General features: G+C 34.6%; 6 protein-coding genes and 3 pseudogenes across 8 annotated transcripts; 7 read left to right on the forward strand and 2 right to left on the reverse strand.

The window, feature by feature from the left end:
- The first annotated feature begins 4,751 nt into the window (after positions 1–4,751).
- Positions 4,752–5,174, forward strand: LOC143533699 (uncharacterized). Its single transcript, XM_077028392.1, has one exon. The coding sequence runs from the start codon at positions 4,752–4,754 to the stop codon at positions 5,172–5,174; it is 423 nt and encodes a 140-aa protein (XP_076884507.1).
- A 199-nt stretch (positions 5,175–5,373) lies between these two features.
- Positions 5,374–6,405, forward strand: LOC143533700 (uncharacterized). Its single transcript, XM_077028393.1, has one exon. The coding sequence runs from the start codon at positions 5,374–5,376 to the stop codon at positions 6,403–6,405; it is 1,032 nt and encodes a 343-aa protein (XP_076884508.1).
- A 4,872-nt stretch (positions 6,406–11,277) lies between these two features.
- Positions 11,278–11,892, forward strand: LOC143533701 (uncharacterized). The gene has a single exon (XM_077028394.1). The coding sequence runs from the start codon at positions 11,278–11,280 to the stop codon at positions 11,890–11,892; it is 615 nt and encodes a 204-aa protein (XP_076884509.1).
- On the forward strand, positions 11,892–12,329 carry LOC143533702 (uncharacterized). Its single transcript, XM_077028395.1, has one exon. It carries the CDS (start codon positions 11,892–11,894, stop codon positions 12,327–12,329), a length of 438 nt encoding a protein of 145 aa, XP_076884510.1.
- Positions 12,330–21,026: 8,697 nt separating this feature from the next.
- On the forward strand, positions 21,027–23,980 carry LOC143533667 (adenine phosphoribosyltransferase 5-like). 2 transcript variants are annotated; one of them, XM_077028370.1, is made up of 7 exons: positions 21,027–21,156; positions 21,238–21,348; positions 22,515–22,607; positions 23,444–23,593; positions 23,660–23,718; positions 23,790–23,852; positions 23,945–23,980. In XM_077028370.1, exons 1-7 carry the CDS (start codon positions 21,066–21,068, stop codon positions 23,954–23,956), a joined length of 579 nt encoding a protein of 192 aa, XP_076884485.1. In that variant the 5' UTR covers positions 21,027–21,065; the 3' UTR covers positions 23,957–23,980. The 2 variants fall into 2 exon arrangements, with proteins under 2 accessions (XP_076884485.1, XP_076884484.1); XM_077028369.1 differs by lacking the exon at positions 23,945–23,980 and having other exon boundaries at positions 23,790–23,920.
- A 2,631-nt stretch (positions 23,981–26,611) lies between these two features.
- Positions 26,612–29,681, forward strand: LOC143533668 (uncharacterized). Its single transcript, XM_077028371.1, has 5 exons — positions 26,612–26,825; positions 28,687–28,783; positions 28,879–29,090; positions 29,168–29,341; positions 29,492–29,681. The coding sequence occupies exons 1-5, from the start codon at positions 26,673–26,675 to the stop codon at positions 29,576–29,578; spliced, it is 723 nt and encodes a 240-aa protein (XP_076884486.1). The 5' UTR covers positions 26,612–26,672; the 3' UTR covers positions 29,579–29,681.
- Positions 29,682–29,919: 238 nt separating this feature from the next.
- On the reverse strand, positions 29,920–32,957 carry LOC143533669 (PX domain-containing protein EREL1-like; annotated as a pseudogene). Its single transcript, XR_013135399.1, has 8 exons — positions 32,742–32,957; positions 31,543–31,635; positions 31,358–31,456; positions 31,187–31,267; positions 30,914–31,022; positions 30,355–30,614; positions 30,100–30,267; positions 29,920–30,026 (listed from the first exon to the last, which is right to left on the reverse strand). The product of XR_013135399.1 is annotated as a PX domain-containing protein EREL1-like (transcript).
- Positions 32,958–34,756: 1,799 nt separating this feature from the next.
- On the reverse strand, positions 34,757–44,158 carry LOC143533703 (zinc finger BED domain-containing protein DAYSLEEPER-like; annotated as a pseudogene).
- Positions 44,159–61,644: 17,486 nt separating this feature from the next.
- LOC143533705 (zinc finger BED domain-containing protein DAYSLEEPER-like) lies at positions 61,645–63,634 on the forward strand (annotated as a pseudogene).
- Positions 63,635–72,089: the final 8,455 nt, after the last annotated feature.

Raw genomic sequence — 72,089 nt, forward strand, 5'->3', positions numbered from 1 at the left:
GAAATCATGTATACAATGAATATGAATATGTATTTGTGATAAAATTATAGTACTTTCATAATATATGAGGAGATCTTTCAAGTATCACATGCTTCATCATTATGGTTATTCATTTATTAAATAAGTGATATAGTTAAGTAAATTATAAATATCATTAAAACAAAACAAACTTTCTTCTTTATGTACCGAATTCTAACAAATTAATAAAATAAATTTACTCGATAATAATAAAGTTTTTCATGTGTTTCAATAAAGTTAGTTATTTTTTTTTTCAAAGTAATTTAACTTTTATTAGCTGTTTTAATGCTATTAATTTTTTTTTCTAAAAAAATCATTTTTTTATTATTAAATGAAACAAATATGAACTCAAGTTGCTATTTAGTGGTTATTTTTAAAATTTAACTTGAAATATGAAATATATGAATCCTACCTGCTAAAATATTAATATTTTCTTTTAAACTAAGAAATTTAAATGAAACACATATGAATCTTAGTTATCTTTAACAGTTATTTTTTAAATAAATTTGAAATAAGATGTAATATATGAAGCCTAATTACTATTTATTAGTTACTAGCTTTTTGGACCAGTGTATTATGCGAGATTGGTCAAATAATAAAAATAAAAGGGCTTGTTATTTGAAATAAATGAACAAAATTAAAGGTAAGAAGAAAATAAAATATATGGTACAAATAATAGGAAGTCTAGAATCTCAAATTTACAAATTCAAAACAATCTTTTTATATACAATATTTGTCAAAATTGTTTTGACCATTTACCCATGATAGCTATAATGAATGAGATGAGAGATTAGAAAATTAGAAGGGAAATTATAACCTATTTTTCAAAATTGTTTTGATCCATAACCCATGGATATATAGGATAAATAAGTTGAAAAATTAAAGAGTTAAAAAGGAAATTATAACTCATTTGTCAAAATTATTTTGACCCATAACCCATAGATAGATAGGATGAATGAAATGAAAGATTAGAGAATTAAAAAGAAAATTATAACCCATTTACCAAAATGGTTTTGCCTCATAACCCATGGATAGGTAGGATGAATGAGAAGAGAGATTAGACCAACAATAAATATGAGATTGACACATTATCCTCATAATTTTCTTTTATTAGTATAGTTATAGTTAGATTAGATTAGATTAGATTAGATTAGATTTTAAAAATTAATTTAAAATAAGATGTAATAATGAAAGACAAAAAATACTAAAATTCTAAGATTGATATCATGAAATCCTCCTCCATACTAAGTCAACTCTAAACTAAGCCGACCATGTATCTTGGAATAAAATCCTCTAGCAAACTAAGTAATGCAACGTTAAAGGTGAAATTAGGTGTACATGAATATAAAGTCATTTAATTTTTATTTAATTTTTCATGCGTTTCATTAAAGATTTAAAGTTTGTTAATTTTTTTCCTAAAGCCATTTAATTTTTATTTAGTTGTTTCCATGCTATTAATATTTTTTTTTCTAAAAATTTTCTTTGTTTAATTATTAAATAAAACATATATGAACTCAAGTTGCTACTTAATGGCAATTTTTTAAAAATTAACTTGAAATATGAAATATATGAATCCCATTTACTAAAATATTAAAGTTGATATCACACTGATTCGACCCTACACTAAGCGAACCATTTATCATGGAATAAAATCTACATTTTCAAGCAAACTAGGTATACTGCAAGTTAAAAGTGAAATTACATATACAACGAATATAAACAAGTAGTGTCTATGTGTGATGGAATTGTAAGTGAAGATCGCCATGGTATCAATTCTTTATCACCATAGCCATTCATTTTTATAATAAAGCATACTTTCTTCTTTTTCCTATATACTAAACTAGATTTTATCCCCCTGTATTACGAGAGTTATTTTACATTATTCGTTTTTAATATTTATATATGTATATTTGGATTTTAATTTTATTTATTGTAAGAAATAATTAATATACTTGAGGTTTGATGATAAAATGGTTTCACAAATAAATGATATGTTATAATCCGGTTTAAAAGCTATCTGGGTTTGGTGATACCCATTACCCGTTTATTTTCTTTACTATAAAATTATTTATTAATTATAAATAATATTTTTTAAATAAAATAGGATATTAATTTTTAGTATATCCCTATTTTATAGGATTTTCATATCAAATATTTTATGAGATTAATTTTTAATATAATGAGATGTTATAACCCGTTTAATAGCTATCTGGGTTTGATGAGACCTTTACCCGTGAATTCGGGTCAAATGCGTGAGAAACTTTCATTTACAAATAAAGCAATCTGATGACTTGAGAAAATGATTGTTTTACATTTTTCGTTTTTCGTTTTTTAATATTTATTTTTTGGATTTTAATTTTCTTTATTGTAAGAAAGTTAATGATATACTTAGGGTTTGATGATGAAAGGGTTTTATAAATAAATGATATGTTATAACCCGTTTAAAAGCTATCTGGATTTGGTGACCCATGACTCGCTTATGTTTTTTACTATAAAATTGTTTATTAATTATAAATAATATATTTTTCTTTTTAAATTGGATATTAAATTTTAGTATATCCAATTTTATAGGATTATCATATCAAATAATTGGTAAGATTAATTTTTAATTTAATGAGATGTTATAACCCATTTAAGAGCTATCTGGTTTTGGTAAGACCCATACCCATGAATTTGGGTTAAATCAATGAGATGCCTCAATTTGAAAATCAAGCAATCTGGTGGCTTCCATAAAAAGGAGAAGCGACCACATCGTGACACGTAGGATTTTAGGGGCTTCGTTTATATATATTATATAGGTTTCTTTCGACCTAATTTTAGTATATTAAAAGGAAATTTTACACAATAATAATAATTTTTTCGAATGTTTCGTTAAAGTTATCCAATTTTTTTTATTAGGTGTTGAAATGATGTGATTTTTTAAAATGTTAACTTGAAAATTTAAGAAACATAACGAAGCGTATATAAATCGTAGTTATTATTATTAAGTGATTATCTTATTTTATTATTATTAAATTAACTTGGAGTAGAATGTAAAATGAATAAAAATATTACTAAAACATAACGAAGTCTCACATTTTAAATCAAATTGAAAAAAAATTAATTAATAAATAAATGGTAACACGGTTTATACATGTTTCATTTAGATAAGTTAATTTTAATATATTTAAAAAAATACAACACTAGACGTTTAATAATAGTTAAGTAACTTTATTTTAATGAAATACTTGATTACCGTCGTATGAAAATTCTCTATAGTTGAATCCTTTAACTTAGTCAAATTTACATGAAAAATTTTATCAACAAAAATGTGATACATTATTTTCATCTAGCTTTTAGATAAGCATGTTCTTAAAGTTGTGCGCATATTCGATGTCAATTCTTTCCACAAGTTCAACCCATGCCACAACACAAGAAGTGGGTTTAAGTAACGGTTTTTAGAGGTGGGAGACTCGGGTTTTTTCATGAATCAAAACCGGGTAGAAACTGGTTCCGGGGTATGGTTAACAAAAGTCAAGAACATGGCAGTGTAGGAACTGATTCTTGGTATGGTTGGATTCTGGGGATAAACTAAAACCTGATTTGTACCCAATTGTTGTTTTCTGAAGAGCCTACCCATAAGACGGACTCATGGGCAGGCCCTAGCCTAATAACCCAAGCTAGGCCCAACAAAGGCGAGCCCAATAGCACAAGAAGTTCTAGAATATGGCTTGGAGGGAAAACGGTTTGCGAGGGAAACTCATGCAACACGTCCGATCCGGTGGGTGGCCCAAGGCACGCATGACCCGGGATAGGGGGCAGTAACAAGGAGATAAAGATCTGCGAAGGTAGCAAGGCCCACAAGAAAGAGGATCGGACTGGAGGACCTTGTCGGAAGTAATAAACCGTAGGGCCATGTGTGTATACATCCTCTTCTATAAATGAAGAAGAGATAACACTTGTAATAATTCATTGACTCAATACAATAATCACTCCAGACACTTTCACTTTGCATTGATCCCATTCTTGTGATAGTTAGGAACCTTCCCCGGCAAGCCGAAATAGGATCCACCATTGGCGCCATCCGTAGGACCTCTTGATCACGGGTCTTACCATAACATTAAATAATGGCCGATCAAACCCTAAAAAACATGTCACCACCTTTCCCTTCAGGTTCAGGGAAAGGTCACGCCGTTAACGAAGAAGCAAGCGAAGTTCAGCAAGAACCAAATGCCCGACCAAAAGACGGGCGACCCGTCCTTGTGGAGGACATCACAGGGCGAGAGGGGGAGGAAGAAGAGCCTCAAGATTAAGAAGGTGAGAAGGAAGGGTGGAAGGTCACGCCGGAGTTCATACGAGCTCACAGAGACACTTTGAGAGCCTTTCTGGACGAGGAGGAGAAGAAGGAAAAACTAGAAACACTCCGGACTCGGCTCTCCTTCGAGACTCCCAGGTCACAGTTAAACACAGATGGTCCAGGAGTCCCCACAGGGGGTTCCGAAGCGTTGATAGAGTCCCTGGTGACCCTCCTATCCACTGCTAAGGAGAAGGAGAAAATATCGGGAAACCCATTGGAAGGCCCCTACCGAACCAGGAACACGTCCGACGTCTCCAAGTTCACTAAACGTATAGCTGAGGCACCGCTACCCCCGAAGTTGAAATACCCCACCACGGTTGACAAGTAAGACGGCACGCAAGATCCAGAAGACCATCTGCATGCCTATCGGGGGGCAGGGCTGGTAAGTGGTTGGTCCATGCCGGTATGGGGTCTAATGTTCCCCCAAACGCTGACGGGGGGAGGCCGGGTGTGGTTCGATAGCATAGAGCCTGGAAGTATTGACAGTTATGAAGAGTTAAGGGAGAAGTTTCTCCGAAATTTCAGTCAGCAGAGGAAGGCCATGAAGAATCCCAACGAAATCCTTCATATACGAAGGAGAGACGAAGAAAAAGCAGAACAATTCATGGAAAGGTACATATCTGAAAGCATGAACATAAAAGGGGTGCCGAAGGTAATGAAGATTAGTGGGTTCATTAATGGGGTAAGATTCTCCCAGCTCACAGAAAATTTGGGAGAAGATTTCCTAGCCACCTTCGATCAACTAATGGACAGAGTCCGAGCCTTTGTCAGGGAAAAAGACATGGGGTCCAAGCTGAGGGAGTGGGAGGGAAAAAAATGAGGAACCGGGGGGGATATATGGGTAACCAAGCAGGGCAGGGAAGGACTCTGGGGAAGGGGCCAGATTCTCCCCTTACAAGTCCCCACATCTTGTCAATGCATCCTACTATCCCCCTCGATTGTCAACCCTCGGCAGATCAGAAGCTTTTCGCCCTAGACCTATTTTGGGAGAGCGGTTTAGCACGGGGCATCGAGATGTGATGATAGCTGACCAAGCCAAGTATACTCCCAGACCCCCTCCTCAGCTAAAGCAGCCCTACAGACCCAACCCTCAGGGGTATTGTAACTATCACAAAAGTTCGGGGCATTCCACCGAGAGTTGCGTGCAGTTAAAGAAATTATGGGAGGCTGCCCTAAAGGCAGGACACTTACCACCTCCTCCCAAGGAAGGAACTTCAAAGGTCAAGGAAGAGGACGAAGATAAGCATTTTGTCGATATGATTCGATGTAGAGGGGAGGAAGAGGGAAACGAAGACAGGCATGCCAAGAGGGAGAAGGGTGATGCGTTTCCCCGGAATCCTGTGTGGATGAACGTCCCCCTATCGTTCTCAGGGCTAACTAATGAGGAAGCTAGGGAGATGCCCTTGAACATATCGGCCAGCGTGGCGGGGCACCGGGTCACCCGAGTCCATGTAGATGGGGGAAGTGGGGTTGAGGTCATGTACGAACACTGCTTTGCAAGGCTCCAAAAGGAAGTACAGGACCGTCTAGAAGAAGATGTGTGCCCTTTGGTAGGTTTCTCGGGGGAAGTAGTCAAGCCTTTGGGCTCCGTAACCTTTCCTTTTAGCTTAAAGGAGGGCAGGAAGGCTCGGACCGTTCAGTTTCAGTTCTCAGTAGTTAGGGCTCCTTCAAAGTACAACATCATATTGGGAAGCCCTGGCATGAGGGCCCTCCGAGCCATCGCATCCACAATGCATGGGTGCATCAAATTCCCAACCCCTGAAGGAGTCGCAACAATACGGTCCTCACCCGAGATTATAGCCAGTGTGGACCTGGAAAAAAAAAACAAAAAAGAAGCATGTCGGGACAGAGGAGTGGGTCCTGAATGGGGAGTTCCCCGACCAAACAGTCAACATAGGGACCTCCCTAAAAGATATGGGGAAGGTAGGGTTAAAGGAACTGCTGTTAAGAAAAGTAGATGTGTTCTCATGGAGACACGAAGACATGACGGGAATCCCCCGAAACCAAGTTCAACACAGTCTCAAGGAGTTCCATTGGATGGAACCTGTTAAATAAAAGAAAAGAAGTCTGGGACCATAAAAAAGTCAAGCTGTGCTAAAAGAGACCAGGAAGTTATTGCAGGCCGGAATGGTCAGGAAGGTAAAGTACCCCCAGTGGATATCCAACCCAGTGATGATAGCCAAAGCTGACAACAGTTGGCGGATGTGTGTTGACTTCAAAGATTTGAACAAGGCTTGCCCAAAGGATGCATACCCATTCCTTGAAGTGGAAAAGAAAATAGAATCTTTGGCGGAATATCCTATAAGGTGCTTCTTGGACGCCTATAAGGGATACCATCAAGTACAGATGGACCCTAAAGACGAAGAGAAGAAAACTTTCTATACTGACGAAGGTACCTTCTGTTACACTAAGATGCCATTTGGTCTGAAAAACGCAGGAGCCACTGTGACATTTGAGCCAAAACCAGGTACACCCTAATATACAGTTACCGATTTAACGATTAAACACTTATTACGTAACGAACGAATGATTAACCGAGCGGGTCTGGTTATGACCCAGATATCTCGGGGGGGGGGGGGGGGGGGGCATCTATAAGTGATATACAATTAATATAAGCTAACATATTAATATTATGACTTTAGTTCGATAGCGAACCAGTTGAACGAAAACAATCTCGTTTAACTAACCGCTATAGATTTAAACGCGAAAGATAGTTACAAACCAAGCATTGTATCATCCGTTCAGCCGAAAAAGACTTACCAAACACTTATTTGAAATGTTTTAAGCGTTCCGTGAAAATATTTTCGATTTTTACAAACGAATAGTATGTTTTTATAAATAAACACAAAAATGGCCGAAAAACACTCGTTTTCGCACTGTTCGTCGTACCCGATATATTTTTCTCGCCAAAAACCGAATCTGAAATAAATTTGGACTTGGCATTTAACGTTCGGGCACGCAAAAAGAGATTAATGGGCCAAAAATTGGGCCCAAATGGGGCCCAAAACTCACGGCCGCCAAATGTGACTAAAAGCTCCTTAAGTGTTTCTTAATATATAAGTTACTTACTAGATATTTTTTTAGATCAATATCAGCCTAAATTCTGGAAACAAGTTCTGGACATTTTCACAAACACAAAAACTCAAGGTAATCTCATAATTTTGGATCATTAGAACTTGATCTAAACATGTTTAAATTCATATAAACATAGTATGATTACCAAAAATCATTCCTAAACATGCAAAAATTCTAAAAATTGTCCAAAAAAATGTTTTGATCATACACATGGTTAGGAATCAGAATCATACTCCTTTTTGTCCATAAACACGGATTAGAGGGTTTAAACGGTGTTTTTACGGTTCAAAAGTTCGTTTCTATATTCTAGTCGAAAACCTAAGTTAAGGGGCTGTTGTGTTGATGAAACTTGCTTGGTTTGTGATATAGGACATGTATCTAGCTTGCATAGAAGCACAAGAACCCAAAAACTTGATTAAAAGGGCTAAAACGAACCAAAACCGCTAAGGTAATACCGAAACATTCGATTACGGGCTGTTTAGGTTAAGGTTGTGATGTGCATATTGTTAAGTCTTGAAATTTTTCAGGGACATCAGGGAACTTATAATTGATCCCCTGTTCATATTTGGTAATTTTTCGACCATCCTAGAATATTTGGCGAATTTATTACCGAATTGGGATGTTTATTTGGGAAAAATAGTTAAAATTATTGAAAAATTATGAAATTTTTTGAAGAACTCAGATTTGGTATATTTTGATCACATATGAAATTTGGGATCATTTGGAAAATTCTAAGTATGTTTTATGTATTTGTATTTATTTGAATTTTCATAGTCATTTTTGGCTCGGAAATGATATTTGGCAAGATTTTCAGAGTTTGAGATTTTTCCAGGTTGTTATGGAACATATTCTGGTCATTTAGGAATTTTTTTGGAATTTTTGGAAATCGTTTGGTAGAAACGGACAATTTTCAAGCTAAATATTGCATATAAAATGATTTTTTATAAATTAATAAATCAGTAAATAATTCCCAAAATATTTTTATAAATATTTACATATTTTAATTGATTTGTGGCTAAATTTTCATAATTTAATGATTAATGGTTAATTAATCATGCTAATTTGAAGATTAAACAAATTCAATTTTTAATAAAAACCGGCAAGTTCGCGATTAACGAACATGCAGGAATATCAAAACACCAAGAGTGACCAAAAATCATATTTTTGGATTAATTAAGTAAAAAATGAACCTTTTGATGAGAAACCTGGACAATCTGAATAGGTTGTGCACGTTTCTTCTCAAATCAAACTGAATAAACGGAAACGGGCCCCGTAGCTAATTCGGAACCCCAATATATGATCTTTCTTTATAACTTAATCATTTTATTAACCAACACATTTACCCAAGCTTATTTCCCCATAACTGTTTTCTGAACGCGTAAACGAACAACTTGGCCCAGCTGGGAAAACGGGAAACCGAGCCAAGTTCGGTTTTAAGTATTAGACATTGAACAACATCACAACCTAAGCCTATTGCCATTTTCTGGGCGTTCAAGCTATACCTAGATTAGTTATACAGCCCAGTTTAGTGTTAAGATTATAATAATATTAAAATATTAATATTATTATAATATTGATTATAGGAACTAGTGATAGTGAACCGAACAAACCGCAAGCTGACACAGTGCTGAGTATCTACTAAACAGTGAGTTTCATGACCCCACTCTTTAAACAGTTTTACGAACTTTTGGAGTGAAAAACATGTTTGATTATGTATACATATCTGAAATTTGTAATGATGTGAATTATCTAAGTGCTAACACACGAAAGTTCCCACGATCACAGTGATTAACTTCGAGCCGTTGGCTTGTGAATAGTACTATTGGTTTGACAAACCCAAACGGAATCGGCCTGGTTGCCGTGTCACATTGTGCCGTTTGCACATGACCATATTTATATATATACATGCTATTTAGTGTTAGACATAGCTACCGGGGCATGTTGTGGAAGGAAGGGGAGCCACAGTGGTTGATTGAGCGTAGGAAATAGATGCATGCAGCACATACAGTCAAGGCTTCACTGTAGCTTAGCATAATTACATCATTTACATACATACATACTTATATCATGATTACAAGTGTTAACTTGTGAATATTCATAACTGTTTTCTTGAAACTCGTGAAACTCACCAACTCCAGTAGTTGACCCGTTTTAAACTGCTTTTCAGGATTACCAAAGTCGGAATAAAGTGATGTCGTGCTATCTATTGTGGAACATGCTCGATGCTATGTGAATAGATGCAAGGTTATTAGTACGAATAGAATAATTTAACGAACGTATTTTGTTGTAACACCTAGTTTGAACACAAAGATATATCAATGTAATATAATATAAATTAGTTTGTAATGTTTCTTTATAAACAATGTTGTTGATACCAAAGGTGTCTGTTACATTCCCATTTTTTACGCTTCCGCATTGTGCTAGTCGGGGTGTGACAGCCACATACCAGCGTTTTATGGACCAGCTTTTTGAAGAACAAAGAGACAGAAACGTGGAGATTTATATGGATGATCTGGTCATAAAAAGCAAACATGAAAAGGGAATGCTGAGAGATATAAGAGAAACGTTCCAAACCCTAAGAAGAGCCAATATGAAGTTAAATCCAGGAAAGTGTTCTTTCGGAGTGGAAGAAGGGAAGTTTTTGGGGGTGTTGGTAACCAAGGGGAAATTCGAGCCAATCCAGAGAAGGTGGAAGCACTGATCCAAATGAAGTCTCCCAAGAGCCTCAAAAAACTACAAAGGCTCAATGGAAGACTTGTGGCTCTAAATAGATTTCTTTCCAAAATAGCAGAAAGGACCCTGCCCTTTATGGCTGTCTTGAGAAGAAGTACAAAGAAGAGCAAGTTCTGCTGGGATAGGGAAGCAAAGGAAGCCTTTCGAGAGATGAAGAAACACCTATGCTGCCTCCCTACGATTGCAACCCCTCAACCGGGGGAGACGTTGATACTATACCTCTCCCAAACGTCAAAAACAATAAGCTCTGTGCTGATGGTTGAAAGGGGAGAAACGCATGTACCTATTTATTTCATTAGTCGTACATTGAAGGGACCGGAAGAAAGATACCTGCCAGTAGAAAAACTGGTATTAGTCTTGATTTACAAGCAAGGAAGCTCCGGAGGTACTTCCAGGCACACGTTGTGCAAGTACTTACCAACCATCCTCTACAACAAGTATTGTCGAAGCCTGAGATCTCGGGCCGATTGACGAAGTGGGCAGTAGAATTGGGGGATCATACACTCGAGTATCGACCAAGGACGGCCATCAAAGGACAAGTCCTGGCTGACTTTTTAGATGAAACAGAAGGGGCAGAGGATAATGAAATGAGGCAGGGGGTAGGGAGAAGACAAGGGAGAGAGACGAGGAACCTTGGTGGAAACTATACATTGACGGGGTCTCCAATGAAAAGGGAAGGGGGCAGGGCTAATTTTAGTGAGCCCCGAAGGGATAAAGCTGACTTATGCAATAGGTTGAATTTCCCAAGCACGAACAATGAAGCAGAGTATGAGGCACTTTTGGCTGGTCTTAGAATCGCCAAAGGGATAAGGGTGAGGAAAGTGCAAGCTCATGCCGACTCCCTTCTGGTAGCTAACCAGGTGGGAGGAACCTACGACACCAGGGACCCGAAAATGAAGGAGTACTTGAGGGTGACTCAAGAATTGATGAAGGAATTCGAAGAAGCGGAAGTGATACACATTCCCAGGGGTTCGAATAAAAAGGCAGATGCTTTAAGCAAGCTGGCCGCAGTAGCTTTTGATCATTTGGCAAAAGAGGTGAAAGTGGAAACCCTTTAGCAACCGTTGGTAACAGAAATTATGGTAACCAATGTTGAAACCTAAGGGGACATTTGGATGACCCCTCTCGTTGGATACCTTCAGGAGGGGAAGGTTCCAAGAGATAAAGAAGAAGAAAGGAAGTTGAGGTTCAAAGCGTTACAGTATGAGATGATTGAGGGGGGTTTATACAGAAACTCCTATCTGGGACCCTCCCTAAAGTGCATTGATGAGGAAGAGGCAGAATATGTGATAAGGGAAATACATGAAGGGATTTGCGGGATGCATATGGGAGCTAAGATGGTTGTGGCACGAGCAATGAGGGCTGGGTACTACTGGCCAGTGATGTTTCTCAGCGCTGTCAAAGAAATACAAAAGTGTGACAACTATCAGATACATGCCCCGGTGGGTAGGAAACCAAAATCAACACTGATACCGGTAAGCTCCTCGTGGCCTTTCCAAAAGTGGGGGATAGACATAGTGGGACCCTTCCCGGAGGGAACGGGGAAGGCAAAATTTTTAGTAGTGGCAATTGACTACTTCACAAAGTGGGTAGAAGCCAAGCCGCTTCGAACCATCACGGATGAGCAGGTCAAGAGATTCGTGTGGGAAAACATTGTTTGCAGGTTTGGGCTACCATATGCCATAATCAGTGATAATGGGAAGCAGTTTGCCAACAACCCATTCCGATAATGGTGCCTACAATTGAAAATCAAGCGAACGTTCACGTCAGTGGCCCACCCCAAGATAATGGCCAAGTGGAAAGGGCAAACCGAAGCGTGGTAGAAGGAATTAAAGCAAGATTGGGAAGAGAAAAGGGATCATGGGTAGAAGAGTTGCCTCACGTCCTATGGGCACATAGAACAATGCCCAAAACGAGCAATGGGGAAACACTTTTCAGCCTAACGTACGGAACCGAGGCTATGATACCTGCAGAGATTGGGGCACCAACCCAACGAACTTTGCAAGGGGAAAGGGGAGATGAGGAAAACTTGAGGTTGAATCTGAATCTGGCAGAAGAAAGAAGGGAGGAAGCAGCAAGAAGAGAGGTGGAATACAAGAAAAAATTGAAAGATACTATAATTCAAGGGTCAGAGAAATCAAATTCAAAAAAGGGGATTTGGTGTTAAAAGAGAACGAGGCAAGTAGGAAGGAAGACCAAGGAAAGTTGGGGCCTAAATGGGAAGGGCCCTATCAAGTTATTTGGGCAGGAGAGAAAGGGGCCTACTGACTGGCAGATTGGGCAGGAAAGGAGATTCCTAGGACTTGGAACTCCATGCAACTCCGAAAATATTACGCCTAGAGGCACAAGTAAAAGATCCAAGGATAAAAAAAAACCTCTCCGGGAGGAAAGACAAGGAATCCTAAACTGTATATTTGTAACCAAATGTAAATATGATCCTAATGCAAGAAAGTATTTTGTCAAAACTATAATGTGTAAGGCAATGAGTCCGTCTCATTAAAGAGCAATAAGTATAGCACACGAGTCCTTCTTGTAAATACTTATACAACGCTCCCCAAAAGGGGAAGGCCTCGCCAGTAGGCTAAATGGTTAACCAACAATCAAGCATAGATATTTAAAAACGCTAAGGCATACACCAAGCATTATCATACACATTCAAGTACAAAAGCATACAAAGTTCAAATTTACCCACACAGGGGCAGATAGCAGTGCCATTGTCTAAAAACATACAAACCAACACAAAGTTTACTTGTCCAAAACAAACCATAAACTACGGCAACGGAGACGAAGGATCAACGACTGAGGAAAGGGCTTGGATGTCCGCAATAGAGATCTCGGGGTCCGACGAAACTTGTACAATAATGGGGGGGGGGGCATGAGAGGTAAGGGCCACAAAGGCCTCCTGGTCTTCCGCCTCCTCAGTGGGGGAAAACGAGGGAGCCTCCTGCAAAGAAATCCCATGGGAAGAATGTTCGTAACCCGCCCGAAGCCCATGTTGGAAACCAGAAGCAAACACCGCCTAATTAAGATTGTCCCGAACCTCCAAGGACTCCCTACAACTCGAACCCCTGTCATATACCTGTTTAAAAACTTTAAAAACAAGCCATTTCCGATCATCATCATGCCTCGAAACAACCTCCTGCAGGCGGGAGCACTCTCCCCTCGGCCACTCAATCTCCTTCGACAAGTTTTCAACCTTTTTCTCCCCTTAACTCTTGGCAACCTCCAGCTGTTCCAATGCGGATTTATGCTCAGAACGTTCACGATCAAGCAGGTTTTCCAACTCATATATCCTCACAAGAGGGGGACTCTCTTCAAACTACATTAACAATACAAGGCAAAAAATGAGAGAAAAAGAAAAGGAAAGAAGAAAGAGAGAAGAAGGAGAAACAAACCTTTGAGATTTTGGCTTGAGCATCGAGAAGAGAAGATTGAACAACATCAAACTCAAAAAAAATTTCCTGCGCAAGCTGAAGGGAGGCAGTCAAGTCAGAGACCTGCTTGTTAGAGGACTCTAGGGCAGCTTTCAACCCAGGAACCTCCAAACTTTGCTCATCAGCCACATTAACTCTCTTTCACATTTCCCCAACCCATCGAATATAACCCTCAACAAACTTTTTCAAGCTCGCAACTTCCTCCTGGCTATCATGGTACGCAACATTGACATCAACAAACCCTTGACGAAGGGCGGAGCCCAGCACTAAGGTATGATACAAATAAGTACCAAACTCACCAACCAAGACATCCGGTAGCATGGTTTGTACATGAGCATGATCAACACGGGGAATAACACACGTAAGGAATTCGTGAGCAAGGTGGGGGGTATTAACGGAGGAATTCACTGTCAAAGACCATTTTGGGACGAAAAGTTTAGAAGGAAGAGGCACACCTGAGGAAGGATTCGAAGAATCTTCAGGAGTAATGGGGGTTTTGCCTTTAGGATCAGCCTCAGTAACATTAGGATTGTTGCTCTTCAGAACGGGAGCAGCAACAGGGTCAGGAACCACATTAGTAACGTTGAAGGAAAAATCATCATCAACATCAACAACTTCTGGAGCAGAAGAGGAACCCTGACCAGCAGAGCCCAGGTAAGTACGTTTGGAGCTACGAAGACGACTTTTTAGGGAAGAGTCAAACAATTCAAAAGCAACATTCTTGCATTTTAAGGAATGTGGGATAACCACAGATGAAAAGCCAGGAGCTTCGGAGTCAGAGGAAGCATCACCAGTACGGGCAACTGGGGTGGAAGCATTAGTAGACACTGGAAGAGCAACGAATTCGACACCTTTTACATGTCGTTTTTGAAGAATCTCTATCAAATCCATTTCTGCAAAACAACAACAAATGAAAGTTAAAGAAAAAGGCAGGGGAAAATATTTAAGTACATATGACAGAAGCAAGGGGTCACCAACCTCGGTCCCCGTCAAACATAGCAGGACGTGTCAATAGGTTCGATCAAATGTTACTGAGTCCAGCCATGTACAGCAAGGGTTCAGGGTAAGTGGCAGCTTCAGTTGGGTTCTTAATCAACAATTTATAAAGGGAATCGAACGGTAGGAAAACCAGGGGCAGGGTCATCAATATGAGAGCCAACATGACGGCGGCGAGTAAGTCCGTGAGCAAAGGAAGAAGATACAAAAAAAAATCATTTTTCCACTCCCGGGAGTAAAATCCAAAGGGGATATAAGAGGTGCAGGGAGGATGTTTACCACTCGCCCACCATTCAAAAGTGTACAAGTTGTCGTCAACTTTCAAACGGTAAAACCGACGAAACAAGATAACAGAGGCATCTCCACCAAAAGCACGACAAGCAACCTCAAAACGAGTCACTCGAAAAAACCCTAAGGGGTGAACTTGAGAAAAGCACAATCGATGGTATTTAAACAGGGCCAATTGAAATTCAGTTAACGGGTAACGAATGTTTGCAAACTCAAGGTTTTTCGCATACAAAGAAATGAACTCGGGACGACTACAAGCCGTCTCGTTTGGCCCAGGAAGGGTAGGAGACAACGACAAAGGAATGTGGTTAGTTGCACGCAGGGAAGTCATTCTGACGGAGGACAAAGTCGAGGTAATGGTTGAGCGACCATCGCGACTCATAATGAAGAAAAGAAAAAAGAAGACAAACCTGTGCAGAGAAGGAGAAATCACCGAAATTGTTGGAAGAGAGAGTTGGAAGAAAGAGGATCAATAATGCTGAAGTGACAAGAGGGGGGGCGGTTAATTATGGGCATTGGGAAAGTAAAACCATCAAAATTCAAAATGAGCGATCGACCAAAAAGGGGCGGTTAATTATTGGGCCAGACCTTTCAAGCGGGCCAAAGAAGGATATAGGATAGGCGCATAGAAGGTAAACCGATAGAAGAAGAGACCCAAGGATAAAGCGACAAATCAAGGATCGAGAAAGACAAGATGAGTCTATGGTCCTCGTCATAAATAACGAGAATAATAGACTGGGGGCACTTGAAGAGCCAACCCATAAGACGGGCTCATGGGCAGGCCCTAGCTCAATAACCCAAGCTAGGCCCAACAAAGGCGAGCCCAATAGCACATGAAGTTCTAGAAGATGGCTTGGAGAGAAAACGGTTTGCGAGGGAAACTCATGCAACAAGTCCGATCCGGTGGGTGGCCCGAGGCACGCATGACCCGGGATAGGGGGCGGTAACAAGGAGATAAAGATCTGCGAAGGTAGCAAGGTCCACGGGAAAGAGGATTGGACTGGAGGACCTAGTTGGAAGTAATAAACCGTAGGGCCATGTGTGTATACATCCTCTTCTATAAATGAAGAAGAAATAACACTTGTAATAATTCATTGACTCAATACAATAATCACTCCACACACTTTCACTTTGCATTGATCCCATTCTTGTGAAAGTTAGGAATCTTTCCCGGCAAGCCGGAATAGGATCCAACATTTTCGTAAAAAGAAATTGATGATATGTTTAAGTGTTATGACTTATTACCATGAATGTGATTTAATATGGTAGGCACAAGATAAAATAGAATTGCATTGGTAGCAAGACGTGGGGGGGAGATAGTAAAATGGAGGGGTGGGTCGGATCATGTATGACAGTACCATCACGGCATCACGCATGCGATTGAATAGTGACTTATTTGTGGACCATATAAATTTTCTACACCCTCATCTTTCCATTGATATCTAATTAAAATCAGCATTGTAATTTTGTGGCTCTTTTAGTATTCAATATTATTTTCTAACATATGGTCAACAATCAAATATTTTCAACAACAAAATATTTTTCATTAATTGTAATATCATAATTGAATTTTCAAATATTTTTTAGGCATTTTGTTGGAATTGGATGTACATAACAGTTATCAGTTTAGAACTTTACGAGAACATTCTGGTGGTTAAGTAATATACTTCCTAAGATAGTAAGTGTAGTGATTTTAGAAGTATAGTAGAGTAGAGAAGACATTGAATACAGCGTGTGTTTGTCGGTCAAGTAAAAATATCATTTGTCAAGTTTGATTATAATAATTTCATTTAGACCATGCGGTATACCTCATGGAGCAGTCACCACTAGTGGTGCTGATGTGGCACCGTGGCACACATGGTGTCATTAAAACACTCCCCCCCCCCCCCCCTCCCCCAATTTAAACAAATATGTAAAGTTTTGTATGTATTTTTTTTGTAAGGAAAATTGGTTTTATATGTCCCAGCTATGCCATTTTGGTCAACGTTGGTCCTAACTTTCATTTTAGCTAACAACGCTCCCAACTTTCACATTCGTTTCTTCCATCAGTCTACGACTAACCGAGTACGAACTCCGTTCTCTCATTGTTGGCATGTCCCCTATTTAACTGACTTATGAAAAAACGGATGTGAAAGTTGGGATCATTGCCAGCCAAAATGAAAGTTGAGACCAGCGCCGACCAAAATCGAAGAGTTGGAACCAATAAAAACTAATTTTCCTTAAAAAAACACATACAAAACATTTAAACAATTTGGATCAAGTTGAAATATAAGAGATGAAATAATTTGGAAAGAGAAGTTCACAGCTTGCTTATTTTTGGCTTCAGCATAAAATCCAAAACAATTCGGTTTAGTTATATTTAATTTTCTATGCATATCTATGGATTCCCATTCTTTTTCACATATAGGGAAGAACCTTCACATCTCATGACATTATGGCAAGCTCCATGGGGCCACCTCAATCGCCGGAAATCACCATAAATAGAAAGAACGTTTAAAAAAAACATGAGTTGGACGCCTAAACTATAGCAGACAAGAAAAAAAAAACTATACGTTAACCATCGTGCTGATAAGTTGTTGTACACACCTATTGCTACATGAATCGTCGACTAAGGGTAGACCTCTCAATACACGAAAGGGAATTCTCCTTGTAATTGAAATTTAACAAAAGATAGTGTTTTCTTTTAAGTATTAAAAACAAGCAAGATGCTGGGGATACAAGACATCAAAAGAAAGCATACGAACAAGCACAAAAACCACTACAAATTCATTACTGTATTGGTGAATGCAGTTGTGTTTGTCTTCAATTAGCCAACTAGAGATGATAGACAAACCCAAACCTGATGATAAAAATTAAAAAAACCAACATAGTCGGGTATTGGACTCTTGGGCATTTTTGTTGTAAATATTATGAGTATATAGTTGTTGATATAAATTTTTTTTTTATCATGATAATAGCATGTATGAAATATTTATATATTTGAAGTTTGAATACTTAAATTATTAAATTTTTTATATAATTAATAGAAAACAGCATAAACATAAAGTTATAAAGCACATATAAAATTGATTTATAAAATATAGTAAATACTTTTCATTATAACCTAACCCTAGTAAATGCTTCATAAATATACCAATTAATATAATGTCTTTTCTTACACAAGTTATTATTAACTTCTATAGCCTGTTTCATCTTTTGGAATTTCAACGAGATCGAAACATATTACGAGTTCGATTAAAAAAAAGTTTTGAACGACAAATAAAGTATATTTTCATTCATGAAATTAACACACTAGCAAGTTGCTGGGTGTGCCAAATCCACCGATAAGAGTTTACTAAAAGCTAACATACCACGGTTCCTATGTCATAATCGGCCACTTGGATCTACTTTTCACCCACAAAAACTTAGGGCGCGTTTGTTTCACAGAATGGAATGGAATTGAAATTGGCATAGGATTTGGAATTGAAAGGAATTGGATTTAAAATCTGAACATTCCAATAGGAATTGGAATTTGAAGGAATTGAAATCCAATTCCATTCTTGATGTGTTTGTTTGATAAATGAATTGGAATCGTTTTTTTTAACGATGATAACGGCGGAAACATTTTAGTTTTTTATATTTTTTGTTTTTTATTATATTTTGCGCTCTAATTTTTTATTATTTTTTTTGAACTCTTTTAGAGGTTTTTTATTAAGATCAAAAACATCTCAAAAAAATATTCAGAATTAATAATAAAAAATTCATAACTCAATATATAAATCGAAAACAAAAAAAATAAAAAAATTAAAATGTTTTATTCGTTGTTCTTGTTAAAAAAAAACTCGAGAAAAGATTCCAACGAATTCACTTGAAATCCTCCACATTTTGGAAGGATTTAGAATCCATTTATTTGTAGGAATTGAATTCCAATTTCTTGACAACCAAACACACCAAAATGAAATTAAGATTCCAATCCCAACAAAACAAACACGCCATGTCATGGAATTTTAATTCCAATTCCTTTGAATTTCCATGAATTCTGTGAAACAAACGCACCATTAGTGTTTTTAAGTTTTAACTCACCAGTCACGCTACTTATAGAGGCTGGTTTTCTTCAATTACTTAGAACAATACACACATGCATATTAGATATTGCATAAAACTACATATTTATAAAGCTATATAAATATTAAATATGGATATTCTTGTACAAAGATGTGTGACAAATCTCTATATCTTGACGGTGTTTCTTAAATATTTTTAGTCAGCTCTTGTCAAGCCTGCTCTCAACATCCAATTTCATAAATACATTATCTTATCTTTTATATATTTTTTAAGGATCTAATATAAATTATATGAATACAACAAACATATTTATTAATAGTTATATGCATGCCTATACACATGTGGTGTAAAACAGTTGTTTTCTTGAAAGTCAATAATTGACACTAAAATAAAACAAAATATTATAATAATCTTCATTAGGGGTGTGTATGTCTGCAAACGAACCGAACGAATACGAATAAGACCTTGCTATGTTTGTTTGATAAGAAAATAATGTGTTCATGAACACTTACCGAACGAGATTTTATGTTTGTGTACGTTAATGAAGGAAATGAATATGCTCACAAACACAAATAAATCGGTGTAGCATAGAAGTTGAGATCGATGTATTTATCAATGTGAATAATGAGGAAAAAAATCAGAACAATGTAGAAACAATGTGAGAATATAGCTTTCTATTTTATGTTAGATGTAGTAAATTAAATAAATGTACAACAAAATTTCATGAACAACATATACAAACGAACATGAATGAACACAACTATCAAGTGTTCACGAACACAAATGAATAAACAATGGCTTTGTTCATATTCGTTTGTTTAAGTAATCAAACGAAATTTCTTGTTCATGTTTGTTTTCGTTTGTTTATCAAACGAACAAACACAAATGAACTCCCGCCGAACGGTTCATAAACTGTTCGTTGAACGTCTGGTTCGTTTACAGCCCTAGGTGTGTGTATCAAACCAAACAAACAAATCCAAAATTGCAAAAATCAAGCAGTATTAAATAACTAAACCAAAACAAAAGCTGACAATTTGGTTTTATGTTTCACAATAACAAAATTTTTGGCTCGGTTTCGGTTCTACGTGTAACTAAAACCCAAAAAACCAACCCGAAATTATAGTTTTTTATTTTGTTTTAAAAATATTAAATAATTTATCATCATTTATGGTCAAACCCAAATATCATATGTTTAACAATCAATTAATTATTGAATAACAAAAAAAAAAAACAGTCATAATTTCATTATTTTTCGTCAATTTTTTTCTCGTCCTAAAATTTTCAAACCCAAATACTAAAAAGAAAAAAAAACCTAACTAACCGAACCGAACGATTTTCAAAAGCTCAAAAACCAACAGTTCAACTTTTAGTTTAGCCTTAACTTTTAACCCTAACCGAACCAAAATGACCCATGATTATTATACTAGTACCGAATAAACGAGATAAATCTAATATAAAAAGAAACGAGATAAATCAAATAAAAAAACATAATTTTTAAATTTTAACGCCCTGCTTGCGGTGCGCGTATATAATGTATATATGTGTGAACCCTCGGGTGGGCAAAAGTAAAAGGGCACTAATTTTGACGTTATTTTACTAATCTCGTGAAAATAACGTTAAAAGTGACGGAAGGTTAATCAGGCATCATGTGGTGGCGTTGATAGCCGAAAGACAAGGGCACATGCACCAATCAGCCGGTGTCCCTGATGATTGAGTGCTATGTGCCTTATGTCCAAGGCTTGATGCAAAACTACTATCGAGCCGGGGGTCTCACCGGAAGCAGCCTCTCTATCCATATGGGATAGAGGTAAGACTGTCTACATCTTACCCTCCTCAGACCCTACCATAGCATTGCTATTGGTGGGATATACTGAGTACGATGATGATGATGATGATGATAATTTTTAAATTTTAAATATAAAAAGAAACATTTTTTAGCTTAGTTTTCATTCGTGGGAAAGTACATAACAATTCGGCTATAAATAGAACACGCAAACGTAAGTCTAAACTTATAAAACCACTAGGAAGCAACTGCAACTCAAACTGAATCACTTCACTTTCCATCGGATTCTCGCCGGAAAATTATTATTATTATTATTATTATTATTATTATTATTATTATTATTATTATTATTATAATAATGTTTGCAGAAGAGAATGGTTTACACGGTGACCCAAGAATAAAGGCCATATCAGATGCCATACGGGTCATTCCACACTTTCCAAAACCAGGTTTTTTTGGCTTCTCTTTTCACTGAGGAATTAAGTCCAACACTTGATGGGTAATTGGGTTTTCTTTTTTTTTTTTTTCAGGGATAATGTTTCAAGATATAACAACGCTGTTGTTGGATCAAAAGGCCTTCCGATACACTGTTGATATTTTTGTTGATCGTTATAGAGACAAGAATATTTCAGTTGTTGCTGGTATTATTATTATTATTATTATTATTATTATTATTATTATTATTATTATTATTATTATTATTATTATTATTATTGCATACTTTCATGCAGTGATGCTCTGTAGATTGATGCTTCTTGCTTTATGATTTCTCTGTAAATTGAGGTTCGGTTTGAGTTGGTTTTGGGCTAAACTGAACCAAAACCGAAACTTTGGTTTTGAGTTTTTGGAAATTGTGTGGTTTTATTTTGGGTTCGGTTTGGTTTTGAAATTTTTTGACTAAAAAGAAAATTGGACCAAAATAATGAATTTAGGCCTAAATCAGTTTGTTAATTAATAACTAATTGATTAGTATACATCTGAGTTAAATATTTATTAAATTATTAATATGAAAACGTTTAAATTTAGTTTTGCCATTTGAGCTTGAATATATTGGGCCGAGAAAAATAAAAGAGGCCAAAATGATGAATTTGGGCCTAAATTATTTTTTTAATTATTAACTAATCGATTATTATGTATTTGGGAAAATATTCGAGTTAAATATTTACTAAGTTCTTATAAATTTCTTTAAAGTAAAAAAATAAAAAATGGAAATGTATAAATCTGGGGTTTTTTTTTTTGGTTTATATTACATGAAAAATCAAAACCGAAACGTTTTTAAAAAACATAAAACCATATCATCGGTTTTTATTTCGATTCGATCTTTTTTATTATTTTTTTTCGGTTTCATCTGCGCCTTTATCTTACACAATGTTATTCTTTTAAAAAAGCATAAACTAATCTGACTAAGCAATTTTGGATTGACATTGTAGAGACAGAATGCCATTAGCAGCTAGCAATGTCATCATTAATTTCCTCTCTCATATTTTTTTAACAATAAATAATGTTAAATGTGGACCCTTTTTCTAACCACATAGATAGATTAAGTAGAGCATATCTTGTTCTTCCTTGTCTAATGTGACATTAACATTTTATTAATACCTGTCAGTTATAGATTAGTGACAAAACATATTATAAAGACAAAAATGTCATTAGCAGTTACAGTAACCTTAATAGCTGTTTCATTATGTATGGTTCCATACTTATATGATATGTTTCCTTTTAGATTTTTTTATAGTGTGTGGACCCTGTATCTAAGCCCACCTTGTTTATTAATATTGTAACTTAAATGTAACTTCACAATGTACAGGAGTTGAAGCTAGAGGATTTATGTTTGGTCCTCCGATCGCATTGGCTATCGGTGCAAAATTTGTACCGCTTCGCAAACCAAGAAAATTGCCAGGTACTTGTTGAATATTAACAGGCGTCAACGATACACACGCCTAAGGCTGTAAATGAATCAAACGTTCAGTGAACAGCGGGAAGTTTGTTTATGTTCGCGAATATGAACAAGAAATTTTGTTCTATTAGTTAAACAAACAAACATGAACAGAGCCCCCGTTTGTTCGATTGTGTTCGTGAACGTTCGTGCATGCTCGTTTGTACATGCTGTTCATGAAAGTGTTTTTGTATATTTATTTATTTTATGTAAACATTTTATGTTATTTAATTCATTACCCCTGACATAAAATAGGAAACCATATTCTCACATTGTTTTTGCATTGTTCCCATTTCCTTCCTCATTATTCACATTGATGAACACATCAACCTTCAATATCTAGGCTCGATGTTTATTTGTGTTCGTGAACATGTTTATTTTTTTTAATGAACGAACACAAACAATCTTGTTTGGTAATTGTTCGTTAACGTTCGTGAACACATTATTTCCTTAACAAATGAACATGAACAAGACCTTGTTCGTGTTCGTTTGCAACCCTACAGGCTACAGTGACATGCCGTCTGACATCTAATCCCACACCATTTCAAACGGCTGTTTAGATAGAAGTCAAACAGCCATTTTGACAAAAAAAAAGTTTAAAATCGTCTACGGTCAGAACATTCCTCTGGATATTGGCCGGACAGATGTTTTGACCAATATTTTCAAAGTTTGACTTTTTTGGTCAAAACAGTCCGTCTTAGTATTTTGTGGTATGAGATCTGACGGGGTGGTGTAGCTATAGCATGACGTTACTAATTTACAATATAACCTTAATATTATTGTGTTATTTGATTGTGCAGGTGAGGTTATATCTGAAGCATATGTGCTAGAGTATGGAACAGATTGTTTAGAGATGCATGTCGGGGCGGTACAGCCTGGCGAGACGGTTTTGATTGTAGATGATCTAGTGGCTACTGGTGGAACCCTCTCAGCAGCCATAAGGCTTTTAGGTAAACATGAACATGCTTTGTCTTGAATTGCAATGGTACGTGTTTGAACATGTTTTGTTTTTGTAGAACGCGTTGGAGCCGAGGTTGTCGAATGTGCATGTGTTATTGGGCTACCACTCGTAAAGGTAACGTTTTTTTTTTTATTTTGATTTTTTATTTTTAATTTTTAATAAAATGGTTTGATAATCTAACACAGGGTAATTGGAGGCTAAATGGGGTACCGCTTTATGTTCTCGTGGAGCCTCGCCTAGATGATGCGGTACACTTTCGTTGAATGATTTTCGTGATATCTATTTTCCCGACAATAATTTGTTCGTGACATTGACGTATTGTTTAATTTATGATTAGCAGGAGTGTACCTAATGAGATGATGGAGAACATGATGTTCGAGCAATGCTTGGATGAGGGATTACATTACACGTGGTGAAGGGCAAATCCGTCATTTTAAGCTGAAGTGCGGGCGAACTATTTGGGTTTAGGTTTTAGGTGTTTTGTTTGCTTCCATTGGGGATTAGCTTTGGTGGGTGCATTTTGTAGGTGAATAACTGAATACATTACTTTGATTTGAGATTTGAGCCCATATCTCAGGTTTATGAATATATGTTAATTTCGGGTTAAAAGTGGTGGGCAATTCGGGTTTGTAATTTGATCAATTTAACAGAAAGCTAAGTTACTAAGCTGGTTTAGTAGTCAAACGTAGGGCCAATTAGAGATGAGCTTGGTACCAGTACGGAAAGTGTCTGTCTTGAAAATATTGATACCGAAATTGCCAAAAATGGGCACTAGCATTGGTACCGAAAGTAAAAAAATGGGTGTCATTTTTAAGCGTCCTCAGTAAATAATTAAATAAATAGTGTATGCTAATGACTTGTTGGGCTTTTGGGCCGTTCTTAAAAAGTTAAAATTAAACCTACTAGAAAATGATATTGGTTTCACATACGAGACTTGAACCAAACCCTATATATAAGCCCAAAGACCCAACTGAGAAAATGGATTAGATGGGTTTATCAATTATTTGGTTTTAACCCAATATAAAAAATCCTAGGCTTGTGACTTGTGAGAATGTGAGGTATTTAGAATTTTAGATTTAATTGTTACTTGCTACTATTTTTATCACCGTTAAACATCAACTGGGTTATATATATAAAGGTTTTCAAAATTTTTGAATAGCACTATTCATTTATTATTAAGGAAAATTACATAAATAAAGTTTAACCAATTTTTTTTTCAAAACTAGACATTGAAATTTAGCCTCCAACTCCAATAGACATTTAAATTGAGCCAATCAAAAGTCACCATGTATCCAAGACGGCTAAAAATATGAAAGGCGGCTAAGTCTTAGCCGTCACTCTTTGGACTTTGAAAATCATGAAAAGTAACTTCAAGCCAACCAGAAACTATCACGTGTCTAAAGCAAGCTAAATCTTAGCCTACAAGTCTTAGCCGTCTCGTTGTAGGCTAAAAAGGGAATTGGCTTAGCTAACATCTCCTTTTTTTAGCTTACATCGAGGCAGCTAAGACTCGGAGGCTAAGTTTAGCCGACTGTGGATATGTGATAGTTTTTGATTGTTTCGAGGTCACTTCATGATTGTTAATGCTGAAAAGTGGTGGCTAAGGCTTAGCCGCCTTTTTTATTTTAAACTGTTTTGGGATACGTGATGAATTATTTAATGATGTGTTCCCAAGTCTTATTAAAAGAAAGAAAGAAAAGGAAATTGAGAGAAAGAAGTAGAGTATTGAGTTCCTGAGTTTCATTAAAGGAAGGAAATGAAAAGCACTTTTCTGAAAAATTTTAGTGAATCTTGATTGTTTATGTAGTTTATTATTATTATTATTATTATAATTATTATTATATATAAACGAAAACCCAAAAATCATATGTGTCGCGATGTGGTCGCTCCCCCTTGTATGGAAGCCACCAGATTTTTTAATTTTTAAATGGAGGCCTTTCATTGATTTAACCCAAATTCATGGGTCTGGATCTTACCAAAATCAGATAGCTCTTAAACGGGTTATAACATCTCATTAAATTCAAAATTAATCTTACCAATTATTTGATATGAAAATTCTACAAAATAGGAATATACTAAAATTTAATATCTAATTTAAAAAGAAAAGGATATTATTAATAATTAATAAACAATTTTATAGTAAAAAACATAAGCGGGTCATGCGTCACCAAATCCAGATAGCTTTTAAACGGGTTATAACATATCATTTATTTATGAAAGCCTTTCATCATCAAACCCTAAGTATATTATTAACTTTCTTACAATAAAGAAAATTAAAATCCAAACAATAAATATTAAAAAACGAAAAATGTAAAACAACCAATCTCTCAAGCCATCAGATTACTTTATTTGTAAATGAAGGTTTCCTACGCATTTGACCCGAATTCACGGGTAAAGGTCTCACCAAACCCAGATAGCTCTTAAACGTGTAACATTTCATTATATTAAAAAATAATTTCATCAAATATTTGATATGAAATCCTATAAAATAGGAATATACTAAAAATAATATCCTATTTTATTTAAAAAAAAGATATTATTTATAATTAAAAAAAATTTATAATAAAGAAAATAAACGGGTAATGGGTATCACTAAACCTAGATAACTTTTAAACCGGATTATAACATATCATTTATTTGTGAAACCATTTTATCATCAAACCTCAAGTATATTAATTATTAACTTTTCTACAATAAATAAAATTAAAATCCAAATATACATATATAAATATTAAAAACGAATAATGTAAAACAACCCTTATAATTCGGGGATAAAATATAGTTATTTAATGCAAGGATATTCCGCAAGAAACCTCGTAACCCATTTGAAAGTTGTTTCCCCAAAATGAAGCAAACTCATTTCACCTTCCTCCTATAAATACCCACCCAAAATCAAAACTAAACTGTTTCACCCACGCCACCGATTGCAAAACCCTAACCCTAATCCCCAATTTATTATTGTTATTATTCCATCCAATCCAAATTGTAATAATAATAGCACAGCAGTAGTTATCAATTCGAATCGGATCATATCAGATCAGATTGATTTGGTGAGATACACACACACAATGTCTGCGATTGTGTGTGGCAAGAGATCCTTCTTCGACGAATCATCATCATCCACGTCACCGGCTGCCAAGAAGCAGCACCGCTGTTCTCCGGTTCGCCTTTCGCCTCTCATCGATCAGCTTCGGCTTCTTTTTCCTAACATGGATAAGCAGGTACTGTATATTATTATTATGTGTTTAATTAATACATAAATCAATTATTATGCTTATGCTTTGTAGAGGTCAAATTGTTATGGTGCTATACTTTATGTTTAACAGGTAGACCTTATGTTAGATTGATATTTATGTATGTAGCTTTTAGTATGGATAAATAAGCTGTGGTTTGTTTTGTTTCATTGCTAACACATAATAAATTTAGAAACTAAGATAGTTATCCTTTCCGAGGTTTAAAAAGGCAGAAACGAGCCTCCAGACACTATTAAAAAGAATAACAAAGTATATGTATCTCATAAAACAAACCTCATGAATGTTATAAAACCTACTTTAGTAATAAAACAAACAACAAAAAATAGTTCAACAACCTTATTTAATATATGAGATTGTATGACTGTGTGTGAAAGGAGGATTAGGTCTGTGAAGAGGTTTCATGGGTCCATTTTGGCTAAATGTTGGGTTGGCTCACCATTTAATTCCACCAAGCACTAAACAGGTCAAAAATGTCCAGAAAATAATAAATTAGGACTTGCCGCTTAAACCTGTCTAAGGCTGTGAATGAGGCTGAGCCTCTGATGCTTTTTTCCAGAGCTTCAGGCGATGCGTAAGCCTTAGACAGCCTTTTTCAACCATGATTGTTCTTCTGTTAATGGAGTTAGCTTTATTAATTTAAAAACCTAGATGAGAAATAAGCCAAACAGCAATTGCACCAATTTAAATTCCACATATACGAAGCTACCAATGGGGTATAGTGAGGGTGGGATGTAGGCAAGCCATACCTCTATTCAAGAGAATAGAGAGGCTGCTTCCAAAGAGACCCTGGCTCTAATATCTGGAAACGAAAAATATAATAGCCATAGTTATCAAAGGCGCATAGGCCTCGCTTGGGGTCTAGGCGCAAGGCGAAAAAAAAGCGAGCCTAACAAAATATAAAAAAACATTTAAATAAAAAAATTAAAATATATTGTATTATAAAAAATAATAGTATCTATTCATATAAAATAAACAAAAGCAAGTACATAATGTTTAATATCATCTAATTAGTACCAAAAGTTCTAAAAGAGTCAAGAATCAAATGCAATCCCAAGACCTGAATAACAAAAAGTTCAGCGTAAACTACCGAAAGTTCAAAACACGAAAAACGAAAGTTCGAAAAGTAATAAATACTAAAGGTTCAAATGGTCATTGCTCTTGATCGGTTATCAATACCAATAGAGGTGCCGTCAACTTCAAGAAGCGAGGGCCTAGGAACTAGAAGCGCATATATTGGGCCTCGCCTGGAAAATGGGCTTAGGTGCAAATGGCGAGGGCTTTTAATAACTCTAATAGAAACATAGAGTTTTCACATGAAATTTATGAAAATATATAGATTAGTAAGCTACAGTGAAGAGTATGATACTACAGACGATGAGATTAAAACATCGTATAAACACGAAGGCAACTTGACGGTAACATGCAAAGGCTGAACAAGTTATGTAGCTTGCTGCTTGAGAAATGATATGTTTAATATTTTAGAAGTGCAATAGACAGTTTTGGTGATCTGGAATGCTTGAAATGATCAAACAGGTTAAGTAGTCTGCTGCTTGATTAATGTAAATCTATAATGCCTTGACTGCCTTCATGTTGTCAATGTTTCCAACCAATGTTTTTTGGTGAGTATTCTCTATTCAATCAAATCTACATTTTTTTTTTGGCTCAAAACTTGGTAGAAATTATCACCCTTGTAATACTGTGACAGAAAGCATTGCTTTTGAAACCAGTGTTTTTTAAATTTGCCATCATACGCTGATAAAGATATGCTGTGTATTTGTTACATCCAAGTGTGTATATGAATTGAAAATAACTTTCTTTCCGCTTTCAGCTTTTGGAGAAAGCTCTAGAAGAGAGTGGAAATGATTTAGATTCTGCCATCAAGAGTCTTAATGAACTTTGTCTTGGATATGTGGACAGGCATTCAGGTATTAACACTGACATTCTCTTATGATTCTTGAGCTTACACTAAATGTATCGAACACATGGATAATTCTTCCATCAATTCAAAATCCTGTTGCAGGTACTAGTGACAATAATGTTAGTACAGAAAACTCATCAGTTCATGTCAACACTCCCAGAAACGGTGCAGAATGGGTTGAACTGTTTGTCACAGAAATGATGAATGCTACAAGTGTCGATGATGCTCGGTCACGTGCCATGAGCATGCTCGAGAACTTAGAGAAATCTATAACCGAGCATTCGGTTGGTGAGGCTGCAAAAAATCTTCATAAGGTTGGTTCGTTTCTGTGTTTGTTTTTTTAACGTAGTTGACCTTTTCCATAATCATGTCTGACTAACTGTATGTTTAGGAAAACACTGTTCTAAAGGAACAAATTGAAGCTCTTCTGCGGGAAAATACAATACTGAAACGGGCTGTAGCTATTCAGCACGAACGTCAGAAAGATTCCGATGAGAGTACACAAGAGGTGCAACATCTGAAGCAGTTGGTGTTGGTGCACCAGGAGCAGATCAGAACACTCCAGGTCAAACTTCTAACTTTGACTTTATTGTTATTTTGTTTAGTATCATTCAAAGCATGCAACAGAATACACCATTATTCTAAATGCACCTTTGGTTTATTAATAGCGACAGAGAAGTATAAAGTTTTAAATTTATAACGGTGATATGTGCAGGTGAATAACTATGCGTTGAAAATGCATCTAAAGCAAGCTCAAGAAAGCAACTCGATCCCTGGACGTTTTCATCCGGACGTCTTCTAATAAAATACAAATAGATACATAGATGAAGAATGAAGAACCAAATATGTTATTGTTAGATGTTGTAACATTTGTCATGTAAGCATCGATTTGTTTAATTCAGAGGACAAGACCTCCTTTAAATGTGTAAAATGTTGTATCATGTTGTTAGTAATTTAGATCATGTACTTTATGTTCTATAGTTCTTATACTTCACGTTGAGAGCAGAAACAAAAGCAATCATGTAGTTGGTAGAATAATTGTAGTGTATCACGGTCAAATCAATAGATATAACATACGAGTGTAATTGTAGTGTAATTGTTTATTGAAACAAAATGGTTAGTACTTGACACTCAGCAAGTTATGCATATTGGTTTACATATGATACACAAACTTACTACATCTTTATTTTGCTAGTCGTAGCACTCTCTTCCACGGTTTTCTTGAGCGTTTCTGGATCTTGCTTTTCGTTCTGTTGTGCAACAACACAAAAAGAGTCGATAATAATTTGAAAAATCATATTCATACCCTCAAATATAGCCTACCTCTGATTCAACTTTATCTTTCAAGCATCTGTCAAGCTCCTGCTTCAATTCAGAATGACTTGTATTAAGCGATGTGACTTGTTTTTTGACATCATCCAACTCTTCCGTTAACATTTTATTTTGCTGGATTGTGGTTGCTGCAATTGATTCTGCATGTGCTCTAGCATCCTGACACATTTCAAAACCTTATACACATATACGCAATTCTAATTATGTGGAAAACAGTGTTAAACAGACAAAAATGGTTATTAAAACCTGTTCAACTGTTAATCTCAGTTCCAATTCCATACACTTTCTTGTAAGTTCTTCCAAATCCCGTTGCATATCACTAAATCTTTCGCTTTCTATATTCGGTTCAGAATGCTTCTGACATTCGGGTGTTTCGATAGCACAACTGTTGTCCAGATCGGATGTAACAGATGAACCACCCTCAGTTAAAGAAGTTGCATTGGAAACCAACTGATCTGATGAAACAGTGTTTGCAACCGAATCATTCAGATTCAACTCAGAACAAGCTGAAATACCAACAAAATAGTTTACTACAATTTGCCAATCTTCACAAGTAAAATTACTTAAAATTTCGTCACAACAGATAGAATACAAATATTTATAGCCATAACATTTAATAAAATTTCTAAATAGTTCGTAAGTAAAACTTTACATGGTTTGATAAAATTTGTGGCTATAAAAATAGAAGAATTAACTTTTGTAATTTGAGTACAAATTATAGCATTGACTAAAAATTTAAAAGGTCGCAAACTCAAGGTCTAAATGTATTAAAATATATTTAATAGCAAAAAAAATAAATACATACATTGTCTTGCAGCTGCTTCTAGCTCCAAAAAGATTGCCACGGAAGCAGTTCTCGACACCTTAATATCAGTTAATAACTTCTCCATCCAAACCTCCAGCGCGCACCTTCGCTGCAACCAAACGGACCCGTTAATAACACTGTAATAATTACTATACCAGGTTTTATTAGAATTACAAAATGAAACACAAAGAAAATTAAAGTATAAACAAACCATTTTAAGGGTTTTAAACATGTTTTAGGAAATCCGGAAAGTGACATAAAAGCAGTTTATACCTCTTCCAAAAGTGTGTCGCTTTTAGTAAGCATCTTTGGCGGAGCTGGCGGCAATTTTTTCTTAGGGAATTCCTTTTTCAGCTGAAAAAAAGACCGTTAAATATCAAATAATTACATTCTTTGAATCTTTCTTAAAGAAAAAATAAAACTTAACAGAAAACCAAAATGAACCTCGGAATACAGCTTCAAGAATTCCTTGAATCTTCTTGGAACTTGTCAGGTCGAGGTGATTCCTTCTGGCGATTGTATACCAATCTGAAGTATGAAAAACTGCATGCAGAAGATAGATGAGTTATGAGATAATTTGCATATTGTGTTAAATTAAATACCCAAGTTATGAAAAGAAAAGAGCATACCTCGGTGTCTGACCGTTTAGTCCACGAAGGAACGGTGACGCAGTAACTCCATTTCTTGAGTGGTTCATATGGCCAAACAGTATTTCTTCCTTCCTGCATAAAAACGTTACTAAAATTAGGGCCGGCATAACAGGTTAGACATGACACGATAGCATGTGGTGCTAGACATGAACACGACATGATAACCAGCCGTGCCATTTATCCAAACACGAACACGAACCCGTTTACAAACATGTTGCACGACACAGCCTGTTTGGGGACACGATGAATAACACGACTGAAGGCAACGATTTGATGAAGTTGAAGATCGACGTGTTTATCAACTAGGGTTCAGATATTTGTATCGGGTATTGACTGAAGTTGAAGGCCATAAGGAACTAAGGCAGTAAGGCTAAGGGCGCGTAATACTAAGCAGGGCATATATTTTATTTAAAAAAAATGAAAAATACAAACAGGTTTTAACTTTAGACACAAAGTTAAACAAGTCTTTAACGTGTCGACCTGTTAAGCCCAAAGCCCCAAACGAGCCAAACCCAAACTTAATTTAACTCTGTGTTGTTTCATGTTGCATTAATGGGTATTGCCAGCCCTAACTAAAATTACAAAAGATTAGCTGATTAGGGGTGTGCAAATTCGGTTCGGTTATGGGGACTTAACCATAACCATAACCATAACCATAACCATAACCAAGGTTCGAATATGGAAGACTGCTTAACCATAACCATAACCAAACGGTCGGTTAACCGTCGTTATGGGTCGGTCTGGTTAAGTTTGGAAAATTGTCCAATGTGTTTTTATTTTATTTATTTTTTTTCTCTTTGTTCTAGTTAAAAATGTTCCAGGCTCAATTATGAAGTTTCGAAGCTGAAATATGTGGTTTCTAAGCTACCTTCTAGACAGTTTCCTCATAAATTTAAATTTCCAAAGCTGAAAACAAAGGTATAAAATTTGGAAAAACAAGCTTCGGTTCGGTTCAGTTTGGTTTCGGTCGGTTAACGACTTAACCGAGACGCATTAACCGTAACCATAACCAAATGGTTGGTTAATCATATTCACTTGACCATTTATGGTTCACCCCTACTTAAAAGTTGCTAATCTTAATAAGCGGTTCATGAAATTCAATGTTTCACATTAGAATCAAAATTCCTTATAACAAAACTGAAGCCTTCATGTAAAAAAAAAAAACCCTAATTGAATACCCAGACACGTGGCGGGAGGCTCCAATCCATGCCTAACGGAAGAGGCTAAGTGCCGTCGTGACGGTACTCCGGCGGGGTGGGCGGAGGCGGCGGTGTTGGTCGGTAATAAAGCTCATCGTCGAAGCCGATCCGGTGGCCGTAGATTGAACTGGCGATTGCTGTATCGGATGAAAACCCGTAATCGTAAATAGATGCGTCCAGTCCGTACATACTCATCTGCTTCACTTTACTTGAATCTCATTCATTCATTCATTATTTCGATGAAAAATATGTTAAAAGACAAGACATTATTAGACTTTTTTTATTGATGATTGATTGCACATAAAACTGGAAACTAAACTAAAATGTTTTACTTTTACTTTTTTATTTTTTACATTTTAATAATCATTATTGGTGGATTGGCGGGACTGTTTTATTGTTACTAATGGTCTCGAATTAAATAAAATTGGCTTCCGATGGTTTCTCGTTAAAAAAAGACCTAACGACGTAATACTTTTTCTTGAATTTCAGACTAATGTTTTAGGGTTTTTGATTGGAAAGAGGATACGAGTAAATTGTTATAAAACTTAGCTCGAAACGATGATCCAAAGGGCTTGATTAATTGTAGGTTCAAACAACCGAATTGAAGCATTATTTTGTTGTTTTGGTGCACCGCTTCAAGACATTAGACTTTTTTTGATGATGATAGTACATAAATCTGGAAACTATGCCAAAATGTTTTTGGGAAAATTTGTGAGTGAATCTCACAGAGTATTCCATTAATGTCTTTTATAAACTCTTCGTTCAAGACCATTTTTTAAATTCAAGACATGTTTTGTCACAAGTTCGTCTTCGACAACATGTTTTGCCTCAAACTTGTCTTTAATAACTAGTTTGGCCTCAAACTCGTCTTTCACAACCTACTTGGTCTTCTATTTGTTTTTTTATATATTATATATTAAAATGATATATTGGTTTTTATTAACACAGTTTTATTATGTGAATTCGGGTTTCCAAAAATTTGAGATAGCAATGTATGCATGCTTCATCGCACTAAAGTTTAGAACCACATGATCATGTAATATAACCTTGTCTATATTTAATGGACAATAAACTCAATCAAAACTTTGTGGTATTGTTTTTATTGTATAGAAAACCAAGATAAATTAACCAAATTAATTTTGTTTGTGTCTAATTGACCCATCTAATCACCAATCCTATAGTCATCCACATCAATAATCAAATTCAGACCTTTTGACTTGTTACTTTAACCCAAACCAACCATTTAGCATAAAACTTGTGAGATTCATATTTGATCACTTTTCAAGATTAATAAATATTTTACAACCATAAAGATATTCATATATATTATACATATACACAATTACATATTTCAAAATAATCAAGATAAAACGTCTGGTTCGGTTTATATAATTTCAAGCACAGATTAACTTAATGCGATATTACATCCATTCAATGGCGTTGTGTTACGTACAAAATAGTAATTGAGAGATTAAGATCGATAGAGAAAAAAAGAACACAAAAGGAGTTAACTCTCAAATCATCGATATCCTTCTCATTCACGACTCTAGTATATGTATATTACATATGAACATATTACAGATATAACCCTAAACTATTAGACATTTAAACTTTAGTCCCTCCACTATGCACTATCCTACTATTAGACATTTAAACTTTCCAATATAAGAAACCAAGCAGGGATTAACATGATGCCATACTACATCCTCACCACATATCCAAGTATCTAAAAAAACGACTATCTTACTTCCTTGTTTAGTCTAATAAACCTTTAAAGCACAATACATAATAATCATTTTATAATCAAACATACATGAAATAAATACATAAATACAAAATGGTAGAAATAATTCAGGAAAAATAGTAGACTATACTAGACTTTCAAGAGTGTAACCAACCAATATCCCAAATGATTTACAATAACCACATAACAAAAAAAAAATTTAAAATCTTGCAACTATTACTCAAGAACTAAAGGTACCAGCTTGTGAACTTCAATGCTGCAACCAATCTTTTGCACAAACAAGTGCTTCAACGATAGCCGGTTTTAACGAACATCGATATCGATCCATCTTCTTACTCGTCACATCAAAAACCGAATCTTGAAAACTTGTCAAAACAGGAATCTACAGTATGCCACATGCTAGTTTTGATAAAGTTGGATACTTTCTTCGGTTTAACTTCCACCAGCCCAAAACATCAAACTCTTGCATCCGTGGTAACACGGACTCTTCTAAATACTGATCAAGCTCGGGGTTCATATATGCAACTCCGGATATGCAAACATCAAAATCAGAAAATACTTCATTTTCATGAGCCCCGGTTTTTATAACCTCGTTTCCATTATCAACAAACGTCGGTGGAGGAAGCGTTTGCACAACGTAATGCATAAACAGCTCATGAACACCAGCATTCACAGCTTTTATCCACTGGCCCGCATCCTGACCGTAAATTCTGGCAAAACTAAACTCCACAAGCTTCATTTTAAACCACGGGTCCATAACAACCGCGATTGACAACACCAAAAAGCAGTCTTTCCAGTATATATCAAATCGTTCGTGCATTGACCGGGTCAACTTTCTAACAAACGGATCCTGACTCACTGATGCATGCTTTAGCTCGAGTTGTATCTTCCATGCTTCATGAAAGAATGCATTCGCAGTCGGATACGTGGGGCCCGTTAGAACATCAGCAGCATCAAGTAAGAGTTTCAAGTATGTACAGAGAACGTCGACTTGCTTCCATTCGGCCATCGTGAGGGTATTTTGGTAATTTTGGACCAAAGCATCCAAACAAGAAAACACCTCTTTTAACTCACTTGCAGCTACCAACATATGATATGTTGTGTTCCATTGACTTTGGTCATCAAGCACAAAACTTTTCACACTCGGTACCTGAAGCTGAACTTTGAGTTCGTTAAACCGTTCTTCGCAAGATCTAACCGTCACCACATACTTCACGCTATCACGAACTTTTTTCACCGTTTCCGATAATACCCCTAACGCATCTTGCGCAAGATGACACAAAACCCGTGCATAACAACTCCCAATCAAGAACCTCCCTTTAAAATGTAACGAGTCATCAAAATTTAACGAGTTTTTGACCGAAAGTAAACTCGTTAAACTTTTTCTCACATCTTTGTTTGAAAAAGATTCATCAAGAGTTACTGCAAGCAACTTGTTCTCCAAGTTCCAATCATTAATACAACAACAAACAGCATTATCAAAAACAGATTCCGAATCAGGAAACGATAACAAAGCAACCGAAAGAATCTTTCTATGCAGTTTCCAATCACTGTCTACAAACTGGCCCGTTATGAAAACATACCCGATACTTTGATCAGTGGCCCGGTACTCAAGAGAGAGGTTAACCCGACCCGTGCAGCTCCTAACCATATCGAAAAGTGCCTGCCTTTCTTGTTGGTATAACGCCAAGCAATCGTGCTCATCCGTTTCCAGGGGTAAAATGGTAAATTCAGGTTGAAGTGATTTTAAACAGTTGAAAAAGGCAGGACATTGCATTATATCAAGTGGATATTCATGCATAATAACCATCTTTACAATATCCTGCCTGAAGTCATCTTGATTAAAGGATGAACTTTTCGGTCTGGAACTTCTTTTACGGCGTTTTCTTGGTATGATTTGATCACTTTTCTCGTTCATTCGGATAACGAGGCAAATCTTCTCTGTAATATGCCTTTTTAGGTGACTGGTCCCAGATGTTTTTTTGTAAGCAAATAATCCCTTGCATAGCATACAACGAGCTTTCGGGCCATCAGCATGAACGGTTTCGATTGTAAAATGTTCCCAAACCATTGATTTCGTTGGTCTAGTCTTCACAATAGAATGTTCATTGTTGTTTGCAGGGTTAGCCATTGCTATAGATGTTTCTGCAATAAATAAATTCAGCATGTAATAAGAACTTAAAAAATAGATATGACTTGTACAAATAAGCTGTCACACTAATGCTATGATCAGATATTATAAAAGGCTTTGTTAAACGTACCCTTTTCCCTATAGTTTATATAAATGCACCCACAATCTCAAGTTTTACATTAACTCGATTCATTCTTTATTAAAGAAAGTTTATATCAAAACTGTTTTTTAAATAAATTTTTTCTATTCTTTAAAAAAGATTTATTTTCTCTATAATTGTTTTAACTTTTTTAGAGAGAGCTTTTTTTTAAATAAGTTTAATAAATAGTTTGCAATTTATTAAAAAAACTTGTACTTTTTAACAGATAAAAAAGATCGAATAACAAGTACATATACCCATCTTATAACGAACTGTTACCGTACCGGTACACACTTTTCTTGAAGTATTGATTAACATAAAAAGTTAAAAACACAGTTTCAAGATGATTTTGCTAACAACATGTTTCTTCATAAAACAATATCACAACAACAAGAAGAAGAATTCGCATTATTATGCATTATGCATTCTATACAACTAACAAATATGATCATAATTAAATAAAGACAGTATTTTTATTGGTTTTCATAAACATGTAATTATTAACAACATATCCTTGATGGGTTTGAGAAATCTTGGGCATAGGGTTTAAGGGTGTAAGGTTATACAACATTTTTGTTATTAATGAATAATTAAAGAAAAGAAACATAAAAGTTTTTGGAGTTTGAAGAAGATGATGGGCTTACAGTTTTGGGGGCTGAACCCTAGTAGAAGTCCAATAATAATATTGTAAGAGGCTTTTGCGTTTATGGGTCCATTCATATTATTATTATATATATTACTTGACCAATGGATCTTGGCCCACCGCCACTTGATGTTAAATCACAGCCGTTCAATGTATTGACAAGTTTGGTGTCCTTAAGTTGTTATTGAGCTACTTGATGGCATCTCATTTGTTCATAGCATTGTTTTTGGTTTTGAGATCATAACAAAATTAACGGAAGCCGATTGAGCGAGAATTTTGTTTTTTTTGTTTGTTTTAACTATAATATCATAACGAACGTGATGGAAGTCGACCTGATTCGCATAGACTTATCGTCTCAACGCCTGGGATCGACTACGCTCGGGTTTACCAACGCCCGAGCTTACCGACCGACACCAACCCATTGGTCCGCTCAATTTTTATATTTCCCCCTTTTTTAGCTTCAGTACTGTAATGAACATAGCCGTAACTGACCAGATTGGTGTCCGGTTACCGCCTCAATGTTCGGGACCAACAACGCTGGGTTTTACCACTGCCCGGGTTTACCGACCAAACAAATAATTTTAAATAATTTATTCTTTTTAAATGCTAATTTGACGAATATGTTTATTGGGTTTAGTGCTAAGGTTTTACCAATAGTGTCTATATCATAATGAACGTGAACGATACTGACCAAATTCTCGTTGACTCACTGACGTAAATCTCGGCTTTTACCAACATCAGGTTTGAACGTTGAGGTTTTACCAACTACCTCGCGCCAGGTACAACAGTAGCGGAGATGGACGGGTGTTTTTATACAATTTGGCATCATAGACACTTCGGTACCGCTTTGTTCGTTTATTTTTCCGAATCTTCAATGATCTTGGTACCGGTATAAGTACGACTAACAAATAAACTGAAGCGGTGCGGGTATCAGATTGATTGAATTGGTATGAATACCGGGTGGACTGCATGATTAATTATCAGTTGGACCTTTTCTTTAACATAAATAATTAAATATGGAAGTTTCTAATAAAGGCTCTACATATTTTATGCGGGTACAAAATACCAAAATATCATACCCGTAATGAATAGGCAAAATCGGTACGATTACGGTATTGGCATTTAAAAAAAAGAATCTCATATCTATTTATTGTTTAGTGACTATCTTAATCTTTGTAAACTATTGTATACTGAAAAGTGATCAAATATGAATGTTGCAGGTTTTATGCTAAACGATCGGTTTGGGTTAAAGTGACGGATCAAAAGGTCTAAACTTGATTGTTGATGGTAGTTTATGGCTTAATGAATGACTATAGGTTTAATAACAGTTACTGTAGTTACTAGTTAGGGTTGGTGATTATAGGTCAAATAGATAAATAAACAAATTAATTTGATTAATGTATATTGGTTTTCTATGCAATAAAAAAAATAGGAATGTCAATTTTTGCCATGAACTGTTAACATGACACGACACGAGTTTTAATATTTTTGGGTTTGAGCTTAACATGTTTCGTGTCTTAAATAGGTCGACCTGTTTAAGACATGCTTAAATTCATGCAATCACCTGTAAACTTACTAGTAACCTGTTTAGATGTTTAATTAATCTACACTTCTAAAGTCCTAAACTAGGCCTGTTCAAAGGGTACATATCCTTTTACCTAATACCCTACCCGGACCCTTTACTCTTTTAGGAAGAAATGTGGACCCGAGACCCTACCCTATAAACAATAAAAGGGTCGGGTATAAATAAGGGTTTCATGGGTCCAACCCTTTACCCCTTAAAGCAGTAATCGCAGCTCATCTTCTGCATTTACTAGTTGCATATATCATATGACTTTAATATATAAATCTTAGAACAATTATACTTTCATTTAATAACACAGTAAACTCTAACCTCGAAAGTTTATCAACCATTTGAACCGATGCAAATAATATTCACATTCACAAATTTCATGTAGAGAAGAATTCAGTGATTTTAGGATATATATTATATGTTTCCAGTTAGTAGTATGACCTTTTATTTTTATTTTTCTTAGTAGTTGGAAAAATTTATGACGAATCATATATAAAATACAAACCTCTCATACATTTTAGATTAATCACAAAGCTGATGTATATCTAGAAACTAGTAAACGGGTAAAGGGTCTGAAAAAGGGTCAGACCCTTGAAACCCTTTTACCCTTTAAGGAGAAATTTAAATACCCTTTACCTAACCCTTACTATATATTCGGGTCTAATTAAGGGTTTTACGAGTCGTGTAAAAGGGTTTCAAGGGTATGACCCTTATCTTGCTCACCCCTATCCTAAACCCAAAGTCATATTTACATACTACGTTTCAAATATGTCCGTCAAGATCTGATATTATATTTTTAATGGATGTTATAGTTTGCTTCATTGTTTATTTGTTTCAAGTATGCTATGAATTTGTGGTTTTTTGTTTGGAGTATGTTATTAATTAAGACTTTTATGCTCGTTTTGAAAATTTCTGTTTCATTACACATGTATTATTTACCGTGTCTTTAAACATGTACCATAACAGGTCTTAACAAGTTAACATGTTACTAAACAGGTTCATATTCATGTTTGGAAAATGACATAATTAGTTATCCTGCCGTGTTTGTGTTTAATACCACAAGTCATCATGTCATATCCGACATGTTGTTACAGCCAATGTTGTAAAGTTCCCGAGTAGACGGCCGAGTACTCCCCGCCTCGGCCGAGTACTCCGTAGGTATTTTCCGAGTAATCCCCGACTATTCCCGAGTAGTCGTGACTCCTTGGTCGACCGCTTAGGACCGCCTAACGACTTTTACAACCTTGGTTACAGCCCTAAAAAATTGAGTTCTTACAATACCCCAAAGTTTCGATTGAAGTTTATTGTCCATTAAATATAAAGAACAAGTTAAATTACATGATCATATGGTTCTAAACTAATGAAGCATTCAAATTGACTTGAATGATGAACTTTTGAACAATAAGACATGCTAGGTGTATACCCATGGATGATACATAACAGGTGAGTCATGACTGAAAAAGACATTACTTGGTTTTTGGTTTATGGTGTTGAAGATGTTAAATCTTTATAAAAGGGTGAAAGGGGTAATTGTGATCCGTTTAGGGGTAACTGGTAAGTATCTCACGGGTAAACTGAAAAAAGCGAGAAACGGATCTATTGAGACCAATCCAAATGAATATATTATAGTCATCCTCGGTTTATTTTTAATGGTAACTAGGTAACAAAATCCACTGCTTTGCGGCGACGCAATGACGCGAATTCAATCAGTATCGGTTTGGCTCGTTACAGTATCGACGCTAAACACCCAAAAAATAAATTAGTAAACGCCTAAAATAGTATCGGCTCTCGTATAACTTATGACACAAAAAAACATATTTAAGACGGAGTGTATTTGGTTGGTAAAACGCGCTTGTTGAGGTTGCGAGTACACGAATTAGATTGATATCAGTTAGGTGCTTGATTGTATCGGAAGTGGACCTAAACTTAAAGAATAAATTCGTGAGCCCCAAAATAACAAATATTAACATATTTAAAAATTTTTAAGTAATATCTTGATGACGTGACATTTGTGAAACCTATTTATTGCAACTAAGAGTCGAAGCCAATTCGCTTGGTATCGGTTAGGTCTGTGACAGTCGAGGCGAATTCACGAGGTATAGTTAGGTTTGTGGCGGTACCGGAAACGGTACTGAAACTAAACCCTATAAATAAATTTGTCAACGCCCAAACACTAACATATTTAAAGTGTTGGTGTGGAATTGGTAAAATCCACTCGTTGTGGCTGTTAGTCGACCTAAATTATGTCTGTATCGGTTAGGTTCACAAGGTACTAGATCAAACCCAGCGGCAAATATAATAAAAATTAAAAATAAAAAATTATAAGAACAAATAATAATATAAAAAAAATAGAAAAATAACTAAAACAAACAAGAAAATTAAAAACCAAAAAAAGTTATGACACCAACAATATAATATTAACTAGGTTAGATCCCGTGTTATACACGGACGGAAAAAATATAAAACTTTATATATGTGTGTATATGTGTGTGTGTGCGCGCGCGTGTGTGTTATATACATTTTAATGAATTGTAAACGTTAGTTTATATAGCATTAATATCATCATAAGGTATCACATTGTTATTTTAGTTAAAAGAATCCAACATACAAAAGACAAATAGAAAAAAAACAACAATTTCAAACATAATTATAAGTTATGCCACATATTTCTAATTATACCATAAAACAAAAAAAAGGAATATTAATTAAAATTTCATCATCTACTGAATTCAAATGCTGTAAACTATGAAGCGTAAACATGCAGATGTTGTAACATAAGTTGTGTGTTATAAAACTATTTTTATTGAAATTATAAAGCATTTAAGTACACAACATGTAAATGCTAAAAATATGAATATAACAATGATATATAATTATAATTTTATTAAACTGCGCGATTAATGAAGCAACAATATAATCTAAACTTCGTGACTTAAACCACTATTTCAATCCAAACATCTATGCATCCAGTTCAAACGTTCATAAATAATTTCTCAAAATAAAATAATAATAATAACAACAAAGTCTCAAAATTTTAAAAAATAACAATGAAAACAATTAATTGTCTTTATCACTCAATAAATGATCATCATCATCGTACTCAGTATATCCCACCAATCACAAAGCTATGGTAGGGTCTGAGAAGGGTAAGATGTAGACAGCCTTACCTCTATCCCGTAGGAATAGAGAGGCTGCTTCCGGTGAGACACCCGGCTCGAAAGTAGTTTTGCATCAAGCCTTGGACATAAGGTCCATAACACTCAACCATTGGCACACTGGCTGATTGGTACATGTACCCTTGTCTTTCGGCTATCAATGCCACCACATGATGTCTGATTAGCCTTCCGTCACTTTTAACATTATTTTCACGAGATTAGTAAAAATAACGTCAAAATTAGTGCAATTTCACTTTTACCCACCCAAGGGTTTATACATATATACATTATATGCGCGTACCGCAAGCAGGGCTTACTCAATAAATGATGATTATAACAATTTATTTTGAAACTTTCTTTAGTTATGGAGTTAATGTTTAAAAATAATGTTCAAATTAACATGTGGAAATTATATAAATGGAAAATTTAACATGTGGAATCCTATGTGGACATGCTAATTGATCGCCGTGTTGAAACCTTGTATTGCTTTAATAGTATAATAAGATAATATAAGATAAGGTATCATATTGTTGCTTTAATTAAAAGAACCCAACAGACCAAAAACAAATAGAAAAAATAATAATTTAAAACATAATTATAAGTTATGCCACATATTTCTAACTTAAACCATGAAACAAAAAGGACATATTAATTAAAACTTCATCATCTACTTAATTCATATGTTATAAACTATGAAGCGTAAACATGTAGATATTGTAACATAAGTTGTGTGCTATAAACTATTTTTATTGAAATTATAAAACATTTAAGTACACAACATATAAAATGCTAAAAATATGAATATAACAATGAGATACAATTATAATTTTTATTAAACCGCGCATTTAATAAAGCAGCAATATAATTCAAACCTCGTGACTTAAACCACCATTTCAATCGAAACATCCATGCATTCGGTCCGAACGTTCATAGATAATTTCCCAAAATTCAAAAAAAATAAAATAAACTAAGAAAGTCTCAAAATTAAAAAAAAAATGAAAACAATTAATTGTCTTTATCACTCAATAAAGGATGATTATAAAATTTATTTTGAAACTTTCTTTAACTTAGAAGTTAATGTTTAAAAATAATGTTCAAATTAAAATGTGAAAATTATATAAATGGAAAACTAATTAGTTGGAATCCTATGTGGACATGCTAGTTGAATGTCATGTGGAAACCTTGTATTGCTTTAAGACTGTATGCTATGGTGGGGGGTTTCGAAGCCTCTCCACAGTGTCATGTCAGCTCCATGTGGGCATCGGGCATCGAAGCCCCAGGGCATAATGCCCCTCTATAGTGAGAGGGTCTTGAAGCCCAACCTTTTTTCATTTTTTTTTCATAAAACAAAAAAACCAATACAATAATATATAATACAATAATAAAAAATACAAAATAAATTAAATATGAAAACTTATAAAAAAATTACAGCTACTTTTAGTTGTCGTCCTCGCTGTCATCTTGCTTATTACTCCAAAGATGTTCAACCAAATCCGATCGAAGGTTGAAATTCGTTTCCCTTTTTCGTGTTTTTAATAAATTAGTAAGTTTCTCATATTCGTTTAGTTTACAGATCGGCTCTGGCTCATCGTTGTACTCTCCTTGGCAAATTGCTCTACCCGAGTCCTCCAATATCATATTATGCAAGATAATGCAAGTGTACATTATGTTTCTTAACTTATCCATTTGTTGAAAACGAGTCGGTTGTCTAATGATAGACCAACATTTCTTTAATACCTCGAATTCCCTTTCGATGTCTTTTCTCGCCAACTCGTGTTTTTTTCTTGAAATACTGACGTTTTTCGTCAGTCAGGCATGTAAAGCTAAGAACCAACGTGGCCCACTCTGGATAAATACCGTCGACTAGATAATATCCATATTCGTAATTGACATCGTTCGTGGAAAATGAGGTGTCGGGTGAGACTCCGTCTGTGAGGCGGGCAAAAATAGGGGACACATTAATCACAGCTACATCATTGTTTACACCGGGCATCCCAAAAACGCATGCCATATCCAAAGATCAAATGATGCAACTGCCTCAAGAATAACTGTTGGGTCATCATGATCACCCCGATGATATTGACCTTGCCAAACAACAGGACAGGATTCTTATTCCCAGTGCGTGCAATCGAGGCTACCAAGCATCCCGAGAAAACCGTGTCTTTGTTGATGCACCTCGTATATTTTTTGTACGTCACTTTGAGTCGACTTCTTCAAATATTTTTTATGATATAGTTGTGGATAGGGGGCAAACAAGCCGAGCTGAGCCCGAGCTATGCACTACTCGAGCTCGGCTCGTTAAGATTTTCTGAAGCTCGAGCTCGAGTCGAGCCCATGTTTTCAGGATCGAGCTCGGCTCGTGTCTTAGAGCTCGGGATCGGCTCGATAGGCTCGAAAAACCCTTTAAACGAGCCCAAGCTCGGATTAAGCTCGCCAAAGCTTGACTCGATAAGCTCGATTTAGCATTAACTAGCGCAGTGATAAATAGAGAAATGCGAATTGAAACTTGAAAGTCTCATATAAAAGTTAACATAAAAAGTCAAACCAAAATAACCACACAAACGACCAAAATAAGTCCAAATAACCATACGAACATACAAAACCAACAAAAATAAACATAAGAAGTAGCGAGAACAAGCTAATGTTTTTTTAAGAAAAAGCCATAACGACCATCCAAATTTCTCGTCTTCTCCAATTCCATAGCCAATATTCAAAAAAAGTCCCGAACCACTAATTGAATAAAAACCTGAAACAATAAATCAACAATATATTCAATAATTAAATTATAATAACAAACAAATTTCAACAAAGTTTACCACAAGTCTACAATATAATGTAGGTACAATTTAGTTTTGTTTAGTCAATATGTAAGTTTTAACCAAACAATTTATTCAATATGTGTACCTTTATTTTAGTTTTGTTTCCCACTTGGTAATAAAACCTCAAACGGTGCGTCATCCTTCTACAAAAACAAAGACACAAAGTCAATACTTTAAAATAAATAATCATATATGTTTTAAGGTTTTAAATTTACCTTTAGCTTCTTCTTTATTTCATACATTTGCCTAATCCAATCCCCTCCACAAATTAGCATTTCTACAGTAGAAGGCGATAATGTAGATCGATATGGATCAATAACTCTCCCTCCCGCGCTAAATGTTGACTCAGAAGCGACAGTTGAAACTGGAACTGCAAGTATATTCGATGCCATCTTAGATAGAACAAGATATGTTAGCTTGTGAGTGTTCCACCAATCTAACACATTGAAGTTCATTTGTTCACGCCCTTTAATAACACCTTCTTTGAAATACATTTTAAGTTCAGATTTGTTTGGCCTCACCACTTCAACATCTTTAAGAAACTCCTCAAATGCGTCCCATTCTGAACTTGATGCATTTTCATTAGGCGTTGAAATCGTGCTTCCTCCAGAAGATCCACTTTTACTTGTAGCATCTTTGATTGATTCATCATATATCTTCAAATATTCTTCGTACATTTTAGTTAGTGCATCCAACACGTCTTCAATATTCTTCTCGGCTTCAGCTTGTGGGTATATCTTTGGGTAACAAAATTCAATATACCATTTTTTTAACCTGGGATCTAGCATTGCAGCTATGGCCATCAATAAGTGACACTCTCCCTAGTACTTATCAAACTTTTCCTTCATTTTTTCAATCATGACACGAATGAAATTACTCTCGGATAATACACTTTTGTCTAATGTTTCTTTGACTTTGTAAACCTCCATAAGGTATTAATTTGCAGTGGGATAATCACTACTAGATATGATATTTGTGCAATCCTTAAAAACCTTCAAAACTTCACACACATCTTTCACATTTTCCCAATCTTGTTCGGTGGGTAAGTGTTTAAAATGTGGTTCGTATCTGCATATCTAGAAAACAATATAAAATTAATAAAATATATACTCAATCATGAAATATAAAAAACATTGGCATTTATAAAACATACCTTGGAAAAACGTCTTTAAACATCATAGCAAGAGATAGCATATCGTATGTGGAATTCCATCTCGTCGGAACATCAATTAGTAACTTTCTGTCACGCACTTGAAGTTGATGTGCAACAGTTGAAAACATCTGACGCCTTGCCTTCGAATGATTTATATATTTCACAGCTTCACGAACCTCTTCAATGACGAAATCAATCTTTGAAAGACCATCTTTAACAAGCAAATTTAAGATATGTGCGCAACACCGAAAATGAAATAACTTTCCACCACAAGGAAGTTTCTTAACTCTATCAAAGTTGGTTTTCAAAGTATTCACCGCCCTGTCATTATATAAGGCATTATCCACGGAAATGGAGAAGATCTTTTTCTCAATTCCCCACTCCTTTAAACATTTGTAGATGCCATCTGCAATATCATGACCGGTACGAGGAGGAGGTACATGCACAAAACTTAACACACGTTTCTGCAATCTATGATGTAAAATTTCTAAAGTTAAAACTAATAAAATAAATAAATGAAAGAATATATGCATATAGCATGTTAAAATAAAGGAAAAAAAAGGTATAGAGGTGTTCATCATACCTCCAATTCTGATCAATGAAGTGCCCGGTGATGACCATGTACTCAATTTTTTGGTGAGATGACGTCCAACAATCAGTGGTCAAACTAACGTTTGAAGCTTCGTTTACATAAGCTTTCAATTTTTTCTTTTCGTGCTCGTATACCTTAAAGCAATCTGCCGTTATTGTGGTCTTACTTACCTTCTCAAACATTGGATTTGACGTCTTCATCATGTATACGAACATGTCATCTTCAACAATGCTAAATGGTTGCTCGGTTGCCATTATCCAGTGTGCTATTGATTCCCTCATCTTGTTTGCATCATACTTTGCGTTAGGTGCAATAAAAGGAAACGACTTATTTAAACCCGTATCAACATCAACTGGCTGAAAATTTAGCAACTGTTGAGTCTTAAATATTGCTTTCGTTTCATGCAACTCTCCATGTGTCTTGTCCATGTTGATGTAGGCTTGCCTGTGCTTATAGACAAAAGTTTAGTGCAATGAATGCATTTAACTTTTTCCGTCCCATTGGGAAGAGTCACTTCTTCAACATCCTCCCATACTTTTGCTTTCCTTGCACGTTTACGCTTAAGCAAGACATCATCTTTGTCATTGGGATCTACACTTGAGTCTCATTAACATTTTGATTATGGGGTGCATCAAGGTTTTTATCTCCATCAAGATTAACGTAATCTTGTGCAGATTGAGATGGTTGATTTTGACCTTCTTGTTGCCTTGAATTTGATGTTGAGCCTTGCATTGTACTAAATCTTTTTTTAGTTCCTTGTTTCATTAATATAAAGATCTAATAACATCAAAAGAAAAACAATTGTCATGACTCATGAATTTAGAAGCCATCAACAATTCATCATTCATCAGCATGTTATAACAGAAGCAATAATGCATTTTAATAATCACAACACCATCTAGAAAAAAATAAGCAAGTTAAAAGGACTTCTTACTTTTTTTTTTACCTTAACAGTAAGTTTTTCATAAATTAGACCATTTTAGACTTTTAGTTAGAAACTTAGAATAAGTAACTTTTTGCGAAAACAACTCAACATTTGACTTTGGTATTCAATAGATGAATCTAAAACATATTTCTTTTTTTACCGGATTGAACGAAAAGGACCAAGTAATTCCGTTTGATCATTGAAAAGATACAAGTCAATTGCTATATTGCTAGTTTATTATTCTATTTACTTGGACTTCTTTTAAAAAATAATAATTAAAAAGAACATGTTATATTGCTGTGAACAAGATAACACATGCATACAGCTACTATTTGTTAACAACTTAACATATATGAAACCAATAAATGATTGAACAAAAGTGAATCTTTATAATTTATATAATAGCATACAGTAAACAAAATCAAACAATTAAACGATATTAGTTTCAAACTGAACCTAGAACAGAAGCTAAGTGATCCTTGATTAGTTCTAGACTTCTAGGGCGGAGGGTTGAATGTTTGATTGCCAACACTTTGGAAAAGATGGATAAGGAAACACAATATTCCTTCTGGTGTTTTGATTTCTTAATCCCTTAATATGTCGATTCAGTGTCTTGGGAGGCAAAGGGTTTGAATCTAGTATTACAATTAGCAAGTTAAAAAGTGGGCCAGGAAGTTTTGTAATGGGCTGAATCATATTATGTGGGCTATAATGTTGGAAAAGAAGTAATACTATGAAAAGCTCGATAAGGCTCGACGAGCCCAATGAGCTTAACATGTTGGGCTCGGGCTCGACAAATAAATGAGCCTTTTTTATGGCTCGGGCTCGATAAGGCTCAGCTCGTTCGAGCTTTTTAACGAGCCGATCTCGAGTAGCTCGGCTCGTTTGCACCCCTAGTTGTGGAATACCTAAGTTTAACAAATTTTATAAAATTCATACTCAAAATGTTACTGTTTGAAATAAATAATTAGAATAATAATACTCACATTCGCAGAATGTGTGAAGCACCTCTTGAGCCACTGTCTCCGACATCTGTAAATACTCTTCCATGGCGTCGCTCGCATGTCACACCCCAACCTAAGGCGGAAATGCCGGGGCGTGATCCGACTGCTCACAGCTCGAAGATACTATCATAAATATAAATGACAATATCTAATTAATTATTTTGTTCAAATAACACACACAATAATCAAATACAACGAAACAATTCAAATAAATAAATACAATCATTTAAAATCAAGTTTGTATTCAATATAACCCTAAGGTCCTAAGTGTTCATCCTTCAACTCAGGCAACCTGCATATGCGTAGAAAATGGAGTTTTGTCAACAAACATGTTGAGTGAGATGATCACCAATTTTGACACAACAAATAGTTATATAATAAATAAATAATAAATGATAAGTGTTAAATGCGCAAACCAATCTATGTGGTAATAATCAATCAAACCTTAACAAACCAAAACTAAGTTGTACTAGTGTGCCAATGAATCGTTGCCAAGCGAATCGGGTATTGATTACAATGACTAAATTGTCAGTTTACCTCGCCAAGCGAATCGGGATCCGGTTACTAAAACGGTCGTATGAGCATACTAATGAGAACCCTATACAAAAGGAGATATGTTGGACCTCTCTGAAATGTTATCAAGTAACCAATTAAACATGCAACAATTAGCAAATAGCATTCAACTGATATTCACACAATAATTATGTTTGCGATTTTGAGTATATATATAGCATAGAAAATATGAGTAAGTACGCATATGTCCCCAAAACGTTAGAAAACAATGTATAAAAAGGGGAATGATCAAACTCACCTTAGATGGAAGGCAAATGATTAATAAATACGATAAACGAGTAAGGTTTAAGCGAGTCGTCCAATAACGCGTCAAACGAGATAATGAATCAGAACCTAAAACTTTGTGATATGAAACTATAAATAAAAACGAACTTAATGCCGCTGGAATCAATCCAAACAGATGAATAGAACTCTAGTTATGTTGAATTAAACGTTTAAGCGAGCTGGTACTGACCAGAATCCGAACAACGAGTCGGAACTCGGGTTTTGGGCAGTAGACTTAATATTACGTTTTGAAAATAAAAGTCTTCTGGACCGAACGTTGAATCCGACCAGAAGCATGAGAAAACGCAAAGTCAAACTTATTGACTGTTTTGCCCTTTAGCGGGCTTTAAGCGAATTGACCAGTCAACACCCTTCAATCACCGAAATTGATTGAAGTTTATTGACTAGGGAATATGTATGAACGATTTTACAGTTTACAACTTACCCGGAAAGTGAAAGGATTGATGAGAAACGGAAGTCAAAGATCCTAAAGCAAGCAAAGTCAACGAACAAGTCTTGAATCTTTAACGAATATGCAAAAACCGAAGGGTTTACAAGCTGAGAAGAAGGTAGGACGGCTGGAGTATGATATTTAGGGCTTGATTAAATTTTACAGCAGATGGTTATGTCTTGTTTATATAGGAAAACATAAAACGAACTAATTATAGGCTTTTTGGCCCGTTTAAGCAAGTAAATACGTTTTAAGGAAAGAATCATCAAAAGATCCATAAAGATCTGATCTTGGGCAAGGGTAAACGAACTAGAAGTTGTATTTTAGTTATATTATGATTACTTGGTCCTTAATTCACTCAAACATGCTTAAAATAAACGATTTTATGTCTTAAATGAGTTAACGAACAAAAACGAGTTACGATTCTGGTGCAGGGGGGCCATAGCGCTGCGCGGCCATCCCTTGGCAGCCCGTCGCGCGGCGCTTCGGTGGTTAGGGGGTTCAAGTTTGATTTTTGATGATATTGGTCCTTGTGGTTTGGTGTTTGGTCACTTATTGAACTTGCTATGGATTTAAATAGAAAATGAACATTATCTAAAGGCAAGGGTGATTAAATGAACATTTGAAACTTAGGAACTTATAAATATTTGATTTTTCATTAACAATAAAGACCTAGAAATGTTTCGGGTCGGGTTAAAACGTACATGAATAAGGGTTTGAAAAATCCGAGATGTTACATCGCAGTCCTGTACATTAGTTGACGAATTGTCGTCGTGCATTTTTGCATAGTTGAATATCCCGATTTACCTCTCGCGTCCGGCCGTTGTTGGAAGAATGCATAAATGCGTTCTAAATCACTAACTATTCGTAAAAATAGTTGGCGACTCATCCGAAAACGGCGTTGAAATCGTTCCGAATCAAAAGTTGCGTCCGACGAAAAATAATCTTTCATCAACCGGTCATGAGCACCTACGCGATCCCGTTGAAGATGAGGCCGTCTTTTTAGTGGTTATGAGCTTTCGCAATGCTGGACTAAGAGTTGAGCAGCCTCTCGAATAACACTAAATATTGCTTCATCCTTTGAATCCGAATTGGAAATATCGTCGATATCGGGCTGGAAGTCAGGTGTCAAAGATGAGTTGGAAATACACACACACACACACATATACATACATACATACTAGCTTTTAGCCCCCGTGCTACGGGGGTTATTTTACATTTGTCTTTTTTATTGTGAATATATTTTGTTTGTTGTAATTTGAATGATTGAAGGGAAGTTTGTATCGTACCTATTTTGATCAATTTATGTTTGATTATGTTCACTTTTGAATGAAACATTGAACGAATCATTAACTTAATGTTTTATATTTATTCATTTGTCTTCATTCAAGCGTGCTTATTTATATTTGTTTATGTTTGTTTGTTTTCATTTACATTTGTTCATATATGTTCATTTATGTTCGCTTACCATTGTTTAATTATGTTCGTTTGCGTTCGGTTATGTTCATAAACTGTTCATAATGACGACATAGGAGAAATCCAACAAAGAAGGGCGGTTGATGTAGGTGACGATGATGGTTGATGCATGAGAGGGAGGTAGACGATGGTTGGTTATAATCGGAAGTTGACCGATGATGGAGAGGATAGACCGACGACGGAGACTACGTTGAGGAGAGAAATTAACTTAGGGTTTGATGATGAAAGGATTTACAAATTATAAGTCTCTAAAAATTCTTTATTTACAACATAGTACCAATTTATTGACAATTTTTTACAACATAATCGATGTTATTTTTTCCAATTACATCTAAGATCTTCGGCAGGATTTTCAATCTCAATTTCCTCGGTACTATTTCCAACAAAATAACCACTGCCTCTCGGTATCAATTTATTGAAATTTTGACAGCTAAACAGAAATTATTTTTTCAACTCTTAAGTCTAATAAATCAACTTCTTTCCTTGATTTATCTTATGCAAAGCAGATTATGTCAGATGTCATAATATGACATAAAAATCATATAAGGTTGTTTAATGGTTTAAGAAGGTCATGTTAGATTTCATGACCCAACACTCCGTATATTTGTTAGTCAATGATTGAAATGTACAAAATTCAATTAATAATTCAATTTAATAATCAGTTTTTACATTGAAGTATAACTATATAAGCAAACATAAAAGTCACCGATAATAAAATCAATAATATAAGCAAGCATATAAAATTATTTTATAGAATAAACGAAAAAGACGCTTACTTTTACATGCGGAATTCCTTCTACTATCAAAGAGCGATCTTGAATCACTGTCGTTAAGAAGGAAATTTTAAAATAAAAAAATATGTAATAATAAAATTAACATACGCAACAAAATGGTTTGTCTAACGCGTATAATGAAACAGACAAAAAACATCAGGTCAGGTTGAGTAGTGTCTATGAGAGAACGACATTAGAGGAAATGATTGGTCAAGCGTGTGACCTTATTAAGTTTCTCAAATCTCCTACTGCAATAATTAAATGTTATATGCTGTGTAAAAGATTCGATACACCTATAAAGTAACCACCATGTAACTTTTTTTATAAAACTTAACTGGACTTGAAGTCCTAACAATCTATCAAACATCTGTGCATGGTTGGTGTCAACACATGAGCCAATTGAATTAGCTACAAATTAGGTGCAATAATCAGCCAATATCAATTGTCAGCCTGCGGTGACAAAGAAACAAAAAAGTAAAGTTTTAAGATCAAACAACACCATTCATTAAGTGACATACACATCTAAAATTTAAAGATTATACCTTTGTTTGCCTGCAATAAATAACGGGCCCATTGACGAAGGTTCCCAACTATGATTTACATTTGGACAAATACCCTCGGCCTCCCGATTATATATACACCCTGAAAACTGTGTCATTTTACATCAAAGATCAAGTAGCTTTCTTGGTTCAGTTATGATCCCATGGGTAAAAATTGGTTAAGGTAATTTCTATCAATGTGCAAGTCAAAAGAGTCGTGCAGAGTTGACCCAAAATCATATTATATTCTTTTGTCATCATATTAAATATTGTCATTAAAACTATTTCAAAAAATATCTTTTTGTAAAGAAATGAGTTGCTATGTTGTAGGAATATAAATACACCTTATGCATCTTTTAATCTATTTGTTCTTTTAGCCTATTTTATCTATTTTATCCATTTGACCTGTTATCAACAAACATGACTCACCCAAAATTTGTTATAAACGCATCTTACTTTAGGTTTTTTTTCCAATTATATGTGATCTTAACCTTCATAAACAAAAAAGAAATAACATTGTGACTTTTGAGGTCAAACTGTGAACCTACAAAATTCAAATTCACATTACTTTTGTTACAAACAACTTATTGAGCAAACCTTAATTATGAAGGTCATCAATTTTGTTTCTCTTTTTTGATTTCTGTTTAATGTTATTATAAAATTTATATTGTTTTACTTCATGTTCTCGTGGTTTTTATCTATAAAATATAAATCACAAAACCCCTAAACACTACCTCAAGATGCTAATTTATATATATTTTCTTATAAATAATAATATTGTGCAAATTCTCAAATTAAAATTGTCGTAGTTCAAAATACACTCTTCACTTGTGAATTGTTAGGTTATAATTTTTGACAGTTGAATTTAAAGGTTATACATCATATAGTAATTAACTCTATTAGTATAGAAAAGCCCAACATTCAACACCGACGATTCACTGTTATGCTTACTCTAAAAACACATTTATCAACAATCTTACAAAAGCTTATCCTACATAAATACAGATTGCTCCATGAACACTCATATCAATTAGCTATAGCATCAATCTCTAACCTAGGCGCTAGGAAATTGGTTAGCCCTATATGATTCTGAATTCCAATTAGCAAGCATCAGATCTAAATCACAATGGTCACCAGGTAACAGATATAACTCTTAATCAGCCCTCAAATCATCTTAAGATGCCACTTAATTGTATTAAACCTTAGCAGTTCACCAATCAAAAACAGTAAATACTGCTATTAAATCAAATCATAATCTTATTTCGCCCAAATTAAACTAACAATCCAAACAATCGTTGATAAAAACATTCATAATGGCATACATGTGCTCTTCTGATTATCCAAATTCACAACACCTTGAACATACATATTGTATCTTAAACTACACAGTTCAGATGTACATACAAAGATACAACCTGATTTTGACATGAACATCATAAAAAGTGTGACATTCGTGACAAAACCGGATATACCTCAGTACGTATTTATCGATTAAGCAAATAAACGCTTTTTGCGTAACAAACGAACGATTAACCGAACGGGTCGGGTTATGACCCAAATATCCCGGGGGGGCCATCTATAAGTGATATACGTTTAATACAAGCTAAAATATTAGTAATATGGCCTTAGTTCGATAGCAAACAAGTTAAACGAAAACATGCTCGTTTAACTTCCCGTTATAGATTTAAACGCGAAAGATATTTACAAACCAAGCATTGTATCATCCGTTAAGCCGAAAAAGACTTATCAAACACTTCTTTGAAATGTTTTAAGCGATCCGTGAAAATATTTTTGATTTTTACAAACATATAGTATGTTTTTATAATTTTACTCAAAACTAGCCAAAAAACACTCGTTTTCGCACTGTTTAACGCACCCGATAAGTTTTTCGCGCCAAAAACCGAACCCGAACTAAATTTGGACTGGGCTTTTCATTTTTGGGCCTTTAGAATTAGAAACTTGGGCCAAAATGGGCCCATACTTCCGATCGGCATAGTAAACCCTACCCCCATTTTTTTTATAAAACTTGTTACCTAAGCTTTTTATTCATTTCACTTGATAAAAAGCTGGAGTCCAAGCAGCTGCAAGTCACTTTTCCAGAAATCTTCCAAAACCCTAAGGTAACAACTTTAAATAAGTAGCTTTTAAACTTGTTTAACCTTGATTAATACCATAAAAACATGTCTTAATTGCTAAAAATCATTCATAATCATGTAAAAATCCTAAAAATGGTCCATAAACATGTTTTGATCATACACATGGTAAGGAACCTGTTTTGATAGTTTTTTTGGCCATAAACACGGATTAAAGGGTTGAAACGGCGTTTTTACGGTTCAAAAGTTCGTTTTTGTGCACTAGCCGAAACCCTAAGTGAAAGGGCTGTTCTATTGATGAAACCTGCTTGGTTTGTGATATAGGACTTGTATCTAGCCTACATAGAAGCACAAGAGCTTGAAAAGTTGATTAGAAAGGTGGAAACGAACCAAAACCGCTAAGGTAATGCCGAAACACTCGCTTACGGGCTGTTTAGGTTAAGGTTGTGATGTGCATATTATTAGGCCTTTAAATTTTTTCAGGGACATCAGGGACCATGTCATTGAGTCCCTGTTCAAATTTGGTAATTTTTTGACCATTCGAGAATATTTGGCGAATTTATTACCGAATTGGGACGTTTATTTGGGAAAAATAGCTAAAATACTTCAAAAATTATGAAATTTTTCTGGGAACTCAAATTTGATATATTTTGATCACATATAAATTTTGGGATCATTTGGAGAAGTCTAAAGGTGTTTTGTGTATATGCGTTCGTGTGAATTTTTATAGCCGAATTTGGGCCGAAAAGAATATTGCACGAGCTTTTTACATTCTGGAATTGATACAGGTTGTTTTGGGATATGATTTGAGTATTCAGGAATTTTGGTGGAATTTTTTTTGGAAATTGTTTGGGATAAACGGACGATTTTCAGGCGAAATATAGCTGATAAAATGAATTTTTATAAATTAATAAATCAGTAAAAAAAATTCCAGAAATATTTTTATAAAAATATACATATTTTAATTGATAAGTGACTAAATTTTCATAATTTAATGATTAACGGTTAATTAATTATGCTAATTTAAAGATTAAACAAATTTAGTTTTTATAAAAACCGGCAAGTTCGCAATTAACGAACCTGCGGGAATATCAAAACACCAAGAATGATCAAAAATCATATTTTTGGACTAATTAAGTAAAAACGAACTTTTCTATGAGAAACCTGGACAATCCGGATGGATTGTGCGCGTTTCTTCTTAAATCAAACTGAATAAACGGAAACGGGCCCCGTGGCTAATCCGGGACCCCAGTATGTGATCCTTCTTTATAACTTAATAATTTTATTAACCAATACATTTACCCAAGCTTATTTTCCCATAAATGTTTCTGAACGCGTAAACGAACAACTTGGCCCAGCTGGGAAAACGGGAATCTGAGCCAAGTTCGGTTTTAAGTATTAGACATTGAACAACATCACAGCCTAAGCCTATTGCCACTTTCTGGGCATTCCAACTATACCCAAATTAGTTATACAGCCCAGTTTAGTATTGATATTATAATAATATTAAAATATTAATATTATTATAATATTGATTATAGGAAACCGAGATTGCAAGTTATACAAACCTCGAACCGACGTGCTACTGATTATCTACTAAACAGTGAGTTTCATGACCCCACTTTTAAACTGCTTTTACGAACTTTTGGGGTGAAAAACATGTTGATACATATCTATATATACTCTGAACTGTTTGATGATGGGAATTATCTAAGTGCTAACACATGAAAGTCCCCACTAACACAGTGATTAGCTTCGAGCCGGTGGCTTGTGAATAGTACTATTGGTTTGACAAACCCAAACGGAATCGGCCTGGGTGCCGTGTCACATAGCGCCGTTTGCACATGACCATACTTATACAAACAGGCTATGTAGTGTTAGACATAGCTACCGGGGCATGTTGTGGGTGGAAGGGGAGCCACAGTGGTTGATTGAGCGTGGGAAATGGATGCACGCAGCACAGACAGTCAAGGCTTCACTGTAGCTTAGCATAATTACATCATAAACATACAAACAAACATACTTGTGAACGTACATACATACATACTCGCGTATTTACAACTGTGATTGTTGTACGCACAACTGATTTTCTTGAAACTCGTGAAACTCACTAACAATTTGTACTTGACCCGTTTTAACATGTTTTCCAGGTACTGGATTGGATTAGAAAGTCAATGTGCTACGTGTTTGACTTGCGATCAATGCTGGGTGAATTGATGCAAGTGTGCTAGTAAGAAGTAAAGTCGCTTAATGGGCTGGATTTAGTTTGTATCACCTAGTTGTAAACAAAGTTAGATCGATGTAAATATTGTAAACTAGTTTGTATTGTTCTTCATAAACAATGTGGTTGATACTAGAGGTATCTGTTACATTTCCGTTTTACGCTTCCGCATTGTGCTAGTCGGGGTGTGACAGAAAGAAAGATTACATATTTGAAAGGCATTCTTAATTACCTTAATCGACTTGATGAAGGCGTTGTGTGTAGCTCCATTCCTTTAATAACCAAAAGAAGGGCACAGAAAGCACCAAGACATCATCTAGATCGAACTGAAAGGATATTTATTGCATACATATAAAAACCAAGAATATGATTAGTTATTAAAAAAAATGGGGCTTATCTTAGGATCTAAAAAAGCTGATCAGAGAGATAATTGCTGGTGATGAGGATAACCGGCGTGGTTGAAGAAAAACATGGAGGTGAAGCGGAAAGAAAGATGAAGGTTAGAGAAAGGGGGAAGAAGCCACAGCGTTTTGGTGGGGAGAGAAAGGCTAGGGTTTCTCAAATTTTAATTATGGATTCTATGGTATTTTGAGATGTTATGACCCGTGTAAAGCTTAAACGGGTATAATCCGGGTTAAATTAATGAGAGGCCACCATTCAAGAATGAAGCAATCTGGTGGCTCCATAGGGGGTGGGGAGCGACTAGAATGCGACACGTAGGATTTTTGAGTTTTCATTTATATATATTATATGTACTAGTTTTAGAGTCCGTGTCACATACGGGATAATTCAAATATAAAATTATAAGTAAAACAAATAATTATATAGCGTACATGAAAAAAAATGTATTACATGTATGCTTGTATCTATATAATGTGTACATAAATTGATTTTATTTATATCACAAAATGATTTTTTTAAATAAACTTAATAAAAAAATGCCCGTGCAAAATCATACCCGATAATGCTTCTTTCTATTGAAAAATTCATTCTCGGTGTTATATATGTATAATTGAAAGAATTTTGGTTATGAACCAATTTTGAAAATAAAACGTCTCATACGATAGTAGTTCTAACCACTCAGCTTAAATACAAAAGAGGTGTTACCTTTATTAATATATTTATCAATTTACCACCCATCAAAGGAAGGAGGATATTAAATTGTAGCAATGGATGTTCTTCAAGAACTATGTTTTTCTGAGCTACACCATAAAAAAGATTTTGATAAGATTTAGAGGGCTTCTCGACTTTGTCATAATGACAACATAAAAAATAACATGTAAACCCATTCAATTTTGTGAATATTTTGTTTCATTTGAGCATAGTTTTGCATGGCATGCTTCCCATACAACGTCTGGATCACCATTGAAGGAAAAATTATTGTTGACGTAAATATTTCAAATTTGATAAAAGTTAGAAGCATTGGTAGACATGGGGTGGCATGTCGAAAGTGTTCGCAATCTTTTCTTAAATTTTAATAGTTGAGGGAAAAATAGTCAATTTGCCAAATCCCGAACCTTTTGTTTATTTCAAAAAATGCCCTTAAAAATAAACTTGAAACCCGAATCATGTTTAAAATTTTAACTTTCATACTTTTGACATTTTAAAGTTAACACTTTGAACCCATAACAAATTTGACGATAAATCTATTTTGCATTATCAAACTTTTAAAAATACTCAAAATATTCATTTTTGATCCGTAACAAATTTTGACCTAAATGTAGTTAACTTGTACCAAACAATCTATTTACCAACTTTTGACCCATAAAATAAAATTTAACTTCCACAAAAAACCCGAAACAATTTTTATTTGAGAAACATGATTTGTTGTTGATTTTTGAAATTCATCAAGTATTTTGAAATATATAGTAAACCAATATGTTAATATTGGGTCAAGTTAAAAAAAGAAGTATGATTTTTGTAGGAAGGATAAGAAATAATCTAGACCATTGATTTTAAATTTGGATGGTTGAGATTAGTTTGAGACAAAATCATGTGTGAAATAGAGAGAATGGTATTAAAGTAATAACACACATTTGTTGGGTTTCTCTATCCAAATGCAAGACACATGTCTATCTCTCCCATCATTTTAAAACGTACATAACTTTTTTATATGACATTTTTTATAAAAAATTAATCACCATAATAACGTGTGTTTTTTTATATTTAATATGAGTACCATATTGTTATAAAAAAAAATAATAATAAGTGGGTTTTTTTATACATTGTGTTATAGTTATGGACATTTTGTTTTTTCTTCATTTCTTACACAAATTGTGTTTTTACAAATGTGTTATTCCATTGTGTTTTTGAGTTATTTCATTGTATTTATCAAATTTATGTTTTAACATAGTGTGTTTTTTGCATTATGTTTTGACGTAGTGTTTTATTTATAAATGTGTTATTTCATTGTGTTTTTGAGTTATTTCATTGTGTTTTAACAAATTATGTTTCTACATGGTATATTTTTTTTATTGTGTTTTAAATATTGTGTTTTATTTGTAAATGTGTTATGTCTTTGTGTTTTTAAGTTATTTTCATTATGTTTAACAAATTATGTTTTTACATGGTATATTTTTTTTTATTGTGTTTTTACATTGTTTCTTTTAGAAATATCTTAGTTCATTGTGTTTTATGATAGGATTTTTATATTGTGTTTAAAATAGGTTTTTTTTTTGTATTGTGTTTTTCAATATTACCATTATCATATGCATTGTGTTTTTCATTATCACAGACTCCCAACACTTTGTTACATAAAATTATAAAAATCACAAATTCATATTATCATCTCCTTTGTTTTAAAGCCATCATCACCATCAGAACCAACCATCACCAATATCTACTTCCGGCAAGTGAAGCTCCGTCGTTCACCATCCGCAACCAACTCCACCGCTACAGCACCATTCACCACCACTGCCACAACCACTCTCCTTGAGAGACCCTAATTTGCATCGACCATCGATTCCGGCAGCCACCACCAACGATCACCGCCAGACTCGTCACCGGATAAACAATTTACTTCGGGATCTGATGAGCAACGCGGGCGGATGCTAGGGTTATGGTGCAAGGGAAGAGGTGGGTGACGAAGGTTGAAGGTCGTGGCGGCGGGTGGCGGAGGTGAGTGACATAAACTCCGGCGTAACCGTTGTCATAGCTGCTGCTTCGTTTGTATCCCCAAAATGATGATTTGGAAGAATTAGGTTGATCGTCGTCAGTTAACGGCGGTGGAGTTTGGCGCACCGACGATGATTGTGGTGGCGGAGGTTCTTTGATATGTGCTTGAGTGGTTGGAGTTTGGATAAAGAAGAAGATGGAGAGGTCTAGAGAGAGATTTTGGGAGAGTTGGGTTTCTTTTTTCTATTTTTTTAATAAGTTGTAAAGGACCTAATTATCCTTCTTTCTGGCCTTCCTACAAAACTAATACTTCTTATTTGAACCAAACTCTGTTAATATTTATATTTATAAAAATATATCGATATTATATAAATATAGTGTAAAAGAAATGTGAATAATTATTGATTTATTACTTATATTAGGGTATATTAGAATTGGAGGGAAAAAATTGTGAGAATTATCCAAAACAAGACAAGTGTACCAATTTATTTTACTTTATTAGAATATAGGTCTATATATATATATGTATGTATTTTATATTATTTAAATTTGATTTTTTTATATAACGGTAATAAATCTGTTGGGGGACCCCACCGTCTCACCGCGCCGGCCGTCCCTCCCAAACCCTTCCACACCCTACTCCACCGAGCCCCCCGGTAGTGTTCGCTCCTTCACGCGCCTTCTCCCTCCTCCTCGACGCCCATAACGTATGGTCTAATAGCATAGTAAAATATGTATTATATATAATTTAGGAAAGTATCAAAACTTTTCCAATCGAATAAAAAGCTATAATTAAAATTGTTATATCAGCATTAACATTTAAAACCAAAACTATTATACACATGCATACCATCATGTAATCTTTTCAATTTTTGAATACTATTACCCTAAATCTTATACAAATATAACACGCCCATAATCCATCAATAGATGAACGGCCGAGATTTTATAAAATAATAACAAAGAGGCGGTGGGCTAAGATTGATCCATTGGTCAAGTAATAACATAAATGGACCCATAAACACAAAAGCCTCTTACAATATTATTATTGGACTTCTGCTAGGGTTCAGCCCCCATAACTGTAAGCCCATCTTCTGCCTTCTTTTCTTCCTTTTTTTTTTTAATAAATATTTCACAAAAATACTATATAATAATAATAATTTCTCAACATGTTCTTGTTTTTGATTGTATCATCAAAAAATTTGATCTTGGTTATGTATTGTGACCATATTCTTTGTTGTACAGAATGCAGAACACATGATAAAGAAACATGTTATTTGTTAGCAATGTTATCTTCAAACTGTTACACTCTTGTTGTTTAATAATATAACTATTTATTTGTATGATTACTTATTGGATGCAAAGTAAAAGTATGCCCTTTATATTTTAAGCCATATCTATTTTTTAAGTTATTATCATATCATCATAATGATTACTTATGCATAGTGCAATGTTGTTTTATTTATTTATTTATTGCAGGTATTCATATAATTAATAATGATGGCTAACCCTGCAACCAGCAATGAACTTGCTAATGTGGATTCAGTAAAGAAAAACAAGACTAGAAAAACAAAATCAATGGTTTGGGAACATTTTACTATCGAAACCGTTGATGCTGAACGCACCCGAGCCCGTTGTATGTATTGCAAGGACACATTTGCACATACTAAAGGCAAAAAATCATCCGGCACGAGTCACATGGTGCGACATATTGATTATAGAATCTGTCCCGCTATCCGAATGAACCTGCAGAGTGATTATCAAAATATACCATTAATCTCTCAAAATAATATTAATAATAGTAATAATAATAATAATAATGATGATGATAGCCTCCCAAGAAACCGTCGTAAAAGAGCTTCAAGACCGAAAAGTTTATCCTTTAATGAAGATGGTTTCAGGCAGGATATTGTAAAGATGGTTATTATGCATGAATATCCACTTGATATGATACAATGTCCTGCATTTTTCAACTGTTTAAAATCACTGCAACCTGAAATTACCATTTTGCCCCTGGAAACGGTTGAGCACGATTGCTTGGCGTTATACCAAAGAGAAAGGCAGGCACTTTTCGATATGGTTAGGAGCTGCACTGGTCGGGTTAACCTCTCTCTTGAGTACCGGGCCACTGATCAAAGTATCGGGTATGTTTTCATAACGGGCCAGTTTGTAGACAATGATTGGAAAATGCATAGAAAGATTCTTTCGGTTGTTTTGTTACCGTTTCCTGATTCGGAATCTGGTTTTGATCATGCTGTTTGTTCTTGTATTAATGATTGGAACTTGGAGAACAAGTTGCTTGCAGTAACTCTTGATGAATCTTTTGCAAACAAAGATGTGAGAAAAAGTTTGATGAGTTTACTTTCAGTCAAAAACTCGTTAAATTTTGATGACTCGTTACATTTTAAAGGGAAGTTCTTGATTGGGAGTTGTTATGCACGGGTTTTGTGTCATCTTGCGCAAGATGCGTTAGGGGTATTATCGGAAACGGTGAAAAAAGTTCGTGATAGCGTGAAGTATGTGGTGACGGTTAGATCTTGCGAAGAACGGTTTAACGAACTCAAAGTTCAGCTTCAGGTACCGAGTGTGAAAAGTCTTGTGCTTGATGACCAAAGTCAATGGAACACAACATATCATATGTTGGTAGCTGCAAGTGAGTTAAAAGAGGTGTTTTCTTGTTTGGATGCTTTGGTCCAAAATTACCAAAATACCCTCACGATGGCCGAGTGGAAGCAAGTCGACGTTCTCTGTACATACTTGAAACTCTTACTTGATGCTGCTGATGTTCTAACGGGCCCCACGTATCCGACTGCGAATGCATTCTTTCATGAAGCATGGAAGATACAACTCAAGCTAAAGCATGCATCGGTGAGTCAGGATCCGTTTGTTAGAAAGTTGACCCGGTCAATGCACGAACGATTTGATATATACTGGAAAGACTGCTTTTTGGTGTTGTCAACCGCGGTTTAAAATGAAGCTTGTGGAGTTTAGTTTTGCCAGAATTTACGGCAAGGATGCGGGCCAGTGGATTAACGCTGTGAATGCTGGTGTTCATGAGCTGTTTATCCATTACGTTGTGCAAACGCTTCCTCCACCGACGTTTGTTGATAATGAAATCGAGGTTTTGAAAACCGGGACTCATGAAAATGAAATATTTTCTGATTTTGATGTTTTCGTATCCGAATATGCATATATGAAACCCGAACTTGATCAGTATTTAGGAGAGTCCGTGTTACCACAGATGCAAGAGTTTGATGTTTTGGGCTGGTGGAAGTTAAACCGAAGAAATTATCCAACTTTATCAAAACTAGCATGTGACATATTGTCGATTCCTTTTTCGACAAGTTTTCAAGATTCGGTTTTTGATGTGACGAGTAAGAAGATGGATCGATATCGCTGTTCGTTAAAACCGGCTATTGTTGAAGCACTTGTTTGTGCAAAAGATTGGATGCAACATGGAACTTCACAATATGGTATATTCAACTCTTGAGAAAATAGTTGCAAGATTTTAATTCCTTTTGGTTATTGTTAAACATGGATTTATGGTATAATGTAAATCTTTTGGGATATTGGTTACTACTCTCTTGAAAAAATTATATGGTTTTACTATTTTTTATGAATTATTTCTACCCCCCTCCCCTTTTTTTTAAAGTATTATATGATTATTATTATTATTTTATATTTTTGAGTGGATATGGTCTATAACAAAAAAGAGTGTGCATCTTGAGTCTCAACATCAATTTAACCATAACTGAAAAAGGGATATAGCAAATCCAGTTATGGGCCCAGCCCATTATCAATGGTAATAAGTATGTCTATAAAAATATGTGCCTTATTTGAACAAAAGTGAGTGCTCCATTTCATAATTCATATGATGTTGGAATTCATTTGCCAATAATCTAATTATTGGGTATGAATTCTTGTTAAGTTCAACAACAAAATAGAGCCATTGATAACGTTACTTCAAAATCTAAACTTTTTTTTCGAAAACCCTCACTTTTTTATTAACACATTAACATCAAACCAGCACAAACCTCATTAAAAATATTAAATTGTTATATAATATATGTGTATGTATGAGAGAGAGACGGTGGGCCCCACTTCCCCGCCTGTCTTCTCGCTTCCCCACAAATTTCACCAAAAAACAACCCTTAGAACGCTACCGTTTGCCACCTCCTCGTCCATCCTTACCACCTCACTCAAACGAGCATACACAAATAAAGCGTTCTAGTCCCGCAGATGCTCTAACTTTATAGACTTAAAGTCAAAATTTTTATTATAAACTCCAATATTAACCATAAATCTTGTTAGATATTCGTTAATTATGCATTTAGATAAAAGATTTGCTATAATTATCATACGTAAGATTTTATAATCATGATATATTTGTACAATTTTTAATAGCTAAACACACCCTATTTATTATACCCGTATCACACTAAACCTAAGTGCCCATTAAAGAAGCTTTGCTTCTTATCACTGGGATACAACCTAAGCGGCTATTTTTACATTTTGTTAACTGTGTTTTTTATAAATCATTTTAAAGGGCGCGTTAAAAAATTTATACGTACGTTATTGATGTTTAAAATGTGTGAATTTTGTACCAATTGGATTAGGTTTAAAAATAAGGACACAGCATCAACGTGCACATGTCTAGGTTAGTACATTTATTACTAAAGCCAAAGACAGACCAAATAATCTGGTTTTAGTCAACATTAATACATTATATAACCGGTTATTTTTCTTAAACTCATTTTACATCTTACATCTTATATCTTATATAAGTAATAAAAGAAAATCCCTAATGCCACATGACATCTCTTAACATCTCTCTATCCTATGTGACACTACATAAGGCTTTCTAATCCATTACTTTGCCACATATGAACTAATAAATACAAATAAGTAATAAATACTCATAATAAATACAAACTAATAATTAATATATACTAATAATATGGAATAAAAATGATATTATTGTTACTAATATTATTTATATCATCATCATTATTATTATAAATAGCCTTTTAGTAACCAACAAAGACGTGTGAAAAAACAACAAAGTAGCTAAGAAAATAAGGATCGATCATCGGAATTTTATAAGTTTATGAGTGTAAAAGAGTATTGTGTCATGGTTATTTTTTTACAATAGATTAGTTAAACCGAATCAAGGGTTTTAGACAATTTGGGAAAAAAAAATGTTTTCAGGTTATAATCTCTAACGAGGGGCAGTTTAGAACAACGTTTTTTTTACTGCAAAATATTGTTAATTGATTCATAATTTGATAAAGGTCGAGGTGGTTTTTAAAAGAATTTTTATTTAAAAAGAGTTAACAGGCCAAAGTGTGTTTCAACTTTCAGGTAATGACTTTGATGACAAATCTTTGGGGTTAAGACTTTAGTGACATATCAAAAAACTGATTTGGAAATTTAAAATTTGGTTTTGGGTTAGATTCAAAGTCAATATTTTTTTGTCAAGATATTTTTAATTTGATAGAGGTCAATTTTAAAAAGTAACATTTTCTGCATTTTGGTTTCTTTTAAACTACTAACATCAAAAGAAAAATTAATCTGTGCTAAAGCTTGAAGACGTATATATGTTAGTCTATTTAGGTTATATGTTTGCCCACAATAATATCTCATTGTATGCATAATTTGTCTGAGTTGTTAAAATTTGTAACATGACGTGGTGATATAGCCACAAGAAAAAAAAACTATAATAATGTCATCAATTTACAAAATTATGAAATGATTTATGGTTCAAATGTAATTTGAGGATATTTCATATATCTTGAGTTTCTTATTTACTTATATAATTTAAATTGTTAAACCCGTATAATACACAGGTAACTAAGCTAGTGCAAAGATATACGATAAAATAAAGATTTTTAGGGTAAATGACTAAATGATGTGCATAAAATAATGCTCTTTAAATGTAATCAGTAACCACCTCAAGTATTGCCACGTCGTTTAACTCTTAAACACAATGTTTTTCTTTTAAACGTAATAGCTTAAAAACATTAGTGAAAAGTGAGCAGTACAACGAACAAGTGTAAAAGGCGTATATACTTGAAGAAATACTAAAACAAACTAGCTATGAAACCGAGTTATTTGGCCAAAATGTTACTGGAGAAAAGGATAATTGTATTCGTTGAAACACTTCCTATCTACAAAACTGATCATCACTAGTCTCGCTACACGAAGGAGATTCTCCCCGTGCCAACCTTCGACATGAGAATCAGTAAAGCGATATAAGAATGAAAGTGTAACTAGAAGTAAGGAATTAAGAGTGAAGATGCATTTACCTTGATAGGAAACCTTCTCTTTGTAGTTGATATTGGTAAACGTCACTCTCATCAGGTGGATCCCATTTCGTTGAGAGTAACCGTCCTTGAGAGTGACATCATATTTTTGATTGGTCCAAAACCAATCTCACTGATTAGGTCATAGATCCTCTTCCGTCGTGTGACAAGCAGATTAGTTTTTGACGGGATTTAATCCACAGGTTGAATTGTATTTGGTTCGTTATTGTGCTTGAGTCACCATATCTGTAGGGGTGATTAAATTGGTCTTACCTATCAAAATCGATCATCCTGACCTGGTTTACGGTAAAGATTATACCCGGAACAGGCCCTATTATTAAGACTTGGTTCGAGTCCTAGTATTCGAACCAATTTATACAATTTCTAAGTCATTTTTGCATAATCAGACCTGATCTGGACCTGAAATTTTGGTATATGTATGACCTAAGTGACCCTTACATGTCTCTTCAATACTAAAGAGCAATATAATATAGGTATATTGGTTTTTAATGATCCCAACTATTGTCTTTTGGTCACGCCGGTCCTAACTAATGAATTGGCTAATAATGGTCCCAACTTTTACAGTATTTGTTCCTAACGGTCCGCGACTAACATAATCCTAACGTCGTTAGTTTCAGGTCGCCGGAAAAACAGTTTTGGCCGGAAAACTCAAATTCTTTCCCGAAAACTCAACATTTTCGTCCCAAACATCTTGGTAACTTCGTATCGGACCTTTAGGAACCTTTTTCTAGTAAAAGCCTCAATTATTGAGGTTGCCGGAAACCTTAGAATCTTAGTCGGAATCGGTTGATGGTGCTCAAGTTGTGGTAGTTGGTTAGCGGTGAGTCAATTGGCGGTGGTTGCGGTGTTCAGGTGGTGTTTTCCGGTAACAAATTTGAATTTTCCGGCCAAAAACGTTTTCCCGACGACCTAAAACTAGCGGCGTTAGGATTCTGTTAGTCGCGGACAATTATGAACAAATACTTTAAAAGTTGGGACCATCAGTAGCCAATTCATTAGTTGGAACTAGCAGTGACCAAAAGGCAATAGTTGTGACCATTAAAAACCAATATACCTATAATATATTACATGACATTTATTATTGTAACTTTTTTTTATAATATAAACAGTTTATTACTTGATTGATTTCAATATAATATAATGTATAATGATATAAATATAAATATATCACACACGTTAGCAGCTTGACATGCCACCTTTTAATATTTATAGAAAGGTGGATCTCTTTAAGAATCTTGGAATATTAAAATAAAAACCAACGGAGTGTTCATTTAGACTCCACAACATTTGATGAGTTCAAGGAAAATTGAATTTGTTTATATTTTAAGGCAATTGTTATCGATCTTGATTATAGCTTACGAAAGTGATAATTTCACCTACACTAACATATATATTTATACTATTAAGTATTATTAACAAAGTTTAATGATCAAATACAAATCATTCTTAACATGAAAAATAGTGAGAATCAATTTGCTGTTATTATTAGATTTGTTTTTATAAGTGTTTGCTGCTATTTTTTGTTCGTATTTACTGATTTTCGATTATGAGACATATAAATAATTGCTAATTTACATTTTGTTATTGTTAAGTTTTTTCTTATGTTGTTATAATTATATGTTGTTATTATTTTATTGCTAATTTTGATTCTTTTGTAGTTATTAATAGGGTTTTTTTATTATTATAAAAGCATTGCTTATGTAGATTGATACTATAGTTAGTATTGTTTCCTACGTTTTTATTTTTGATATATTGGTATTGTTTCGTACGTTCAGGTATTAAGATCATTTTACATTAACCGTATTAACAAATACATTGGTCAATTGTGTGTCACATTAAATACAACATCATTTAAATGAAATTAACAACTCTTTAGTGTTTTCAACTTTTCATACAAGAATAGTAACTTTTACGTAGTTTTTGGTATGAAGTAATAATAGACGGAATGGAATGTATCATTTTAAATGAATGAAATAAAATATGTTTGCTTGACATTCATCAATGGAATGAATCATTTCTAAGAAATAAAATTCCTTTCATATATAACATTTTTCATTCCTTAATAAAATGTGTTTTTTCTTTCATTCCTTCAAAGAATGAAATGAAAAATTATTAACAATTATTATTATTATTATTATTATTATTATTATTATTATTTTGTAGTATAACTATTATTAAATTATAATTATTATTATATTTTTATTATTATATCGTATTATGTTATTACCATTCCATTAACCGACAAAAATATATGTGTGCATAGTTTAGTATTTAATAAAAATATAATAATAAGGTGATTATTCATTTCATTTCTACGTGGTAACCAAACAAGATAAAGTAATGATTCATTTAATTACTTTTTTCATTCTACTCTCTTGTCCATTTCATTCTCTCATTCATTTCATTACCTCATACCAAACAGACCCTTAGTGTTTTCAACTCTCATACAAGAATAGTAACTTGTGAATCATGATTGACTAAAGCATCAATCAAAGGGCTTATAGTCAGATTGTAGTGTTTGTTAAGGACGTAATTCTCTCTCAAACACAAGACGGTGTCCGGTTGGTTCGATGGGCCGGTTTCAAGTTATGAAAATAGATCATTTAATTAAATTAAGTATGGATAAATTAAATAAGTTGTATTTAATTTATGATAGCTAATTAGATTAGTAGATAAACATGGGGTTTTTATTTATTATTGAATTAGATGTTTGAGTCCATTTGTAAATCTACCGAGCCATGGTCTATACTCTATATAACTTATAACCTAATCAAAGTTATGGTTATGGTTATGGTTATGGTTATGGTAACGAGTTTGTAATCAGTTTCAGAGTTATGTTTTTTTGGTTACAAGATTGACAGTTATTCAATTCAAATTCAAATACAAATTCATCGTTTCATTTTGGTGAGTTATATCAATCCATTTTTGAATGCTTGTTGGTAATTCCGAAACATACACAAGTTGCTGAATATGGAAAGACCTAAGTTGACAAATCGGTCTAAGTTTGTTTAGTTTCCTAATTGTAAGATGATTTTTATGCTAATGTCTTGTTCTCCATGTTAGCGTTAGATATATAAATACTTAGGTAAAGGCATTAAATGTGTGATCATTAGAGAATTGTTGTGACGAGTATTTAAGTCAATTTTCTATTACAATAATAAACTATATATCGATTGTGTGCTTTGACACCTTGAGTGTTATCTCTAACTATTACTTATTCAAGTAAACAATATCTATCAACTAGGCAAGTAGGCAGTAGCAAACGTTTTCTAAAATAGACTGAAAACCAGAAACTCTGAATCTGTAAAAACTGTATAACTTTATTATTAAGAGATAAGTGAGAAATGATAGTTTAATAACGAATTAACGATAACAATATATAAATTATAAAGCATATTTGCTCTTAGGGTTTTCAAAGGTTATAACCCTACGACATGGGAATCAAACAAAAAAATTTTATTTAACGATCTTGTTTATTTGGTGAAAAGTGCAAGGCTAAAATAATCAGATGTGCTCATGTGCCCATAAGCAGGTTTTTGTTGAAAAGTAATAGTAATCATTATGTTATATTATACTTTTTTAATATTTTATAGAAAGATAACACCTTAGGAAACAAAGATAGTAATAAAAGAAAATTAGTTAAACCCACATGCGACACGTGACTTATATTCATGCTACCTATTTTATGTCGTACTTTCACAATATCAAGGCTAGTGCAGTGAGAGTTACAAAATTGGACGATTTTTGACATGTGGCGGCCAGTAAGTAAAGAGGGAATTTTGTTTTAAGGGTGTAGTGATGTTGTAGTTTAACACACACACATATACTAGCTTTTAGCCCGCGTTTTACGCATGTTACTTTTAAGTGTTTTTATTTATTGATTTAGCTTAGTCTGGCTCGTTACCTTATACTATCTTTGTTAGTATACATCATGAATTCATAAAATTCTATTAAATCCATAAATAATTGTTATGATGTTATTTTTTTTGTTGTACATCATGAATTTATAAAATTGTACTAAATTTATAAATCATAACTAAATGTGTATATGCACTATTATGTGTTTAAAGATGACCTAATGGATGCATATAGCCGAATTATATACTTAATTTGTCTTGTGATTGGTGAAGTTGATCAACAGATGGATTGGTTAGACAATTGCGGCAAATAGTTGCAGTTTGGAAGTCATGTAAAGCTTTCTTAAGCAAGTATACTCAAAATTGGCTGAAAAAAGTATACTTGTTATTATCTAATTGCTTATTTGCTTAGTTTCTTATAATAACCAAATTGGTAGTTTGACTTGTTTATCTCTTGTGCCAAAATCTATGTGGATAATATGTTAAATCTCATTTGTAGATGCTAAGTGTGATCTAACACGTCCCTTGGTGTAAGAGAATTTCAAGTTGAATTGAACCAAATGTGTGATAGCATAGCACAAACAAACAATAATGAGTATATATAAAACCCCAAATTCAAGAACCTTTATATACTAATAATTCATCTGGTTTCAAACTAACACCAACTTTACATGATCAATTAACTAAGAATCGATAAGCGCTATTCATGAAAGTTGAACCAGCACGAGAAAGGTAAAAATACCACGGTCAATAATGTATCAAATAATAAACTTGGAAGTCTCATTTTAACTGCAACAGGCTCCTGCTTGAGCAGGGGCACCATCTCTTCCGCCCGATGGAACCAACAGACACTTTTTATTTGTTTTTCTGAATTTTATAAATAATCAACTTGTTAAATACGATTGCAAAGCTATATTATTACAATAACAGTCTAAACCTTTATGTACAAAGCATTTAATCAGTGACCCGTGTTCTTTTTGATTAAATCGTTAAGTTCATCCCATTTGACCCGTTGGACATAAAACAAAAAAGAAAATCGGCCCATTTCTAAATATTATTACCTGAAGTACTCAATATGGCCTGTAATTTCTCTACATAAAAGCTTTGACCTGTTCGCCAACTCCATACTTTGACAGATCGCTAAGCCCGTTTGCTAATGTGTAGATGTCGGTTCATATTTCTTATCTTCCACTTCATTTCCCATAGCCAAAGCTTCTTTCACTGGGACCACAAGTTTCCTACCAAAATTCCCGTTGACGGATCGCTAAGCCCGTTTGCTAATGTATAGGTGTCGGTTCATATTTCTTAGCTTCCACTTCATTTCCCATAGCCAAAATTTCTTTCACTGGGACCACAATTTTCCCACCAAAATTCCCGTAAAATCCCATGATTCAATGTCCAATATTCTCGATCTTTACACACTTGAAATATAGTGCTCCCCGTTTAATGTCCAACAATAAAAATCAGCCCAATTTCTATCCAAAATTGGCTTATATATTGAACAACCCATATCCTTCCAACCTGGTTTATAATCGAATCAACAACAGATTTTTCAACTAAAATTCACATAAAACATTATCTTTGGGAAGAAAAATGATATAAATAGAAGTTTTCTGACTTAGTTCATTATGAATTTAATTACAATGAGAATCAGTGGCGGCATGAAAATAATCAGGTTTGGATTGGCATGTCTAACCCATTTAAAAACAGGTCGTGTTCGGGTTGACTTGTTTAACCCATTTAGTTAAACTGATCGACATGACAA

This window comes from Bidens hawaiensis, unplaced genomic scaffold, assembly GCF_021521415.1.
Source record: "Bidens hawaiensis isolate Kalapana, Puna unplaced genomic scaffold, B.hawaiensis_p1.1 tig00009828_1, whole genome shotgun sequence".
NCBI lineage: Eukaryota > Viridiplantae > Streptophyta > Magnoliopsida > Asterales > Asteraceae > Bidens > Bidens hawaiensis.

Coding starts and splice junctions, on each gene's coding strand:
- LOC143533699 (XM_077028392.1), top strand. CDS start 4,752: ATGCCGGTATGGGGTCTAATGTTCCCCCAAACGCTGACGGGGGGAGGC.
- LOC143533700 (XM_077028393.1), top strand. CDS start 5,374: ATGATAGCTGACCAAGCCAAGTATACTCCCAGACCCCCTCCTCAGCTA.
- LOC143533701 (XM_077028394.1), top strand. CDS start 11,278: ATGACCCCTCTCGTTGGATACCTTCAGGAGGGGAAGGTTCCAAGAGAT.
- LOC143533702 (XM_077028395.1), top strand. CDS start 11,892: ATGGTGCCTACAATTGAAAATCAAGCGAACGTTCACGTCAGTGGCCCA.
- LOC143533667 (XM_077028369.1), top strand. CDS start 21,066: ATGTTTGCAGAAGAGAATGGTTTACACGGTGACCCAAGAATAAAGGCC. Junction 21,157..21,237: donor TCCACACTTTCCAAAACCAG/GTTTTTTTGGCT, acceptor TTTTTTTTTCAG/GGATAATGTTTCAAGATATA. Junction 21,349..22,514: donor GAATATTTCAGTTGTTGCTG/GTATTATTATTA, acceptor CACAATGTACAG/GAGTTGAAGCTAGAGGATTT.
- LOC143533668 (XM_077028371.1), top strand. CDS start 26,673: ATGTCTGCGATTGTGTGTGGCAAGAGATCCTTCTTCGACGAATCATCA. Junction 26,826..28,686: donor TTCCTAACATGGATAAGCAG/GTACTGTATATT, acceptor TTCCGCTTTCAG/CTTTTGGAGAAAGCTCTAGA. Junction 28,784..28,878: donor ATATGTGGACAGGCATTCAG/GTATTAACACTG, acceptor ATCCTGTTGCAG/GTACTAGTGACAATAATGTT.